At 41.9% G+C, this 72,089-nt stretch overlaps 1 protein-coding gene, 1 long non-coding RNA gene and 1 other non-coding gene across 3 annotated transcripts; 2 read left to right on the top strand and 1 right to left on the bottom strand.

The window, feature by feature from the left end:
* Nucleotides 1–15,894: 15,894 nt before the first annotated feature.
* On the top strand, nucleotides 15,895–16,001 carry LOC116279978 (U6 spliceosomal RNA). Its single transcript, XR_004189304.1, has one exon. It is a non-coding gene; the product is annotated as a U6 spliceosomal RNA (small nuclear RNA).
* Nucleotides 16,002–20,297: 4,296 nt separating this feature from the next.
* On the top strand, nucleotides 20,298–30,007 carry LOC140695792 (uncharacterized). The gene is made up of 3 exons (XR_012071608.1): nucleotides 20,298–20,711; nucleotides 27,635–27,808; nucleotides 29,939–30,007. It is a non-coding gene; the product is annotated as an uncharacterized lncRNA (long non-coding RNA).
* A 1,076-nt stretch (nucleotides 30,008–31,083) lies between these two features.
* Nucleotides 31,084–41,172, bottom strand: FAM240B (family with sequence similarity 240 member B). Its single transcript, XM_031676586.2, has 2 exons — nucleotides 41,018–41,172; nucleotides 31,084–31,177 (listed from the first exon to the last, which is right to left on the bottom strand). Exons 1-2 carry the CDS (start codon nucleotides 41,158–41,160, stop codon nucleotides 31,084–31,086), a joined length of 237 nt encoding a protein of 78 aa, XP_031532446.1. The 5' UTR covers nucleotides 41,161–41,172.
* Between the last annotated feature and the right edge of the window lie 30,917 nt (nucleotides 41,173–72,089).

Genomic DNA, 72,089 nt, shown 5'->3' with positions numbered 1-72,089 from the left:
ACTTTATTGGAAGTCATTCACTGTCCACATCTAGATGGACTCTTGTGTATCATTAAGTAGAGACTTTGTTTGGGTCTCGCCCCACTTTACGTATTTCTCTGTCTTTGGCTTCTTTAAAAATACCAGGTAAATACATGGAGAGGCCAAAGGAAATGTGCCCTGCCCATAATTTGCCAGTTGAGTTATTCGCAGCATTTGTAATGATGAGTAATGAAAAGTGAGGGAACAGTGAAGTGTGGGAAACGAGAAATTCAAGAGCTGATCATGGTAATGAGTGCACTTTGAACAGAGAACCCATGTGATGGGTGATAAAAGACTGAGGTCATCAATGGAAGGGGACCTTTTGTTGCCAGATTAGCTCATCTTCCTCATGGCACGTTTTACTGGCGTCTATACGATTGCCATCATCACAGATTGTCATCAGTGTGACGATATGATTGTCATCCTCTCTTCCACCCGACCGTAAAGTCCATGAGAACAAGGGCTGGGTCTGTTTTGCTCAGCGCTGTATTCCCACCACCCGGCCCAGTGCCTGACACAGAGAAATTGCTCATTGCCCTTGGAGTCAAATGTAGATCTTTTGCTATGGCTCACACAGCTCTGTGTGACTGGCCTCTGCCCCATCCAATCTCACCAAAAATTCTTGGAAATGACTCCAGAGAAAGTACTGATGCCTGGATCGAAAGACGGAGATGGAAAGCTTTCTTGCACGGCAGAGCAGCAAGTACCAAAGCCATAGCCCTGCTCCTTGTTTTATTAGACACTGATTGAGAATTTTCTGTGCTCCAGGTACTGGGGAGACAAGAGTAACTTAATGAGATATAGGTCCTGCCACATGACTCCTATTCTGGAACTTCCAGTCTAGTGAGGGAGCTAGACCTCAGTGAGACAGCCCCAAATGGGAGTGTATAATTACAGCCTGAAGTCAGCTGATCAGCCCTGTAAACTCAAGGACTAGGTACCTATAAGAGCATCTGATGGTGAAGCCCAGCGTGGAGCAGGGGAGTCAGAGAAGGCTCCTCGTAGGAGGTGAGACTTTTGCTGAGAGATGCAGGAAGGCAGAGTGGGGCCTGAGCAAAGGCCTGTGTCTCAAAGAAGTGGGACTTGTTCAAGAAGCTGCAGGAGGATGAGATGTCTGAGTCTTTGGAAGCAGGGGAGCCTGGTGCTAGATGAGTTGCAGAAGTCAGCAAAAACCAGATCAGAAAGGCCTTTAAGTGTTAAGGGTTTTAGTCTTTATTCCTAAAGAATGGATGGTTTTGAAGTAAAACAGAGGACGGCATGACAGGTGTATCAGTTATCTGTGGCTGAATAATAAATTAGTCCAAAGCTTAGTGGATTAAAACAGCTCACAGTATTATTGCACAGTCCTGTGGATCAGAAATTTGGGCATGGCTTGACTGGGTCCTCTGCCTCGGGGTCTCCCACAAGGCTGCAATGCAGCTATAAGTTGGGGCTGCCAGCATCTCAGGGCTTGACCTGGGGGCGATTCAGTCCAAGCTCACTCATCTGGCTGTAGTCAGGCTTCAGTTCTCACTGGGCCTTGGCTGGAGATGTCTGTTTACTGACACATGGGCTTCTCCATAGGGCTCCTCACAACATGGCAGTTTGATTCCCCCAGAGTGGGGAAGAGAAGAGGAGAAAAGAGGAGAGGAGAGAAGGGAAGGAAGAGGGGAGAAGAGAAGAAAAGAGATTGAGAAAGCACGAGAGGACATACTTTCTAAGCTGATCTCACACGTGACGTCTCATCACTTTTGCCAGATCCTATATTCACAGGAGCAAGTCACTTGGTACAGCCCACATTCAAGAGGAGGCTATTGCACAGGGTGTGGCTATCAGGAGGTGAGAATCACTGGGGCTCATTCTAAGGGTTACTCACCATAGTGTGGAGAATGGATTGGAAAGGTCAGAGTTCATGTAGAGAGAAGGATGCAGAGGCTGTGGCAGGAGTCCAGGCAAGAGATGAGAGCTGATTGAACCTTGGACTAGGGTGATGGCAAACACCAGGTGAATGTGTTGGAGAGATGCTTAAGAGATAAAATTGACAGGTAATAGATTACAGACAGATTGAATACAGGGGATGAGGAAGGGAGAGATGGACAGGCAACTTAAGACCTTGGGTCATCTTCCTGGAGATCCTGAGCCATCAGGTGGATGTGTAGTCTTGAGCCAGAGGTGAGACCCAGTTTTGAAATTTAGAAGTGGGATCATCAGCACATGGTTGCCTTGTGAAGAAAGTTCAGGGTGATGAGAGGGGGTTCAGGACTGAGCCTTGTTTAGCTCCATGTGATATGGTGGGTAGAGAAGAAGGAGCTTAAAGGAAGGTAGATGGGGCAGGGCTGTATCAGAGAGACAGAAGGGAAATTGGGAGAGGGGATGTTTCAGAGGCCTAGGGAGGAGAGTGTTCCAAAGGAAGGAGTAGCCAGCAGTACCAGAGGCTACCGGGAGGCTGGGTGTGGTGAGAGCCACTGGAGGTCACCGGAGACCATCACTTACCAGCAAACACTTCCCGAGCACTTGCTAAGAGCCAGATGCAATGCTGAGCCCCGAAAGCACAAAAGTGAATATGTCTCCGTCAGTTGCTGCCTTCTGGACCTCTCATTGCGGGGTATATAGGAACGTGTACTGTTAAATCCTCCAGCAACAGACTGAGAGCTGCCAGGTTAATGATTATCAGCTAATTTAAAATCTGGATTTCCCTGAGCCCCTAGGGTAGCTGGATGGGGGTGATGACCCTTACATGCAGGAAATTTTTTAATAAATAGACCCCAGGTCCCCAGACTCTGGATATTCTAACTCTGTAGGTTAAAGGGACGTGGACAATTGAATTTTTTTTTATTGTGGTATACTTGATTTACAATATTATATAAGTTTCAGGTGTATAACATAATCATAATTTTTAAAGGTTATACTCCATTTATAATTATTACAAAATATTGACTATATTCCCTGTGCTGTACAATATATCCTTGTAGCTTATTTATTTCATACATAGTAGTTTGTACCTCTTAATCCCCTACCTCTCTCTTGCCCCCAGTTCCCTCTACCCACTGGGAACCCCTAGTTTGTTCTCTACATCTGTGAATTTGTCTCTGATTTGTTATGTTCACTAGTTTGTTTTCTAGCTTAGATTCCATATGAAAGTGACATCACACAGTGTTTGTCTTTCTCTGTCTGACTTATTTCATTAAGTATAATACTCTCCGACTCCATTCATGTTGCTGCAAATGGTAAAATTTTATTTCTGTATTTTATGACGGAGTAGTATTATATGGTATATATAATACACATCTTATTCATCTATTCATCTGTTTCTGGATTCTTCAGTTGCTTCTATCTGGGCTATTGTAAGTCATGCTGCTATGAATATCAGGGTGCATGTCTCTTTTCCCATTCATGTTTTCATTCTCTTTGAGTAGATGCTGAGAAATGGAATTGATATCGTAGTTCATATCGTAGGTCTATTCCATACGGTTTTCCATAGTAGCTGCACCAATTTATATTCTCACCAACAGTGAACAAAGAATCCATTTTCTCCACATGTTATTTGTGGTCTTTTTGATGACAGCCCTTCTGAGGTGGTATCTCCCCGTGGTTTTGTTTTTTATTTCTCTGATGACTAATGATGTAGAGCATCTTTTAATGTGCCTGTTGGCCATCTCCTGCCCATTTTAAAATCAGGCTGGTTTTTGTTTTTGTTTTTGATGTTGAATTGTATGTGCTGTATATATATTTAGGACATTAACCCCTTCTGATTCATATCATCTGAACTATTTTCTCCAGATCAGTAGACTGTCTTTTTATTTTGCCCATGGTTTCTATTGCTGTGCAGAAGATTTTAAGTTTAATTAGGTCCCATTTGTTTATTTTTTGTTTTTGTTTCCTTTGCCTTTTACATATAGCTGTCCAGTTTTCCCAGCACCACTTACTGAAGAGACTGTCTTTTCCTCATTGTATATTTTGCTTCCTTTTTGTACATTAATTGATCATATATTCTTGGGTTTATTACTAGGCTGTCTATTCTGCTTCATTGATCTCTGTGTCTATTTTTGTGTTAGTACCACACTGTTTTGATCACTGTAGCTTTGTAGTATAATCTGAAATAAAGGCACATAACACCTCCAGCTCTGTTCTTTTTCTCAAGTCTGTTCTGGCTATTCAGGGTCTTCTGTGGTTCCATACAAATTTTAGGATTATTTGTTCTAGTTCTAGTAAAAAAAAATTCATGGGTATTTGGATAGGTATTGCATTAGATCTACAGATTGCTTTGGGTAGAATGGATATTTTAACAATATTAATTCTTACAATCCATAAACATGGGGTATCTTCCCATTTATTTGCATCCTTTTTAGTTTCTTCCATCAATGTCTTACAGTTTTCAGAGTATAAGTCTTTCACCACCTTGGTTAAGTTCATTCCTAGATATTTTATTCTTTTTGATGTGATTGTAAATGGGATTGTTTCCTTAATTTCCCTTTATGGTAGCTTATTGTTAGTGTATGGAAATGCAACAGATTTCTGTGTATTAATTTTGTATCCTGCAATGTTACTGCATTTATTGATGAGCTCTAGTAGTTTTTGATGGTGTCTTTAGGATTTTCTATGTAAAGTATCATGTCCTCTACAATCAGTGGCAGTTTTACTCCTTCCTTTCCAATTTGGATTCATTTTATTTATTTTTCTAGTCGGATTGCAGTGGCTAAGACTTCCAATAGTATGTTGAATAAAGTGGTGAGAGTAGGCACAGGGAGGGTAGGCATTCCTAAGTCTTGTTTCTGATCTTAGGGAAAATGCTTTCAGTTTTTTACCACTGAGTATGTATGGCGTTAGCTGTGGTTTTATCATATATGGCCTTTATTATGTTGAGGTTCATTGCTTCTATACCCACTTTGTGGAGAGCATTTATTACAAATGAATGTTGAATTTTGTCAAAAGCTTTTTCGGTATCTATTGAGATGATCAAATGACCTTCAGTTTGTTAATATGCTGTGTCACATCGATCGACATGTGGATATTGAACCATCCTTGCATCTCTGAAATAAATCTAACATGATCCTGTTGTATGATCCTTTTAATGTATTGCTGGATTCATTTTGCTAATATTTTGTTGATGATTTTTCATCTATGTTTATCAGTGATATTGGCTTGTAATTTTCATTTTTGGTGATATCTTTGTCTGTTTTTAGTAACAGGGTGATTCTGGCATCATAGAATAAGTTTGGAAGTATTCCTTACTCTCCAATTTTTTTGCCAAATTTGCTGTTTTTGTTTCTCTGTATTTGGCGGGTTGGTCACGTTTCCCATAAGACATCTACAGAAGTGTCCTTTTGTAGATGTCTTATGCATCCCAGCAGCATAGTCCCCTCTGGTCACCAGAGCTATATGCTCTGGGGTGCTCCCTATATGGGTTGTGTGAGTCCTTTTGTTGTGGCGAGTTGACAACTGTGGGTGGTCTGGTGGGCATGGATGACCTCTGGTCCAGTTGATTTTCAGGTGCTGCCTTATTTGGAGGCTGCCAACCACTGGTAGGTGGAGCCAGGTCTGGAGGCCACTGCTGTGGGCACCAAGTGGTCCCAGGTGCTGGCCACTCATGGAGTTCTGGAGTGAGTGGTTACAGATTGAAGTCTTGGATCTGGTGTTGGTCTTCTGATGGGAGAGGTCAGTTCATGACACAAGTAGCTGCTTTGTCTGGCAGCTGATGTTAGCCCCTTGGTGAAGGGCTGGATCCCAGGTGGCTGGATGGTAGGTCCAAAATGTCTTGGAGCTTGTATTGGCCTCCTAGAAGGTGAGGCTGGAGTTCAAGGGTTCCTGGAACTAGTGCCAGCTCACTGGTGGGTGGAGCTTTGTTCCCTGGTCCTGGTTGTAGGGCCCTTGAGGTTTAGCGCCAGTGCTCTTGTGTGCAGTACTGTAGCCTGGGCCCTCTAGTGGACAGTACTGGGTCTTGGGATGGTTGTGGGCTCACAGGGTTCTTATGGCAGCCGACCTGCTTATGGGTGGGGCTCTGTCTCCGCCCATCTGGTTACTTCCCTGAGGAGTCCCAGGACTGGTATTGATAGCCTGGTGGGTGGGTCTGGGCCCTGGAACTAATAATCTAGAAGGAGGATTCCAAAACTGTGCTTGCCAGCACTACTGTCTATGTGGCAGAAGGGGCTCCCCCAAATTGCTGCCACCAGTGTCCATGTCCTCAGGGTTAGCTCCAGATTGCTTCCTGTCTGTTCTGGAAGCTCTCCAAGATCAGCAGGTGAGTCTGACCCATGCTCCGTTCAAATGACTGCTTCTTCCCTGAGTCCTACAGCATGGGAAATTTTGTGTACATTCTTTAGGAGTGGAGTCTCTGTTTCCCACAACCCTTTGTGTCTCCTGAAAGTCAGCCCCACTGGCTTTTAAAGCCAAACATTCTGGGGGCTCATCTTTCCTGGGTAGGACTCCTGGGTCAAGGAGGCCAGTGTGGGTATCAGACCCCTAATTTCTTGGGGAGAATCTCTTGAATTGTAATTACTCTCTGTTTGTGGGTTGCCAACCCAGGGATATGTGTTTTGACTGTACTCTGTAGCTGTCCCTCCTACCCATCTTGTTCTGGTTCCTTTTTACATCTTTTCTGCTATTCTTCTGGCTTTTCTCAATAGTTTCTCTGTAAATAGTTGTAATTTTGGTGTATCTGTGGGAGGAGGTGAGTTCAGGGTCTTCTTACTGCAACATCTTGGCCACTCCCCTTTAACTACTCTGTACCTGTTGCCAGTGACTAGGTTCTTGTCTCACTGCAGAAAGAATCTGGAGACCAAATGTGGAGATTAGGACAATAAAGGGGGATTTATTTAAGAGACAGTACACTCTCAAGGGGAGAGTGAGAAGGCTCAGGTGAGAAGCTGCCCTGAGTTTCTTTGGCAAGTAGGTTACACAGAATGTAAAAATGAATGGGTGGAATATTCATTGGGAAGGGACTCAAAGAGTTTGGACTCGTAGTCCCTGATTTTCATCCCAACTCCACCTTTCCAAAGGGAGGAAGGATTTTTGTCCTTATTTAGTCTGGATCAAAAGTGTCATGGCACCAGTGCATGATTTTATTGTAATGAAGGCTAATTTTACTGTAATGAGGGCTAATTTTATTGTAATGAGGGCATAATGAGCGAAAGGTCACATTTGGACACTGGAGATCTTGCCTTTTCCCACCTTTCTCTGTTGGCCTCCAGGGTACTTGTCACCCCAAAAATGTGTGACTGCTTGTCAGCTCAGAGGTTCCTGCTTCTCTTTCTCTGCCCAGGGCCCCTTGTTGTTTACATGATGTAGGTTTTCCTGCATTTGGCCCCATGCCTCTCTCCTTTGTCCAATTCCTGCCATTTGGCCTGTGCCCCCCTTTCTCTGCCATATCTATCTATCTGCCTGCTCTAGTTAGTGAAAAAGCAAAATAAAATAAAACAACATACTATAGATTAGAAAAAATAGATTTAGGTCTTAACATACTTGTATAAGCCTCTATTAAAGTTCTGAGTCAGTTCATTTGATAAAATGATCACTGGTGCCTACTTTTGTACTCGGGAAGGAGAGCCACAAAGATTACATGAAGGAACTTGACAAACCTGTCTCAAGCAGGACCCCAGAGGAATGAACAACAATGAACTCTTCCAAACTAAAGAACTGAAACCTTACCTCTTTGGCATTAATGCTTCTAATGTGAGTAAGACACAGCCTCACAGCAGAATGGCAAAACTTTGAAAGCATTCTCAAAGGGCAAGAAGGGAGCTGAAAAAAAACAGAGAGTTTGGAAAAATGTCACAAACCATGGATAGATGAAATAGGGATAAACAATGTAAATTTCTTTGGAAAGCACTTTAAAATAGCACACAGAGAGAAAGTCTAAAAGCCTTTTCCTATGATGTCTTGTAGAGACTCAGGAAATAAGCTGTCGGGGAAGGATGACAGAATACTTTACTTTTCTCTGGTGACCTTCAGGAAAGACCAAGTTCTCTACAGTGTCTCTCCTCTGCTCCTCCCAGTGGGGCTAAGGGTTCTTTCCATCCTTCTATCTGTGGGAACCTGATGCACCCCTGAGTGCATGGTGGGCAGGGGAGAGGTCTGAAGTCATCAAACCCATGGCAGGACACTTCAAAATAAATGTCAAGAGGAGTAGTAATTAAAAAAAAAAGATTTCATGCTAACTAGAGCCCTGAAAAATCCTTCTAAATCCTACCTACCAACTATTTAGATCATTAACTTTTTCTCCAAAGAGAACTTCAAAAAATTGAGTAGGTAAAATCCAAACTCAAATACCATTGCAGCTCTATTTTTGGAAAAAAATCAGTCTTTGCTATAAACTTTCATGTTGCATGGTATGATCCAATCAATGATTTAATAATAACAGTCATTAAAATAGAGCAATCGGCTCTCCTTGAATGTTCAGAATCCAAAGAGTAATGGCATTCTGGCTTTGATGCCTTCTGTTCTTGTTTACATAGCAAATGAGACTAGTATTAACAGCCTTTGGAAAGATGCCTTTTCATATTTGACACTGAGTTCATCTAGTACAAATAGAAAACCTTGAGAAAAGTGAATCTGTCTTCCCTGGAGGCCACCATTTATTATGTAAACACTGAGAGCCCCTTGTCCTGGCTGGATCTGTACATCATAGTTACCCTGGCGCCCATCCAGCCCAGGCAGCTGCCCTCTGATCAGCCCTTCAGCTGGACCCGCAGTTCCCTCACTTAGTGATGGGCTCCCCAGGCCCCTTGGTGACCTTGATTCTGTTCTTCTCCGGGGCATGTGAATGTCCTATGGTAACCACGACTTTCACTCTAGATGGAGCCCAGGGACATCCCTCACCTGCTCACCATTGCCTGCTTACCTGGTGTCAAAAGCAACCTTGCAGACCACCACCTACTGTAAAAACCAATCTGATGTCCGAAATGTGTATGTCCTACAGTGCCTTTGTGTATATTTAGTGTTTCCATTTGAAAAAAATATATAGTCCCAGCATCTACATTAGGAAGTCTTAGTAAACTGAGACTTGCTTGCTGAAGTTTTTGATAATCATGACTCTAAGAACGCCCAAGGCAGAACCCTGCACATGGTGGTGGAAAACAGATGTGCTGACATGAATGAAATAATGACGCTGAATGATTTTCATCATTATTGTTAGTCCTGTGGTGGGTGATGTTAGGGTACTTACCGAGTTATAGAATTATTTCCTTACCAGCTTCACCCCACTCTCATACCTGGTCACCTGGAACAGAATTCTTAAACTGTGAAAAAGGTGTATTTGCTGGAGGAGGAGGAAGAAACAGTTCCTCTGTTTGTTCAACCAAGTGGCTAAATGCACTGTGATTACGTGCTGGGAACCTAAAAAGAGTTGCTTCAATTTACACCAAGCAAAGTAACGTCTGACTTTATATTAAGCATGAACACAGCTGTGGCAAGGATTTACAAAAAACAAACAAACAAACAAAAAACCAAATATATAAAAAGTTGTCCGTCAGTTGTCAACACGAAGCAGTGAAAAGACTGCATGCCCCGGGTCTTGGATCTGGTCCGTGGTGCAGATGCTCCGGGCTGGGAGATCTTGGGCAAATCACTGAATGTCTCTAAGCCTCTGGGTTCTCATCCGTTAACCTCACGGGGCTGCTGTAAAGAGTAAATGTGACCATGAATTTGGAGACCACTTTGTCAGTGCTACTGAAACATTCTTATTTTGAAGTTTATTGCTTTTAGAGCTGTATGGATTGGGCGTTGAGGCCTTTAAAAATTCTTCACCGCATATGACAGGGTTCAGAGAGCCCTGATTCACATGACACTAAGTCACAAATGTCGGCCACATCCAGCTTTGGGGCTGCGTGGGGAGGCTGTGGCAGTGACAACTGCCTTCCCCACAAGCCGTGGCTGCTGCCACTTTGGCTTCCTCTCTTCCTCCTTCCTCTTGTCCTCAAAACTCCATCCCCACCCGCCACCAGCAGCACAGACCATAACTCTGGGCACAAGGTAGATTACACACTTTCATACCTGGCTTATATAGTTGAGCACCAAGCATAATAAGGTGTCCATGTGAAAAGATTGCAATTTCCAAAGGATTGACAGATACAGTTTGAAGATCAGTATATTTGGAATTTAAGGAACGCCCAGGCAATATTTTTTTCATGTGTAGACCTGGCTTAATTTTTCTATAAATTAGATAAGGGATATTTGCAGCTAAAGGCAACACTCCGGCTAATGTTCAAAGTTACGAGCAAGGAGTAAAGCCATGAACGGTGATTTTCTTTATAAGTCTATTGCCAAAGTTTAATCAAATTAGCAATAGAATGGAACTTCCTTAATCTGATAAAAGTTATCTAAAAATAACTTACAGATAAATATGGTGAAATATTGAACGTGTTCCCCTAAGTTAAGAACAAGACAAGGATATCCACTTAGACCACATATATTCAATACTGTACTGGAGGTCCTAGACAGTAGAGAAAAATCAAGAAAAATAAAGGAAAGTTATAAAGATTAGAAAGGAAGAATCAGAGGTGTGTTTGTAGACAGTGATTGTGTGCATAGAAAATTCAAGGTAAATCATATGATGAAACTTTCTAAGAAGCTGAAAGATGTTATATATTATATATAACAAAAATATTATATATTTTGATCTAGGTGGTGGTTGCACAGCCATATACACATGTACAGCTACCCAGCTGTACACTTAAGATTTATGAATTTTACTTTATATACATTTTACCTCCAGCTATAAAGCTTTAAAAATAATTTGCATTTACCTATAACCATTGATGGTTTCAGAACATGTCTGCAAATTATCTGACACACCTCCCTTCAAAATGTGGCACTTAATTCCCTTCCCCTTGAATGCTGACTGGACCTATGACACCACTCTCATCACATTGGCTCAGCGGGAGGCCAGCTGCAGTGACATCTAGACGTTCAGTCAGCCTTGCAGGGAAGCACACGTGGCAGAGAATTGAAGCTTGGTACCAACAGCTGGCCAGCCGTGTGAATTGGCCGATATGCCTATAGGTCCTCCAGCTCATCCAGCCATCAGATCCTGGCAGCCTTCATCTGCATTTTGACTGTAACTTTGTGAGAGACCGGGAGCCAGAACCACTTAGTTGAGCTGTTCCTAAATCCTTGCCCCACAAAAACTGGAAGAGATAATAAATGTCTATTGTTTTAAGTCAGGAAATTTTAGGGTAATTTCTTACACATCAATAGATAATATCTGTCTTCAGGAACATTGGTTATGTTTCAGTATGATGCTCCATGACAGTAAATGGTTAGAATGTCTGTGGTTCTTCATATCTTGTATTCTAATCTGAAACACCAGTTTGGAGTGCCGTGCATACGGCATTACTTAAATTAAAACATATTCAGGCCTGAAAACAAAACAAAAAAATCCAAGCCATACTATGTTGTTAATTAACTAGAAATTTGTCCCTTCCTACTTTGGGATTGCTAGTGAATACAGTTTTTGCGTATTCTGGAGAGGTTTTCTATAGCTATGGTGGGTGATGTTGGGACAACCTGCTGAGTAAGAATGAAAGAATCATAATAAAGTTACTCTCTGGGGAATTTTTTCCATAGAAGCCAACCTAAACACAAAGGCTGAGGACCCTTCTTGTCCAAGTGACAGTGTCAGAAAGAACAGGAAGGAGAACAGTTCTCAGCATCTGACCAGTTGCATGTTGGTCTCATTCTACCAATTTTGTTTTTCTAAACTAGATTTCAAGTCCCTATGAACCATCTTCTTGTTTATGCTTCTTTTAGTACCACATTTTTATTGAAGTATAGTTGATGTATAATATTGTATGTTACAGGTGTACAATATGGTGATTCTTGTTTATACTTCTGAAGTCACCCAAAGATGAATGTCTGGTGAAGATGGTGTACCCATTACCACAGTGACCTCCCCAGTTGGCCACCTATTCTCCCAGGGCATCTTCAGATTTCAGAATGACTTTTTTTATTGCTACAAGACACAAATCCTCCTACACGTGCTGAGTGATCACACACAGACACCTCCAGTAACCCTCCTTTTTGCTTAATACTCAGAACACTAAGAGGAATGTAATTTCCAAAACACCGCCATGCTCTGCCGCTCAAGGGCTTCTCTTTCAGATCAACCCTTTCAGGGTTTACAGAAGGAAAGCTACACACGTGTGTTGACTGAATAAAATGCACAACCTAAAAGTTGAGAGTTATGTCTTATTTGGCGGACTTTCTGAGGACTCAGTCCCAGGACACGAGCTCTCAGATCACTCGGAGAGGCTGTTCTAAAGTGGCAAGGTAGAAGCCAGGATCCATGAGTTTTTGCAACAAAGACCACATCAAAATATTACTGTCAGTTAAAGGAAACCAGACATCTCAAGTTAAGGAAATTGGCGCTTTTCTATGTATGGGAGGGTGTGCAGGTCTGGGCTCGCTGAAATCATCCCTTTGATGTGCACCCGGCTGTCTAGGGCCAGTACCCTGTTCTTTCCCGTCCTGAGCTCCCTCAGGGGGCACCGCTGGGGGTGGCTGCAGAGGCCGGGACGCCTGCTTGTCTGCATCCTGAGTTCTCTCTGCTCACTGTCAGGGGGGTGGCGGTAGCCCCTGATGACTTGATGGTCCCAGCATTATCTGTTTACTGATATGGCTGGCAATATATTCACTCACACGTGTTTCCAAATCAATGTCCTGTTCTTGTCCAATGCCACTTTTCTAGCCTTTCCTTTCTATACGTGATTGCAAAATACAGTCATGAATGATTGTAAGAGTAAAATGATTTAAACCATAAGTGCTGGTAAGTAAACACCTGATTATGGAAATGTAAGACTTTCCCCTTAAAAAACCAGTATTTCTCTATAACAGCTAGTGGCTTTCTCAGAGCATCAATTTTCTCTGAAAAAGTAAGGAAATGTTGAGGGACAAGAATAAATACTTGAACACTCAGGGCCCTCCTGTGCCTCTGGGTTGTCATCCCTGACCACAGGCACATTCTTCATGCATTTTGCACACAGTGTGTCCTTGTGTGAAGCTCGTATGTTAGAAAAACACCTGGGGGTGGGGTGGGGAATGAGCAGCTATGGATAATAAAATGCAGACATCAGTGGAAATACTTTTCAAGCTGACAAAGTTAAGATTCAACAATAAAGCTATTAATTTCAAAAAATACAGAAGCAGAAGGTTCTTATGTTAAGAGAGAGAAATTTGTCAGGATCAGAGTGGAAGTCAATGCTAAATGATGATAATAATAATGTTGATTTAAAAATCATGAAAACAATATAAAACCTTTTCCTTCTGTCCCCAGACAATCTGAAGTCCTTTTAGAAGCAGTTGGAAGATGAGACCACTGTAGAAAGAGATGAAGGAACCCTGGAAAGATCTCTTTTGAAACAAAGGAGCTTTGGAAAGATGTAAGTAGATAATAAAATTTGGGGGGATGTGTGACTACATTGCTGTGTGAATCAAGCTAAGTTACCTGCATTCTGCTCCAGATGGAGTTTTGTTGGTTGACATGGAAAGAAATGAGCTGCGGCCAAGGGGAGAGGAGTTGAGGGTCATGGGGCGCTGAGGGGAACATGCAGCAGAGGTGATGAAAGGCAGATTCGTAGAGATGATAAAAGGAAACACAGGGAGATAGGAAATGCCAGACTAAGGGACATTTTTGGTCACTGGAACCTTTGGCTCAGTGGGGCCAAGTATGGACAGGAGTGGTGGTGGCGAGGGGACAGGTGTCAGAAGGCTTTGGTCCATGACCTCATGACAGGCGCCTCTCGCCTTTTCATCACCTCCTCAGCCAAGAGCGCACAGGGTTATCTAAGCACGCTCTGGTCCTGCATGGGGGCTTTATGCATTTTGTTCTCACTTTGATCCAAGAGATTAGTGTGTTCTTCACCGTGTTCTCTGTGAAGAGGGTGGAGACAGGCAGGATTTAGAGGAAGCCCAAGGGACCCAGTCTACCAGAGGCTGTGCTTGGAGGCAGAAGGCATCCTAGCTTTTCCCCCAAGATTAAGTGAAACTTTGCAGGATGCCAGGACAGGAACCAGCTCCAAGATGGTGTCTGCATAAGGACATACTCTACAGTGGAGCCAGAGCCTGGGGATGGCTCATGGGGCCACTGCATTACCAAGCAGTCTTGATCGTCACGTGATACCTCCAGACTTTTGATCAGCACGTGAGTGAAAACACACTTATTGAATAAGAACAGAGTGTGCAATTAAGTGGCGAGAGTTCAAGCACATTAAAGGGCCTTATCATCATGGGTCACATTTCATTCTACTTTCCAATAGCTTTACTCATGATGCAAAGTGACCAGACGGTCTTTATTTATATCATTTCTAGGGTGCTGTTATACTAGAAGTTGCCTCTAAAAATGACATATTGATCAAAGCGGATTTAAAAAAAGCAAGGGTTTAGGCATCAAACCAGGTGCCAGATCTAGCCTGGTTCCTGGCTGTGATATGCTGGGCCAGCTGCCTGACCACTGAGTGTCCCCCCACCCCCATTTGTAAAGCTGGGATGCTCTCGGTGGTGGTGCTGCTGCTCCCCAAGAGCTCCCGGTGTTATGAATAACCCATAAAGTGTGAAGGGTCATGTGGATGTCAGCTGCTCTTGCTGGAATGCAGGGTTGGTGTCCTTGGTCCTATGAAATCCCAAATCTACCCGGTCTGGACTGCGGTGCCAACTGGTGCCCACTGAAGCCCTGCAAGCCCCATTCCTGGGCTCTCAGATGTCCGCCTGCAATCCTTCAAAAAGACCAAGTACAGCCTTTTCTGATGTGGGTTTGTCCTGGCAGAATTAGCAGCCCTGGGAAATGGCTAACCTCACAAAAGCTCAGGCTGACTTGTCTCAGCTCACGTTTCCTTTTTATTGGAGTCACCCTCCCATATACCAAAGCCCCTTGCCTCACTTATAGCCAATCAAAAATCTGTTTCCCCATCCCTTTGTGTGCACAGCCCCTTCAACGATAAAAGACCCTGCACGTTCACCCTTGGAGCACTCACACGGTCACCTCCCATCTGTGTGGCCCGCTGTTGACTGTAGCAGCAGCATATCTGCTAAACATTTCCTTCGTTTCTTACATTTGCCTTTGTCTCTGTAAATTCTTTTACCGCCCACAACACCAGCCGGCTGTGTTCCCCAACCTGGCCCATAGGAGAGCTTCTTGGAGTCAGGTGTGAGAAGTTCTCCATGATGGTTGTGGGTGCTGACACACCTCAGGTTCCAGGGAATGCCATCTCCAGACCCCACTGTCAGCCCAAATGAGTGATGAGGGCTTCTCTGCAGATGCCGTGCGGCAGCAGCAGACTGGATGTCTTGCAGGTGTAGGCAATAAAAAAACTCTACTTTACATTAGTTTTTGGAAATTACAAACTTCTTCAGAGATCTGAGTCTAGATTCAATAGTTTTGAAAACCTGATGAATAGAATCAAAAAAAAATCTATGATTTAAAGACCATCAGATGTTTTCCTCTTTTAAGAGATAAAGTCTAAATTAATAATTCTTCTATTTGAGAAAAGGAAAAAAGTACCCCTCATTATTGATTTTAGTTTTCCAAAGATGAAGTCAAGATGCTGCTCTGGAATGGAGTTCAAGATGATGCAGAACTACGTAGTTTTCTATAATAATGTCAAAGATGCTCTGTCCTGGAGGTGGACTTGCATTTCTTTGTTCATTCATTTAAGTAGGACACCCTGAGCTCCCACTGTGTTCCCAGCACACCTCTCAGCCCTGAGCACTGCCCTCAGGGAGCTCACAGTCTAGTGAGAGAGAGCAGACACCAATGAAACATGCATAGGTTTGTTGCATGCTGAGTGCCGTGCAGCCAAGGGAATGCGTGACTTGTGCCAGGTCTGGTCCTGAAAAGTTGCCCTGAATGAATAACTTTTAAGCTAAGATCTGCAGGATAAGTCAGACTTTATCATCAAAAGGGGAAGGGTGCTCACTTCAGCAGCACATAGATTAAAATTGGAACAATACAGAGAAGACCAGTATGCCCCTTGTGTAAGGATGACATGCAAATTTGGGAAGTGTTTCCTTTTTTTTTTTTTGCACAACAATGTGAAAGTGTAATGCTACTGAACTGTATACCTAAAATGGTTGAAATGGCAAATTTTATGTTATGTATATCTTACCACAATTAAAAAAAAAAAAAGGAGGATGCTGTTGGGATGGTCCCATTGCAGGCAAAGGGAAGAGAAGGTACAAATGTCCTGTGGGAAGAGGGACAGTGGATGAGAGGAAAGCCAGCAGAGCTGGGTTGTCAAGATTTGGGGGATGCTGTATGACCCCAGATGAAGCCAGAGTCACGAGCAGAGGCTGGACCACAGCGAACCTGGGGTCGATCTCTGTCCTGAGATAAGTGGGAGATTGCTGAAGGGCTTCCATCAGGGCAGTGAGAACTGTGTTTCAGAAAATGACGACCATGGACCAGGGTGGAGAGTCGGTGGAGAGGCAGTGGATGTGGCTGACCAGTTGGGAAGGTGTCAGAGTTCTTCAGGAGGGAGAGATAGGTGGTGGGGTTGAGATGGAGAGAGATGGATAGATTTGAGAAAAGTCAGAGGGCCGATGGTTGAGTTGCAGAGAGGTCGCTTTGGGGGTGAGGGGAAGAGACAGTCAAGAAAGCTTTCCATGTTTCTGGATGGATGGACGGCGCCAGCGACTGGGATAGGAAGCAGAGAGAAGGAGTTCGGAGAGGTGGGTCCTTATTCTTGGTTTGGATGTACTGAGGTTGTGAGCCTCAGGAATTTTGCAGCTGTCAGTTCCGGGGATCCTAGGCTTGGAGCACTGGTGCAGGGTTCACTGAGGCCCGCACTGATTTCTGGCAGAGTTTCCAGCGATGCTGCCTGGCTCACAGCACAGTGCTTGTTCTCTGAGGCATGTTTGTCCCGGGACATGTGAGGACTCAGGATCACTCCCGAGAGAAAAGAGGTGGAACACCCTGTCTACCTCACGCAGCCGGCTGGCCTGCTCCACTGGGCAGATGACAAAAACAATTCCTTCTTCTTCTGAAAGGCTGCTCTGGGACAGAATCTTGACTAAAGCGTACATGGTGTGGGTGGTAGAGAAGATGGGGTTGGATGCATGCAGCTGGGGTACAATCTGTGTGCCCAGCTGTAGCCTTTTAGACCCAGGGATGAGAAGTGCTCACAGCGCTTCTGAAATGGCAAGCATAAGAGGCAGATATTCTGTGCTGACTAACTGAAACCAAATGTCATGTCCAGTCGCAGGGCGTGAGTCTCTGCAATCCTTGCCTTTTCATTTAATGATACTGGAAAATCAAAAACACACACAGCTGAGATCCAATTGCATTGTGTTTTTGAGCTTCTTCCCTTCCTGTCTTGAGCTTGTCTGTAATACCTACCACTGCTCCAGACCCATCTGAAGAAACCTCATTCTTTATTCACACCCCACTGATGAAAGATGTGCAAAGGCTTTGAATGAACAATCAAATGTCAAGAAAACAACACTTTAAAAGGCTCTAGCTTTAGAACATACCATCTAGGCAACTAAGCGTGTAATAAATGCCTACAATTAGTCACACATGCCTCAAGAAGTAATCACTGGCTAGATTGAATGGCAGCTTTTAATCTCGCTCATGGACTGAGTTCTCACAGTGGTGTAGAAAGGTGTCCAGGCCAAATTCTGGGATAAGTTCAGAAATTCACTGCTCTGGAATTGGTTAGTCATAATCAATTTAAAAGTGGATCTGAGTATGAGATAAACTGTCAGGTCTGATGGTAAGTATGTACTAAGGGAAACTTGTTAATCCATAAAGGTCAACCTGGATGAACTTGATGTGTCCTCAAGGAAATATGACATGATGAGAACAAGGCTGCATATAAACAAACAAATATTACACAACCTACGGAATGAGAGAAAATACGTGCCAATGATGCAACTGACAAGGGCTTAATCACCAGAATATACAAACAGCTCATACAACTCAACAACAAAAAAAAGAACAACCCAATAAAAAAAAATGGGCAGAAGACCTACAGAGACATTTCTCCAAAGAAAACATATGGATGGTCAGTAGGCCCATTAAAAAATGCTCAATATCACTAATTATCAGAGGAATGCAAATCAAAACTACAGTGAGGTATCATGTCACACTGGTCAAAATGGTCATCATTAAAAAGTCCACAAATGACAAATGCTGGAGAGGGTGTGGAGAAAAGGGGACCCTCCTACACTGCTGGTGGGAATGCAGTTTGGTGCAGCCACTGTGGAAAACAGTATGGAGATTCCTTAAAAACCTAAAAATAGACTTACCATATGATCCAGCAATCCCACTCCTGGGCATATATCCAAAGGAAACTCCAATTCAAAAGGATGCATGCCCCCTAATGTTCATAGCAGCACTATTTACAACAGCCAAGTCATGGAAGCAACCTACATGTCTATTGACAGATGGTTGAATTAAGAAGTTGTGAGATATATATGTATCATTACTCCTCAGCCACAAAAAAGAAGGAAATAATGCCATTTGCAGCAACATGAATGGACCTGGAGTTTGCCATACTAAGTGAAGTCAGCCAGAAAGAGAAAGACAAATAGCATATGATACCACTTATATTTGGAATGTAAAAAATGATACACATGAACTTATTTACAAAACAGAGACAGATTGACAGACATAGGAAACAAACTTATGGTTATCAGGGAGGAAGGGGAGGGTGGAGGGATAAATTGGGAATCTGGGGTTTGCACATACTAACTAATATTAATTACTATATGTAAACAAACAACAAGGTCCTACTGTGTAGTGCAGGGAAATAAATTCAATACTTTGTAATAGCCTGTGTGAATGAAATTTATTTCCAGCCATATCAGTAAACAGATAATGCTGGGACCATCAAGTCATCAGGGGCTACCGCCACCCCCCTGACAGTGAACAGAGAGAACTCAGGATGCAGACAAGCAGGCGTCCCGGCCTCTGCAGCCACCCCCAGCGGTGCCCCCTGAGGGAGCTCAGGACGGGAAAGAACAGGGTACTGGCCCTAGACAGCCGGGTGCACATCAAAGGGATGATTTCAGCGAGCCCAGACCTGCACACCCTCCCATACATAGAAAAGCGCCAATTTCCTTAACTTGAGATGTCTGGTTTCCTTTAACTGACAGTAATATTTTGATGTGGTCTTTGTTGCAAAAACTCATGGATCCTGGCTTCTACCTTGCCACTTTAGAACAGCCTCTCCGAGTGATCTGAGAGCTCGTGTCCTGAGACTGAGTCCTCAGAAAGTCCGCCAAATAAGACATAACTCTCAACTTTTAGGTTGGGCATTTTATTTCAGTTGACACTTATAATGAAAAAAATATGAAAAGGTATATATATGTGTGTATATATATATAAAATACACACAACTGAATCACTATGCTCTACACCAGAAATTAACTCAACATTGTAAACCGACTATACTTCAATAAAAAGAAAAAAAGAAAAGAAAACAGAAGGGTGAAAGTACACCTGGAGTGAACGAAAAAGGGTCAAAAAATGAGAATGTGTAGGGTTTTGCCACTGTTCTGCACTATTGTCTTGTTAATTTGGCCCTGAATGTGGAAGGCACCAAGTTGGTACAATGATTCTCAATTACCTAATCAAAATATTCTTGATTGTATATTGATGTGTCATTATTCAGATTTATATAATCTCTTTGATAAGTTTGATTGGCGCTAATCTGTTCCATAGCCTCTAAACTGGTTTGATTCTTCTCAGGACCCCACAATCTATGGGGGGGGGGGCAAGACACTTTAGACCTGCCAGTTAACAGTATTGTGGTTTAAACGCAACATTTTGAATTTGAGCGTTTGATCTATTTAAATGCTATTAAATAGCATTATTTGATCTATTAAACCATATCAGGACTGGTTTAATTATTCTCTTATGTATGGCTCTTAGACAGAAGCTCAGTCTCTGAGATGTCACCTGCCTGATTTTCTCTCTTCTATGACATGGAGTCCCAGAGAATGAAGCTGGTTACGCATAATAAAGAGTTTGCCTGGCCTTTGTCCCCAGTCCTGGGACAGAGACTAAACCCTAGGAATTTCCTGAGTAATAAGTGTGACTTTGTTATTCATGAGCCTCTGGGATCACACCAGAGTTTGTCCTAACAAGATGACTCAGAATGGAGACTGGTCACCAGAAAGACCAGCCATGTGATTAGAAGGTTGAGGTTCTGAGTCACCCTGACCACGGGGAAGGAGAGGGGAGCTGGAGACGGAGTTCCATCATGTGGCCAGTGACTCCACCACTCGGTGGAGCTTCCTGGTTGGTGGACCCACTAATGTGCTGGGAGAATGCACCCCGATTCCACGGAGGGAGGGCATGGAAGCTCGGGGTTCATGGCACTTCCAGGCTTCGCCCTGTGTAATTCTTCATTTGTCTGGTCCTGATTTGGATCCTTGATAATAAAGCTGTATTTATAAGGATGGTTCTTTCTTAAGTTCAGTGAGTCCGTCATTCTAGTGAGTTTTTGAAACTAAGGGAAGTCATGGGGACCGCCTGGCCTTGTAGTCATTTGGTCAGATGTACAGGTGGCCTGGGCATCCCTGACTGTGTGGCTGGCATCTCAGAGGGAGGAAGTCTTGGTGGGGCCTCTGCCCTTTAACCCGAGGAGTCTGACGCTCACTGTGGGTGTTTGCATCAGAACTGAGTTGTGTTGCCTTACACAGAGGCTGTGCTCATGGCGGACAAGGAGAGAGATCTGCTCTGCCTCGTGTCCTCGGGAGTCCTGCTGGGCCACATCCCCCAGGTAAGATTACTTTCCCTTAACTCATTTATTCTTCTGGCTTTTGTGTCTAGAGGCACACGCATCTTGGGAAGAAAAATCATAAACATATAAGCTGGCATTTTTGGTTATTTTTATACCATTGAAACTGCTTGTAATTTTTCTTTTTTTGGGTAAAAAGTCAAAATTTCTCAGGAGGTCTGAAAATCATATTTTCAACAGCTGGTGGTTAAGCATTCACTATACGGGCTTTATCCACAAGGATGTTGACCCAAGTGATGCCAGTGCCCTTCTCTGAAAAGCGAGCTCCGGGATTAAGCACTGACGGGGACAAAAGGAGCTACTCATGAATATGGACGTTCTGCTGCCTTAAGAAAAACACTCACCCAGGGGAGGCGGAGTTGGGAGTCAGCCCTCCCCACCGTTATTCTTATCAGCCTGCTACACAGAGTTCCTAGAGCACGGGTCTTCTGGTCTATCTCTGGGGCATCTTCTGTTCTCCTGGGGGCAAGAGATGCTCCTCTGGCAGCCGCTGCTACCCTCCACCTCAGCACCAGTGTAAGAGCCTCAATCCTAGCTGTAGCTTAGAATTACCAGGGGAGGTTTGATAAAATGCCCACAGCTGCCCTTATCTTCAGACATTCTTGCTAGGTAGTTCTCCTGGGCTCTGCTGGTCGTGACCTTGCAAGGCATGGCCCCTGCCCGCAGCCTTCTAGTTTGGTTAACTCCAGGGGAAAAAGGTATCTCCCTAGCTTCACTCTTGGACCAGGCACATTCTGCCTCACTCCTAGTTTTAATAACTAGAAAGAGAGTTGTCAGTTTGAAGTTCTTCATCTAGTTTTGCACTTCCAATTACGCATTTCCAAAATCGTGTCGACAAAACCAACAACTAAGTTGCTTAATGAGAACTTACACGGTGCTAACGGTGCATGCATTTTCTTTTCCTTAGCCTTTTGATTGTGAAGTAACACATATACAGAAAGAGTTTACAGGGCAGAAATGTACGCCTGAGAGAATTATCGCAAAGCAAACACTCACGTGGCCATCGCTGAAGTTAAAAAAGAAATACGACCAAAAGGAATATGAAAACGAAAATATGGGTGTTCATGTGTGACTGAAGCATTATGTTGCATATCAGAAATGGACACATTGTAAACTGACTATGCTTCAATAAAAATATAGATATGCAGAACAAAACAAACAAACAAACAAGGAATACAACAACCAGAAACCACACTGTCCTCACTCCTTCTCACTAACTCCTCCTTCCCCATCAAAGGTAGCCTCCACTCTCACATTGAAGGTCATCACTTCTCTGTTCTTTTGATTGTCCATCACCAAATATGCATCTCCAAAGTTAGGTTTTACCCTATAGTTTGTGAGAGTCGCACATGGAATCTCACGGTATGCATTCTTTTGTGTCTACGCTCTGTTGTTCACTGATCACGTTTGAGATTCACCCACTTGCTGTACGTAGCTGCAATTCATTCATTTTCATTGCTGCATAACATATCATTGCATTAAAAAAATCCAGTTATCCACTCTGTTGTTAGCATCTGAGACAAGTCCAGGTTATGGTCCTTCTAACAATGCTGTCATGAACATTCTTGCATGTGCTTCCTGACGCACACAGGACTTGCTGGACTGTGGACCCTGCTCATCCTCCAGTCCACGAGAACCTTTTTCCAAAGTGGCTGCATCAACTCACATCCCCATGCTCTATCCTTTGCCAGTTGTCCAGGTGTTAGGTCTGCTGGCGAGTGTGTATGGCTGCCCACCGTGGTTTTGCCTCTCGTCTCCCAGTACAGTGAGGCTGAACCCTCACCCTCTTACCTAGTTCATTGGTCACCTGGGTATCTTCCCCTGAAAAGTGCCTGTTTACTTCCTCTGCTGATTACTCCACCGGGTTATCTGTTCATCTCTTCCGAGCCTCAGGATATTCTGAACCCAAGCCTGTTATAAGTGACAAAACACCACCTTCACTTCAAAGCCTGACCCCTCATTTCTCCCAAATGATACACCTGGATGAATCGAGATTTCGGTTTTAAAGTAGACTTTGCACATTTTCTTAGGCGATTCTTCCAAAATTTCTATGAAGTAGAATTGTTTCCCCCATCCTAAAGGTGAGGACACTGATGCTTATGGAGGTTCACTAACATGCCTAGAAAGTGGTAGACCTGAGATTAGCTCCCGTATCTGCCTGACTCAAAGGCCATACACATAACCCCTAGACTCTACTAATACCAACTTTGTATTTGAGTCTTGGTCGCAGCCCCAGCACGCAACACGTGGAAACCAGATTTGTATGTTTCTGTGCCCTTTGTTAATCATTCCCTAATCACTGCTCTTCACCCAGGACAGATGCCCATTAACAGTTGACGGTTAATTATTAAATACTTACTTAAAAATACTGTGAATTTAATCCTGGGAGGAGTCTTGGAAGGCGGGCCACACTCAGTGAAAATTAACTCCAATTAGCTTCTCTTATTTTTTTTAACCAAGTTCTAACATCCAAACTCTATCACTTGGCATGGTCCTTCCATTCATAAGGCCTGACAGGGGAAACATCAAACCTGAGAACTCAAGTGGCACCTTCTGGGTCCCCCACAAGTCCACTCATTGTCACAAGGCCCCCTGACCCGTGCTGCATTTGGGGGCACTTAGTCTAACTGCACGTGGCTGAGTTGGCAGGTAGACAGGACCAGAGTGATGTCAGATGTGTGGTGTTTCAGCCTAGTTCAATGTGCGGTGTCGTCCCCTCTCCTTATTTGGGGTTTTTACTTCCTAGGGCATAGAAGGATGTGAGCCAGGCCTCAGTGGGAATCTTTGTGCACACATGTGACCAGCTTCTCTCCCCAGCACGGTCACTGATGCTGGGGTGCCTGTCTCTGGCCAGGCTCTGGGCCAGTGTCCAGCCTGGGATCAGTCACTGTGGCCAGACAGCCAGGCGGGATCACCAGGTGCCACCTAGCCAGGGCCTTGGGGCTGGTGTTTGTGTCCTGGGGGCCAGGCCCAGAGAAGGACTTTTGACTTTGTGTGTGTGTATTCATTATTTCCCGATTCCTTCCTTTTTTTAATTACAAGAGAGAGAAGGACAGTGACGGTGATCTAATTAAAAACTCAGCTCAAGAAATCAAAGGACCCAGGGGATAAAGTTGGCTTCAGATCTGTCTGAATCCAGGGACTAAAATAAAGTCCCTCCACCTCCCCATCTCTCAGCTCTGCCTTCTCATGCTTCGGCTCCACTGTGGACAGCACTGTCCCCGTGGGGACTGGCCACAGATCCGGGCTCCGGCAGCTTTGCTGCTGGCAGACCCTTCAGTTTCTGCCCAGGCCCTGGACCCATTTGGGTCCTGGGTCGTCCCGGAGCCAATCTTCAGCACTCCTTTGACCAGCTGGGTTTGGGTCACAGGCCGAGAGGCGGGCTTCCCTCCCTTTGCCACAAGGATGGTGAGTGAGGGGTGGGCCTCTCCCGCGTCCCCTGCCCCACCGCAGTCTCTTGTAAGGGAAAGGGGGCCAGACACTGGCCAGGCAGATCCGACAGCTCCAGTATGAAGGGGTCCAGAACGAGCCAGGATCGGCTACCCCTGCGTGGCTCACTCCTTGACAAAGCAGGTCCACCTCTGAGGGTTTATCCTAAGCAGATAATGGACAGACATGTAAAAATAAAAATTAAAAATATGATGTTCGTTGAAATGTTGCTTGTAGTGAAAAACTAGAAAGTCTGCCAAAAGGGAGATGTTTAATTATTCACATCCAAATAATATGCAGCCAGCAAAAGGTCTTCTAGCAATTTTAAGATGACCAGACCACATCGTTGAAAGGAAACACAGTTTATAAAAATCATTTGTGGTAAGATTACACTTTCGAAAAATTAGTTATCTTTTTGAATATACATAAATAAGGAGATGCTGGAATGTTTAAAAATATTAGTGGTGTTTATTGCTGGGTGGTGGATTTGGGGTAATTTTTATAAGCATTTTACTTTCCTGAAATTTTACCACAAACGTGCCTATTTTTATAATCAGAAGTTATTTATTACAAGTGTGATTATTTATCCTCTTTGAAGAGAACTACTATTTTCTAAGCTAATTAATCGGAGGTTCCTGCCATGAGGAAATCCTGTGTCCCCCGCGAAAGCACTGAGCACGCGGGCAAGCAGAGGCTGCGGGAGAGCCTGGGGCTCCTTGTTCCTCATGTTGCCAGTGACCAGGCTCTTGTCCTGTCCTAGAAAGAATTCAGACCCAAGATGCATAGTTTAAGAACGTAAAGTGAGGATTTATTAAGGGCTAGACAGCACACTCTCAAGGGCAGAGTGGGCAGGCTCAGGTGAGCGGCTGCCCTGAGTTTCTTTGGCAAGTTAGCTACACAGGGTGTGAAAATGAACGGGTGGAATATTCATTGGGGAGGGAAGGGTTTGGGGTCATATTCCCTGATTTTCATTCCAACCCCACCTTCCCGAAAAAAAGAAGGATTTTTGTCCTTATTTAGTCTGGATCAGAAGGGTCATGGCATCAGTGTGCGATGGGTGCTTCTCATCAGCAAGGCTAATTTTATTGAAATGAGGGCATAATGAGCAAAAGGTCGCACTCGGACACTGGAGATTCCTGCCTTTTCCCACCTTTCTTTGTAGGTCTCCAGGCCGCTCATCACCCCAAAATGTGTGACCGCTTATCAGCCCAGAGGTTCCTGCTTTTCTTTCTCTGCCCAGGGACCCCTGGTGCTTACATGATGAAGGGTTTCCTGCATTTGGCCCCCTGCCCCTCCTTTCTGCCCAGTTCCTGCCATTTGGCCTGTGTCCCCCTTTCTCTGCTCACTTCAGGCTATCTGCCTGCTCTAACGCTAATGTACCCTCGCCTGTCCTATCGTGGCCCTCTGGGGAAGCCTGGCTTGGTGCCTTGTCGTCACTTCAGCAGTGTTTTAGTGCTTGTGGTGTTTGGGGACGTGGCCCAGTGCTGTAAGTAATCCTCTGATTTACCCCAAGGTCTTTGGGCGCGGCCCATGTCATCTGAATGCCTAGGACAGTAAATCTTTTCTAACCAGTGTCTTCCTCCTTCTCCCCGCACCCCCACCCACCATGTCTCTGGTGGCAAAGCCTCCAAGTGCCGTGGTGTCTCCTGGCTGGATGCACGCATTTCAGCTTGTCTGCCTTCAGGCCTGTGCGCTGGTCTGCAAGTTGAGAGCCCTTCACAATTTTACCATTTAACTGCTTTGTGAAAAGGGAGCCTTTCTGCTTTCATTCCTTCTGTCACCGATCCTAAATCATTTGTCCAAAAGACAAAAGGATCTTTTACAGCTACTCATTATCGATCATAAATAAGGCTGCGGTTTAAATTTATCAAAGCCTTTTTGAGTGGCTGAGCTCACCTCTAATTTGGTGCAATTCAAGATTTTGCCATTTTTCAGTTTATGTTCCACACGGGGTCATTCAAGGAAATGTGTGAATTAATTTTGAAGTAAAAAGCCGGAAGTTTAAAGGTGTTTGTTTTGAGTCACAGCATAAAGCAAATTAGGCAGCTTTGACCTCTGTATTTCATCACTTTGGACCACATCACTATTTGTATTTTCACTCACCTTGAACAGGATAGAGACCACGTAAGGGGCGTATTTTTAAAGAATCAAGCTGTTTGGATAAACCAATTTCTAACAAAGACAGTCCCTTGCCTCTGTAGAGGACATTCCTCACACCACGGCCACAGCTGTTTGACTCAGTTACTAAGACGAGTTCTTAGCAAGTTCCTGCCCTGCTTAGAAACCTTTGATCAGTCTCCATTGCTTTTGTGATAAAGGCCCAACTCCTTAGCCAGCATTTCAAGGGGCCTCCCCGCTTAACCTCATGCCATTTCTCGAGCTGAAAACATGGCTGATTCCTCAGGGATGTTGCTCCCCTTCCTTCAAGGCCTGATCTCCCCCTCTCTGTGAGCCCTCCCTTGCCTCTCCCAGGCTGGACCCCTCCCGTAGCATCTCATGTGCCTTGCTTACAGCCTTACCATGCTCGCTCAGATTCCTCCCCTCTTTACTGAAGCATGTAACTGACAGATTGTCTGTATCCAAGGTAAACGATGTGAAGTTTTGATACACATACACTTCGTGAAATGATTACCACAGTCAAGCTTATTAGCATTTCCATCATCTCACGTAGTTACCTTTTGTTGTATGTGTACGTGTACTGAGACAACTTAAAGTCTACTCTTCTGACAAAATTTTAAGTATACAATATCGTATTATTAACTACAGTGGTTGCCGGGGGTGGGGCCTGGAGAAGTGGGAAGATGTGCAACGTTTTGGTCGTGCAGGATGATTAAGTTTTGGAGATCTAGTGTACACCCTGGTGCCTGACTCAGCTTTAACTATTTGTCTTTCTCTGTCAGATCCTGGGCCCTCTGAGGAAGCCATTCCCAAGTCTGGCTAAGCAGCAGACTCGCCCGGGCAACCTGCTAAAAATACTAAGGTCCCTGAGTCCCAGACCAGACTCAGAGAGTTGGAATCTCTGGGAGGGGAGTCGAGGGGTCCATACATTTTAGAAGGTTTTCTGGGTGATTCGGACCAGCACGGAGGCTTGGACACCGCTGTTTCAGGACGAGCTGTGCATTTTCCCTGGGCCCACCTCAGTGAGAACAAGGAATGCGATGAGGCAGAGGGGTGAGGTACACGGAGGACTCGCTCTGTACCAGCTCCTGCCCTGGGAGCTTCTACGTCTGCACATCAAATCTCAGTGACCTCGAGAAACAGATGGTAGCAAACCCATTACTACAGATGAGAAAACCAGAGCTCAAGCAAGGGGTTAGGGCCCTTGTCCAAGGTCCCCACTGGTAACAGAACCAGCTTTGCTATCTTTTTAAGCTCAGATTCCTTTTACTTAACCCATGTACGTTCAATGTTAGTTAAAATAAATGAATATTCATAATTTTAGAATCTCTGTGTCTTGCTCCCCTGCATTCAATCAGCCTGCAAGACCCATCCACTCTGTCTGCCCATCTCCATTTTCTGCCACGTAGACATCGGAAACAGCCTTGTAATTTGTCTCCGGCCATCTCCTGCCATTTCATCTCGAATCCGTTTTCCCAACTGTAGCCGAGTGATCATTTAAATCTCCACATGTGCCAAAGCCACTGCTTAAGGTAACTTTTACCACATATAAACTTTTCATATTTAATAGATTAATATATTTTACCTTTGTGGCTTCAAAGTTTTCAGACTTGATCATGGGTGTTTAAGTGAGACTTCCCTGCCCTCAAGACTCCTAATGCAAATGACAATTTATTACAACGAATAAAGCGTTTGTATATAGCGACATAGGAAGGCAAACCTCAGAAAAATGAGTGCTAGGTCTCAGTAAGCAATTCACAGGAGAGGAAATTAAACTAATAAACAAATGAAAAGAAACCCGCAATCACTAAAGGTCAAAGAGGCAAAGTGATGTCACTCAGCACCCCCCAGATCAGAAAAAATTGAAAACAGCCATGACACACACTGCTGGCAGCCATGTGGGAGAAGTGTACTCTTGTACATTGCTGGTTCACGTGGGAGTTTGCACCAGCCCTTTTGGAAAGTGTTCTAGTAACATCAAAGTAGGAAGTGCAATGCTGTTTGTTCTAATTTCCCATTCCCGGGAAGCAATTTGCTTTCCAGCTCAAAACCACTAGAATAAAGGACCTGTGAACCAGCATATTCACTGCTGCATTGTTTCACTGGCAAAGACCTCGAAATAGCATGACTGTCTATCTCTTAAAGAATTGTTGGCTTTATTATGGAATATCCACATCGTGGGACAATATGATCCCACTAAAAATATGACCTCGAAGCATTTGTATCAGGAACAGCTGAGTGAGGAAGGCAAGATGCAGAAAGATGTGGTATGTTCCTATTTGATAAATTGTTACCACATGAACACATTCATTCACACACAGTCCTTTAGATGTAGAGTATGCGTGAATGTGAATGTGTGTTGGTGTGTGTATGTGAGTTTGTGAGTGTATAACTGTGCATGAGTGTGTGTGTGTCTGTACGCGGCTATGTGAACACAGGAAAAAGTAAAGGAGAGCTCACACCAGGTTATTAACATGAGATGGGGGTACCAGGGTGGCTGAGGGTCGGGAAGGCAGAAAAAGGGAGGGAGCAAGCCCAGACAAGGGATAAAAGGCTAATAAAAACTATAATAAAAGTCATATGAACATGTATGATATGGTCATATTTATGCGCTTATCTAAAATTATATACAAAATCTGAAAAACTTAAAAATGCAAATCTTATCAGTTCATTTCTCTACCTGAAAATCTCCCAGTGGCTTCCTGATCCCCTCGGATCAGGTGCAGAAGCCTTAGCCTGGGCTCCGAGTCCCCTGCTCACCTCTCCACCCTCCTATGAAACAGCTGCCCTCCTCATTCTGTGTCACAGACGCATTTCCCAGTTCTTCGCCTCCCAGACCCCCAGGCGCCCTCCACCCTGCAGCCCTCCTGCTCCTCTTTGGTCCCTCACACATGCTGTTTCTTCCCTTCGGCATGACTCTTACTCACTTTTATAGGTCTCACTTAAACATCGGTTTCTTAGAGGGGCTTTCCCTTAACTTCAGCCATGATTAGGTGTTCCAATATTTATTCCCATGGTTCTCTGTCCTTCATAAAGTTCTCTTTTATTTTTAGCCTCTTTTTCCCAGATTTTGCTCAGATCTTCCTGGCTGTAATTCACCGCTTATTTGTTGCATCTGAATTGGATAAGGGCCTAAAGCAAAGACCTGAGCGCTGTACCCTGGATCTCACAGCCGTAGGGGTGTGGAATCCTCTCTCCAACACTCCTGCCACCCTGTGGCCCTGTCAGCCATAAGGATCCCCTTTCGTTTTCTGGGGACAGCAGTTCATGGCACCATATAGCATCTCTGAGTGCTGTGATGCCCCCCGCCCAGCACTGCCTGTGTCAGTCTTTGGGTCCCTCTGGCCGTGTGCGTTCCTTGGCTGCCTAGGGCCTCCCCCTCTGCTCCTGTCTCCAGTGAGGAATCCCCGGGCAGAGGAGCAGAGGAACCCTTGTGCCTGTGACTGGCAGACTCCTCCTGCCCTGAGACCACGATGCTGGTCTTGAAAGAGTCGGAAACTAACTAACAAAATGGCCTCCCTGATGCTAAAGCTGTTCGCTGATTCATTCTGACTTAACACTCGTGCAACTTTTCTCTGACAGATACCCGTCTCTGCTCCACTTGCTCAACTGATTTTGTGCTTAAACAGCCCCCCTTTTTCCATTATGCATTCTTTACCCAGAACAGCTTATCAGCTGTGTTCCAGAAAGGTGCTCACGGGCTGACAGTCTCAGAAGAATGAACAGACCCTCTGGAGTTTCTCTGTGATGCCAGGTGGATTCATCAAGATAAAGAAGACAGTACCTGGGAAAATGCCCTGATCGTTGTCACCTTTCTGTTCCGTCCAGTTTTTCTATAAAACCTCAGCACACCAACCCCAAGATGGATTCGCAGTCTGTAAGGCACAGCCTGCTATGACTCCCCTTCGTCTGGCAAAGCAATAAAGCTGCTCTTTTCTAATTCTTCCAAAACTATGTCTCCGAGTCCCAATTCAGCTATCGGGGCACAGAGGCTGGTTTCTTACAGAGACTAGGTAACACCCTGGCCCCAGGAGGAGGCTACAGTGAGAGTGACTTTAAATTCCAGAATGTGTCTAAGGGCAGCTGGAGCTGACACTTGCCATAGCATCCGAGGACTAACTGAGGCAGGCATGAGGGAGTTAACACAGGGCACACGCCAGTGAGGGCACAGCAACCAAGTTTATTAAACATTACCTTGCTTTCACCACATTTTTTTCTAATTAAACATGTTTATGAAAAAAAAACCCAATTTATATGAAGAGAAAATAGGTTAGTTCATTTTCAAACCATATTGTTAATAAACTATTCTTTTCCTAATAACAGCTTAATTTCTGTAAGCAGTAGCATTTTTGTTTTCATGAAAAAGTGGGAACAGGGGGAAAAAAACAAAACATGCTGTGTAACTTTTTTTCCAGAAGACCTAGGGAAGCCAGTTGCCCGACAAGGTCATTGCCCCGGTAAGCTTGGATAAAACATCCAGGTTTCAAAATGAGAACAAAATGTGGAAACAAATTATACTACATGGATCTTTGAAACCTCGCAAGTGCTAATTCCAAGAGATTTCGATCTTAGATAACCCCAGCTGCACCTCCCATTGGCGGCCATCCGGCCCTCGGTGCAGAGAGGATTCGGCCGGATAACGATGTCCATTAGCACCGGGGGAGGGTTCACACGTAAATCCCCTCACAAATGGGAGAACAAATAGTGTCCTGCTTAGTAAGTCAATGTAGCGTGGGTGTTAGTTTATTCTCCTAGAAAAGTGCCCTTGGTGGCTTGTTGTCTTTGAAGTGGATGAGGCAGGAAGCTCTCAGCCCACTGTGTCTGACTGCTTTTCCTTCCCATCAGGATTGTCCAGCATCCTCAGCCTTTTCTCCAGTCTCTGCTTCCATTCTTCTCTGAGCCTGAGGAGGGGAAACAAGATTCATGGTTACACTCCACATCTGGTGGTCCCCAGTAAAGTTTTATTTTTTTCCTTCTGAAGATTATTCTTAAGAGCAACACATGGCTTTTTACAAATTGATGAAGAAAAAAAAAAAACTCAAGAGGGAAATGAGCAGTCAATGAACATATAGTTTTCTCTAAAATGTACACCTTCCTAAATTGATATATGGATTTAGTGTAATCTCAATCAAAATCTCAGCAGAACTATGCTGGAGACATCGACAAGCTGATGTTAAATTTTATATGGAAAGACGAAGTGGATTAGCCAAAGCAAATTTGAAATAGGGGAAGGGTGGAGGCCTCACACCATGTGATTTTTGAGATTAATATTAAGCTATCATCATCAAGACCGTATGGCACTGGGGAAGGAAAAAATAGATCAATGGGGCAGAATAGAGTCTAGAAATAAATACACGCAAATAAGAGTTGATTTTTGACAAGGGGCAGAGGCAACTCAATGAAGGAAGGTTTTTTTTTTTTTTTAGTAAATGGTCCTGGGACCCTATATCTCCATATTGAAAAATGGACTTTGGTTGAGGAGGAAGGTGTAGCTCAGTGGTAGATCACGTGCTTAGCATACACGAGGTCCTGGGTTCAATCCCTGGTACCTCCATTTAATAAATAAACAAACAAACAAACAAATAAATAAATAAACCTAATTACTTTCACCCAAAATAAAACAGGCAAAAGAAAAAAAAAAGGACTTTGATTCATATACCATATCTTTTACAAAATTAACTAAAAGTGGATCATAGACCTAAAGTGTAAAATGTAAGACTAAGACGTCAAAAAAAGAAAGCCACAAAATATTACTTTTGCGACCTTGGGATAAGGAAAAAAATCCTTGAGCAATACAAAAAGCATGATTCATAAAAGGAAATTTGGGACTGTAGCAAAATTGAACATTTGCTCTGTTAAGGATATTGTAAAGAAAATAAAAGACAAGTCAGAAGCAGGGAGAAAATGTTTGCCAGGCACAGATCTGACACGGGACTTCCTTACAGAATATATGAAGTTTCAAACATGGTAAGAAGATAAACAATATAATGGGCAAAATATCTGAACAGACATTTTCCTAAAGAAGTTACATGGGTGTCAAATAAACACATAAAATATGCTCTGCATAATTAGGAAAATGCAAATTAAAACCACCATGAGGTACCACTCATCTCACAGAATGACCAAAACAAACAAACAAACAAAACGAACACAAAACCAACCCTCTCTCCCCTCTCCTCCTTTGGCAAAACCAAAAGCCAACCCCTGTCCCCCAAATCAAAAAAACTCTCACAACAAAACCCAAGCCAAGGGTCGGCCGGGATGCTGAGTAACTGGATCTCTCTTACATCGCTGTGAAAATGCAAAACGGTGCTGTCAGTTTGGAAAACCATTTGGCAGTTTCTTACACACTTAACCGTGTATTTACCATACGAACCAGTAACCTCAATCCTGAGTATTTACTCAAGAGAAATAGGAATTCATGTTCATACAGAAATCTGTGTGAGTTTGGGTTTTTTTTTTTTTAAGTGGGGAGGTAATTAGGTTTATTTATTAATTTATTTAATGGAGGTACTGGGGATTGAACCCAGGCCCGTGTGCATGCTAGGCATACACTGTACCACTGAGCTATACCTTCCATGTGTATGTGAATGTTTATAGCAGTTTTACTTACAGTCATCAAAAACTTGAAATAATCTAAATGTCCTTCAGTGGGGCGATGGATCACCAAATTGTGATATGTCCATAGCAGAGACAAGTACTCTGCGATGAGAAGGAATGGATACACACAGTTGATACACACAACTAAAAGAAAGAATCCCAAGTCCATTTTGCCACATGAAAAGAGCCAGACACAAAAGACTCCATACTGTATAATTCAGTGATGACGTCCTGGAAGGTGCAAAACGATAGGGATGGGGAGCGGATGAGTGGTTGCTAGGGACTGGAAATTGGCAGAGGGGTCAACGCCTTAAAGGAGAAGCATAAGGGAACTTTTCAGAGTGATGGGACTATTCTCTACCTTGGCTGTGTTGACTACATGATTCTGAGCATTTGTCAAACTCGTCGATCTTCACACACACGCAAAACAAATGCCTGGTCCTTATATATCAATTAAGAAAAAGAAATTCTGTAGTCAAATGGGCAGAAGTTATACAAAAGCATCTCCCGAAAAGGAAATCCAGCTGGTCCTCTGCGTATGAAAGGATCGCAACCAAACTTGTAATTAATTAAATTGTTTAAAACAGTGGCATGTCATTTTCATCTGTCAGACTGACAATGATTAACAGTTTGACAACACACAGCGTGGGTGACTGGGGAAACTGAAATTCCCATACTTAGAGTGGAAATTTAAATTAATGCAACCTCTTTGCAAGACAAGGAGGCAATAGCCACCAAAATTTAAAACACTCATCCTTTGACCTAACATTTTCATTTTTATAAACTTATCCTAGAGTACTTGCCCACGTATGCAAAAATGCGTGTACAAGTATTCTTATTACAATACTGTTTGTAAAGCCAGAAAATGAAAAACAAACCTACCCCTGTCCGTCAGGGTCACATCATCTCAGTGGAAGACATCAAAGGAAAACGGAAAGGGCTGATGGAGAAAACCTTCCAAGATAGAGTAGGTTTCAAAAGGAAGATGCGGGATCGTGAGGATTGTTCAGGTCCCATTTCGCATAAAAACACAGCGCACACTTACTTGTTTACTGAGACAGGTTTGGGGGCGAGATATACAGGAAGCTAGTGAGGGCAGTTTTCTCTGGAGAGCAGGTCTAGGAGCCCAAGTGAGAAAGGAACTCCCTTTTGTGACGTTTGGTTCGTTTCTTGGGCTGGGCAAGTCCTTTTATTAGTTTATTATGGGCTGGGGCCGCCAAAACAAAACGCTGCAGCCTGAAGCAGCAGACGTCTATTACCGCTCGGTTCTGGAGGATGGAAGTTCACGGTCAGGGTGTGAGCAGCTCTGGTCTCTCCCAAGGCTTCTCTCCTTTGCTGGCAGATGGCTGACTGTCCCGCCCTCAGGCAGCCTTTCCTCTGTGTCTGTGCCTACCTGGTGTCTCTTGGTGTATCTAATTTCCTCTTCTAATAAGGACATTGGTCAGTTTGGGTTAAGCCACCCTAAAGGGCTCATGTTAACTAAGACACCTCTCTTAAAGACCCTGTCCCCAAATACAGTCACATTCTGAGGTACTGGGAGTTAGGACTTCCACATAGGAATCTGGGGGGACATAATTCATAACAATGCTAAAGCAGTGCATGATTGTTACAGGAAACCCAGAATATACAAGCAAGAATAAAGAAAAATTGGATTCAAGCTCAATTTTTCACTCTTGTGAATAACCCTGAAATGAGTATAATAATACTTAATACTCTTTCCATATACGTGTCTATTTTCTGCAAAGAGATTTCCAGAGATAAGCAACTAGAGGGTATAAATATTTTGAAAGCTCCAGGCACCCATTACCAAGTTGACTCCAGGAAACGTCCTACTTAAAACTCTGCTCAATTATGGACCCGAGGAAGAATGGAAAGAATCTGGAGTGCTGTCCTGCTGTTTGGTGGTGGTGGTTGCTTAAACACAAAAGCAACCAGGGGTTGAAAGTTGAAATACTGAGAGTAGAATTAGGGCCATCGGGGACTATGGTTAAGACATTGGTTATCATTCTCATTCGACCTCAACTTTTAATAAAATGAATGACATAAAAATAACAGTTTGTCGCTTTGAAAGGAGCAATAAAAAACCATGTAATGGCTGCTCTGCCATCAGTGGGCAGACGCCTTGCCCATAGGTTCCCGCCCACTTAAGGAGTGATGATTTATTGAGTTTATATGACTTTCTATTGCTATACATCTATTAGTAATTTTAATAATTTATGTTTTAATAATTTTATTTTATAAGTTTAATAATTATATTTCTTAATTTTAATTTTCAATAATTATATTTCTTCATTATGTTTGTTAACTATTCACCTTGTTATTTTAATTTGTCATCAACCTTTCCAACTGGGGAATATCCAAGCTCACAAGCTCCCCTTGGTAAGCATCTCTGAAAGTCTCTGTAACTAAACCTGCCTCCAAATGTAAGTGACTTTTGTCGCCTGGGATATTTTAAAGCTCACTAATAAAGGCTGCTGCCTCTGTGTCTCACTGACCTTGAGGGACATAATATAATGTGGCTTTGTCGTTAACTAAAGGGGCTTCAACATTTCCTTGGTGTGGTGGGCATGAAAATGTGCCGCTCAGGGTTCCTGCTGGCCAGTTGCCTGCTTTTTTTTTTTTAAATAAAGTTGTATCAGAATATAGCCCTGCCCATCTGTTGACATATTGTCTGTGGCTGTTTTCACACAACGGTAGACTTGAGTAGTTGCCACACAGAGCACGTGACTCACAAAGCCCAAAATATTTACTACCTTGTCCTTTATAAAAAAAAAAAATGCTTGCTGACTCTTCATCTAGATTTAAGAAAGTGGTGGAGAAAATCTTTAATAATGCAGATTAAACTTAGAAGGATGTCCTGTCTTCTGTAGCTGTTACACTGTGAATCACACACACACAAAAGAAGTGGAAATTCTGTTTCAGCACTAGACAGCCGTCATCCTTAGCGATCTGACTTTGCTGAACTGAATAGTAATTAAGCATTTATTCATTGTCTGATTTGGTCAAATCATGGCCGAAGGGCAATCATAGGTTGGCTATAGATACAAAAGGTTGGCAAAACCAGCAGAAGGATGCTGTGAGACTCAGTTGGCTATATAGAGTTTGTAATAAAGAGCATTATATGTGTTCTTATTATTTGTAAAGTGTGTTACACATCTTTATACCAGTAAAATTTATAATAAACTTACATATGTATATATGGGTGTACATTTTTTCCCCACAGAAAACCAGTTAGACGTTTACGAGCACGCCGCAACTTGCTTCCCATTTTTCCCTTACAGGTGCTTCCCCCAATGAATCTCACACCTAATTTTTGTCTTGCCCTTTGCTTCTTGGAGGCCCCAAGTTAACACATTTGGAATGATGAATTTATTCTAGGAACAGAATTTAGAATCCTGGACTTTATGACGCATTGATTCACTTTTTGTAGTAACGATGTCACTACGGATTGCCAGACGGTGAAGGAGTCAGGGCTCTGTCTGCCTAAGTTCCCATTAAATCCTGTTTTATGAGTATTGAGACTGTGTGCTGCCCCTTTCTGGTCAATATCTTTCAACACCGTGTTGCCCCCTTGGCGATCTCAGTAAGCTGGTGCATGTAAGTGTATATAGGGACCTTTTATTTTGTAGTAAGGAGCAAAAAAGCCAGCATTCAAGCTTGAAGAGAACATTTTTTTTGCCTTAAGCCTAGAAACATTGGCTTCACTTTTCAAATAGAGACCAAATGATATTTACTATTTATCATCTAGATTCATCTGATTGGTGGAGGAGTTGTAATTAACATCTAAGAATACAGATTCTGCTTGATTATATGGGATTTGAGTAGAAAGGATTTTTTTTTTTTAAGAATCATTAACCAGAATCGTAACGTCCTTACTGGGAACCAGGGAAGATCAGTCGGGCACATAATTAGTTTTTGTTTTTTTTCTCTGTCCTGTACTTGCTAGGCACTAAATGGATGTGTCAGTCTGGGTGCGCCCGAGCCCAGTTTGAGAAAGCTTGGCTGATGGGTCATTGCTGAGTTGGAGTTGCCCACCAGAGGGGCCCTGTCACTCAGGAATTTCCCAGGACCAGTTACTCCTGTCATGCTGTGTCATCGGCTAGAAGCAGTCAAGGGTAAGGGTGACCTCAGCTCAAACGCAATGGCAGATGCAGAAAGTCAGCAGCGAGAGTTCTCACTATAATCATAAATCTCTGTGCTTTTGTTTTAATGTGAAAGGTCAGGTGATGCTTTTGCTGTCCTGATTCCTGTGTAGCAATGAACACGCCTCTACAGTTGTTTTTCCCACAATGGGGACAGACGAGCCTGATCCTGGGTCCCTCTGACCTGCCCCTCAGCCCAGCTGGACCTGGTCGTGGGCCAGCCTCAGCATGCCGATCTGAACAACTCAGCTCACATAATTCACCCCCTCAATGTGAATGGAAAAAACAAAAACTTTTCTCACTGGTTATGTTTTGTAGACTAAATCTTTTATTATAAAATAATGATTGAAATAATGATTTCATCTGAGTAGGAGATTATATGTTGGATATTTCGTTACCTGCAGCTGAAAGCATCCTGATTGTCGTAATTGGGAAGCAGAACTCTTAGTCAACTCTGCTCCCCACTGCGAGTTATCTTGAAGGCACTCTGAGTCGAGCACTTCTGTGGCTACCTCAATATGTAAAGAACATTAGTAAAACAATAATCGTTGTCATCAAGGAATTCATAGTTTACTGAGTCCTTGATCTCACATTTCAAATTTCAGTACCATAATCATAATTCAATACTGTAATTGTTATCAAAGCACAGGGAGGTGAGTGGTCTTGGGGTGAAGCTTAATAAATTCCTCTCCCCACTCAGGTCCACCAGATTTCACGTCTACCTGACACTGTGAGTTCTGCTCAATTCTGAAGAGCTATTTTGAAGATCATACTTTTTGTATTAAAACATTTGTTTTTCATATAAGCACTGGATAGTTTCTCAGTTATAGCTGGTTATTTAGACTTAGGTGTTCACATAATTAATCGCCTAAATTGAGATTCTTTTAAAAATAAAAGGAAACACAGTCCATAATTAGAACCAAATGATACCCGTACACCTGGACTGCCCCCACCAGCCAGGAGGTTTGCGCACCGTACCTACACTACACCACTACACCTGCCTTCTCTCAAATGGCCTCAATCAGTTGTTTGCAGACCGTTTTCAGCTTCTCTGTGGGACTGAGCCCTGCTGTGTTGCTTCTTTCTAGCCAGACTCAGAGAGAGGAAGAGGGTTTCCAGTCCGCGGGGCACAGGGGTTCTCCACAGCCCGGGCTACATCTCTCTCCGTCAGTGAGCCCGCAGGCGTGTGCTAACGAGCCTGGTCATGTTAAAACACCTGCTGCCACTTCACTCAGCTCTGGCACAAGGCCTGCTGTTTAGCTCAGCTGAGGAACGTTAAGGCCTTATTGGCTCTGTTCTGCCATCAGCAAAGGCGTTCGTGGAAGATTTTAAGATTTTTGTCTTCTACTGTTCGTCTAGAACATCTCTTGATCGCACAGTGGCTTGAATTTACCTTTTTATAAGTGGAGTGTTATGTGTGTGTCTCTGGGGATGCACTCATATAAATGAAGTTTGGAAAGGCATAGCCCAGGGGGCTGAAACACAGAGCCAGGGCTTCATGCCATTCATTGGTCTGCAAATGTATATTAGATTATTATTCTATTAGGATGGCATTTCAAACTGTATGCTTACTCAGTATTTAAGGAAATATTCTGACATTCTGGTAGTGGTTTGAAAACATTTGCATTCTTTCTCATTCATCGGTTACCCAATTAAGAAAGTGTTTGAGTTTTATATTCACAGTTGATACGGGCAACAGCTCTGGTGAGTGAGGCTCAGAAACAGAGGAGGAGACCCCAGGATGCTGCCGCTACTCCCCCAGCTCCTACTGATCTACCTGTGCTCCAAGCAATGCAGAGGCGCAGCCCACATCTTTCAGCATTTCCTTGGGGGAGACAATGATGAAATGTTTCATGATAAACACATTTGGAAGATTTATTGCCTGGGCTGTAGAAAGAAAAGCCTGCCACCTTGAAGGGAGTCTTTTCAGAGGCACGTGAGAGCCTGGAGAATTAATGCATTTGTTCTATGGACCATTTGCCATCAGTAGCTTTTTTTTAATAACTTTTTTTTCTTAATTATAAAATGGCACAATATTACTGTAGAAACTTTGGAAAACAGAGCAGAGCTTGTGCATTGAAATTTGCCATTCCATCTGTCAAAGATAAGCCTCAATATTTTCTTCTAATATTTTTCCTAGACATACTGATGGATTGTATGTACATTTTGAAAAAAATCAGATCTCATATTGCAAATCTGGCTCTTAATCTCACACCCTGGAGCTTCAGGGCAGGAAGATGCATTATAGGGCTCGTGCTGGAATCTGTCTGCCAGTGGGCTTGCGGGTCATAACTTGAGGGAGGAAGATGGCAGGGACCACACAAGTGACTCTCCTGGCTCCCCTGGACTCTCCAGGACTGGATTCTTTAAAATGTGATTCTTTCAGCATGTAGAAAAACCTGGTTTTGCTCTCTGGACAATCAGGAATGTAACCGGAGTGATGGAAGAGCTCTTCTCTGGGTATAGAGAGAGGCTATGTCCCCTCAAGGGCTGAAGAAAGGTTTTTAGAAGTTAACATTGGTTTCACGCATGTGAATTGCACCCGTTTTTAGCTCAGCGCGCACAGAAACATGGAGGCACATGCCTGGCTGTCCAACAGAACACACAGATGCTACACCACTGTGAGTGGGCATCTTAGCAAACGGCCAGCCTGGCTGGACCCTTCCTATTGTAGGAACAGAGAACCCAGACAGTCCCTGAGGAGATGAGCTGATCTGTCTGCTCTAAGGCAATACATGTGTGAGGGCAGGTACTGGCTCTTTTAGTCAGAGTGATAGTGCCACGTGACATAGATCTTCTTAATGTAAATAAATGTAAGTAGATGGTCCGCTCTCAGCAGACTCCTTTGGCTAAAACAAGTTCAATTGCCAGTGACAGGAAGACCACATTATCCTTCCCCCAAGAACCTTAAAACGTATTATTTCGGGCGTGGAATCTTTCACACTTACACATATCTGTTGACCTAATTCTGAACGTTAGGGTAACCTCATGTGCTGTGGATTGCAACAGATGTGGACTGAGGAAGAGATTTTTTTCAGTTCATCAAGATATAAATAACAGAAGCTCATTTTTGTTTATACAAAAAAGAAAAAGAAAAAGAAAAAGAAAAAAGTCTTATCTGTATCTATAAGTCATTGGTTCTCAATCAGGGGCAGCTTTGCCCTCCAGAGGACATTTGGCAATGTCAGGAGATATATTTGGTGGTCACAGTGGAGGAGGGGAGTCATAGCTGCATCTAATGCTTTTGCCAAACATCTTACAATCACAGGGCAGCCACCCCTCCCCGCCAACAAAGAATTTTAAGGCCCTAAATGTTAGGAGTCCTGAGGATGAGAAACCCTGGTATAGATGGTGGCAAGACTAAATGGGTAGATGAATTAATCATGTCTTTAATTTTCTATATTTTATGATATTTTGACAGCTTAAAACGTCTGCTGGCTGCAGAAAGACTGCCCTTCCCAGGGCCAGCCCTTCTCTCCTGCACGTCGACCATTCCTGAGTCTGCGGCCCCAGCCACTTCCTTATCGAAGTCTCACACATAAAGCCGCGCTTCCCCCGCCCTGGAGCGTCCCCGGGCCCGGCCAGGCACCAGCCAACTAGGGATGGCCCCTGAGTCTCCAAGCCCTCGGGAATTATTCAAACTCGCCAACCCTGAGCAATTGACTCTCCTGTGCTTTGCCTTTTCCTCGGAAAGCCCGACAACGGCTCTGGCTTAGACTCTCCCCTTGCTTCTGTCTTCTGCCACCTGCCCCAAAACCGAGTGCTTCCCCTGCGACCCTGCGTGGTGGCGCAGTGACACTCTCTCTGACAGCTGTGAGTATAAAAAAATCTCTTCTAAGCCTCATTCTCCTTCTGTCTTGTGGCTGCATGGACTTGATCATACCGCATGCAACATTCGCATTCTTAGAAGAGTGGGTAATGAAAATAATTGCTTCCTCTTCTCCCCACCCGGAATAATTCTGGAGAATAAAAAAGACAGTGGAGACACAAGCCACGTACTTTCTCAGGGCACTCCTTTCCTGACGGTCTTCCTCCAGCTCCCGGTAACAGGTCTGTTTCCTGATTTCTTTCTCCCAGAAGCTTTTGAGCTCATGACAAGTTTCACAGCAGAAGACTTCCCGGCGGACGTATTGGTTGTTCATTCCCTGAAAATGAGAGAGAAAGCGAACCCGAGTACTTTGAATAAAGCCACTGTAATTTTGGAGCGGCGAGGGATGAGCTCGAATCCTTGCACTGGCGCTCGCTCTCCTTGCGCGTGTCGACAAATCACACGCTCACTGTGACTTTGTTTCTCAACCGCGGACGGGGATGATAAAGGATCCTCAGAAAATACTGCGAAAAATGCTGAAATGAACAAAAGTGCAAAGGACGTCTAATAACCCTTCCAGATGATCTGATTCTACAAGGGCTTGCCCCTTTCGCTGTCCCCGAGCCATTTTACAACTCTGTAAACTACAGAAAAAAAATAGAGAAATGCAAATGATTTTTGAACAGAGACTCGAACGTATTTTGCCCAGTGGAATGCAACTGCCATCCCTGTGAACAGCAACCAATTTTCACCTGCTTATGAATTCACTTGTGTCTCCTTAATTGCTTGTATATGTGTGGGGTTTTTTTTTTTTGAATTTTCTTAGAATTTGTTGTAGTACCTTACTCATTTTCTCATTAATTATAACAAGTTAAGTAAAGTATTTGACCCGTGTACATTTTATATTTGTAGGGGAGTCATGATTTTAACTTAAAACGTTATCCTTTAGCAGTTACTTCACAACTGTGTGTGTGTGTGCGTGCAGAATGAGATGGTGTATGCAAAGCTCCAAACACAACGCATGACAGTAAGAGGCACCTAACCAATGTTACACTTTTTCCATCCTTCCTCACAGAATGACAAGAACATCTACCATTTGCTGAGCAGGTGACGTGTGACAGGCATTTCTCACCCACTGTCACATTTGATCCCCACCACAGCTCTCTGAGATGGGTGATTCTTGTTTAGATAAGGAATTTGCCTACAGCCTTGTCACTGGACATAAGCCAGAGTTTGGACCGAGGTCTGTCCATTTTCAAAGTGAATGCCCTTTGCTCTACCAATCCTCATCACAAGAAATGGCGACCGTATTTGGAATTGGCCGCCTCCAGAGCAAGCTCGTGTGGCATGTGTGTGTGCAGGACCCGTGAAAGTATGCATGTTTAACACTAAAAAAATTTACTTTTTTTTTTTTTACCTAAACAGTGCCCGTTTTCCAGATCTTAGTGGCTCTGGCGAGCAGGTAGATGCAATGAACTGCAAGACAAATCCTTCTCTGCTTGCTGGTGAGTTCCTGCTTAGGGGAGAGCTTTGGCTCTAGTGGGAGATTGGCGAGAACCTGGACTTTCTCTCCCTCACTACAGAGTCCCAGGGGTCCCATTCAGGATGGACTGGCCGATCACAGCCCAGAGAACTGGGGGTGGAGTTCAGAAAAAGCTTCAGGGAATAAATAAGACATTTATTACTTTATATTTATAATATAGAATAACAATTCTATATTATAGAATTATAATATGTTATAATATAGAATATATTTATAAATTTATATACAGAATAAAATAGAATATTTTATTTATATTCTATTTTTAATAATAGACTCTTACACTTGTATCGGAGAGGTGGCAAGACCTTCCCACTTGGAGAGAGATATAAACGTCCTGAAGCAAGAAGCAGCTTGGTTTTCTGGAACTGAAAGCAGCTTTGAGTATCCTATAAAGATTTTTATTTAAAAATCCACATCTCCTACTTTTCCTCCTAGACCCATCTTCTAATCATCCGGTCATTTCTGTAGCTGCAACCGACCTGGGCAAAACTGTGCTCGGAGCACCTGGGGGAGCACTGACCCCTGGAGTCTCTCCAGATGTTCTTTGCACCCCGCTCTGGTGGGGCTGGCCCTGCAGCCTCGTGGGAGCACATGCTCTGTCTTATAAGGACATAATCCCATGTATTTTCTGCCCCAGGCTAAGGGATTCACTGCACAGATTTCTAATAAGTTCTTAGTGTCTTGACATTGAAAGAACTGTCAGTGAAAGTATTGATCAGACTTTTAAATTTTCATTCGTAGAACTAGAGTGTGAGACAGTGCAGTTAGGTTTCCTGTGGATTTTGTCCAAGCTGCAGGGACATCGGTGGGCTCTCACTTTCCTGACGTGAGCTCTGCCTGTATAAATGTGAGGTGAGAAAGCAGCACTTGCTTTGAACTGGGAGGAAGGTGTTAATGCAGACGTGCCACTGAAATAGACAAAAAGGAATGCACGATGTAGTCCCACTTTTATTAAAAATGCTCCTAAAAACGGAGAGTTTATATTAGGTATCTGGTATTCAGAGAAAGGATAGTTTGGTCAAATAGGAACTCACTAAGATTTTTTTCTTGAAATTTAGATTTATTTTATTCCAAGGAAATTTTTGTTTAAAAAAAAAAAAGAAAGAGGCTTAGGCAGGAACACGGGCTGCCCACATCATCATGTCACTTCACATTCATTCCATTTGGCACAAAGGTGTAGTGTTCACATGGAAGGAGGATTTATTCTAAAAGACACTGTAGTTGCATAATTATGAGTTAGGTTAAGAGAGATGGTGGAAAGCAGGGTGGTGTCTACACACCCAAGGGTGTGATTTAATTTAAATCAGGGTAAGCCCAGAGGAAGTCAGGCAGCAGGCTCTGAGCAATCTGAGGCATATTGCCTCTGCTTCCTATTCCCTTTGGGTCAGGAAGCACTTCTGGGGCTGTGATATCTTGGAAACTTCAAACACACTCAGGGGCCAGGCCAAGCTCCCTTCACTCAGGAGGGAGTGAAGCTACCGGACCTGAGCAACGGGGAGCAGTGGGCACTGTGTTCATCAGCAGAACACGTTCTCTGCTTCAAGACATCACATTTAAGAAGGAGGCAAACAGTGTGCTCACTGCAGAGAAGAGGGGTTTTGGATGCCTGCAGCCTGAGGGCTACCTAGGCACTCCTCTTAAGGGATGCGTTCTCTGACCTACAGTTTTAGCCTTCTGTCTTTCTTCCTTAGCTTTTCTCAAAACCTCCTCCCCAGGCTCTCCCGGCAGGGCATCCTAAACTATTTCACTTTCGTTCTGCCTCCCTTCCCTCTACAGTCTCTCTGAGCATCCACTCTCCTGCCTCCAAACCTGAGTGTGCAAATACCATCCTCACTGGCCAGACTGGCTTTTGCTGTCATCCCGGCAGCAACTGGGGTTGGAACTTTCCACCAAGCCTCACGTCACCCACTAGAGGACATGTGGACACAGCCACCTGCCAAACACAGCTTGGGTCCCCGCCTCACTCGCCAGGGCTGGAGGCTGTGTTCTGACGGCCAGGATGGCCAGTGAGCTAGGAAGGAGGACAGGGGACGATTGTCACTATTGTCACTTTGAGCAATAAGTCCTTCAAGTGCTCTTAGCCCCAGTTTCCTTATCCATGAAGTGGAGATGAAATGGCAATACAGAGGAAGGCACTTCACACACTACCGTTCATTCCCTGATTGTTTGTCTGCCAACATGACACACACTTGCCCTCCAGGAGCTCACAGTCTATTGTCTCATCCCTGATAAGAGACTGCAAGTGTCAATGGAGGCGGGAGGGTGCAGCTCAGGGGTAGAGTGTGTGCCTAGCGTGCACCAGTCCTGGGTTCAGTCTCCAGTACTTCCACTGAAATACATACATACAGAAATAAATAAATAAATAAATGCCTAATTACCTCTCCCCAAAATAAAAAACATTAAAATAGAAACAATTTTAAAATGTTAACCGAATTTGAACCATCACCTATATAAATTCTCATTGTCTTTATACATGATATTAAATGCTTTGCCCCTTCTTGATTCAGACCATATTTCAGGTTTATTTATCTCCGTTGCTGGGTTGTCAGAACTGGAAAGCCTTAGATCTCAGGGATAAGATGCTTCCTTTCTTGTCCAAGGTCGAGGGTTGGACTGTAAACAGAGAACCCCTTAGCAAAAAAGTCTTGGTGATAAGTTCCATCCTTACATCATTTAGGATATTGTATTTGGGGATCCTTGAGGTCAGACTGTATAACCACAGTCACTGAGCCATGCCCGGTATGTTTAAGAAGTAATTGTCGTAAGAAGCTGACAGTGTCCACTCTGCTAAAGATGGGACTCAGTTCTCCCATGTTACTTTGTAACATAAACCTAACTGTTGTTTTGCTGGAAACTTGAACTTCAGCACTGAGGGTCACGGCAATCTGTAAGAGCTTCTGCAAGAGGAAATGCAGTTTGTTTTAGACAAGCTATGCCGCCCTCCCGGCGCCCCTCCCCGCTTTGTACTTTCTGCATCCGGTGCCTCGCCTACTGTGCTCATGGTGGTAGCTGCTGCCCTCCCCTTTGTACCCTCAAGAAACAGAATTGACAGTAATTTTAAAATAGCATTTTTAGGAAAATATCAAAATGAGGCAGGAAACAGAAAATTGAAGGCGTCCGCTTTTCCCCAGGGGCGCTGGTGGAACCAGCACCTCCACCTGGTTCAGGCAGAGAAAATCATCAACTGTGTATGTGGTCCCGCCCCTGCAGGGGCTCCGATGAAAGTGAAAAGGCACTCCTCTCCCCAGCTGTCCTCTGGGTGGGGTCGGGAAGAAGGCAAAGCCACTCTGATCTCCTGTGGGACAACTCGGTGGTGATTTTTATAGCCCCAGAAGTAAGAAGTGCTGAGGAACGTCCGGATGCCTAAACCCATCGGGTACCAGCAACCTCCTGAGTCACTTTTAAAGATCTTTGAGATTAAGATCTGTTTTCTTTACTGAGGAAACTTTAAGACTCAGCTGTCTCCATTATGTTCTTGTGAAACTGATTTTTTTTTTTAAATAAACCTAAGTCTAGGTCTTTATACTTATTCCTTTTAAATTTCAACCTGCTACTTTCATCCCGTGGTATAGGCAGACTAGAGGGGAGCAGACTTCTCAGATGGGTACATGTGTGTGCTTTTAATGTCTTTTTAGTCCCCTCTGGTCCTGAAATTCTCTAAGAACACAGGATAATTTCTTTTTCTTGACACCTAGATAGCTGTATTTTCCTCCACCCACAATGGTTCAAAACTCAGAAGCAGCAAGTTTAAATAACTAATGTGTCCCTAAGTTCACATAAATGACTCATTAATAAACACTTAGGAATAGTATGTGATTCCCAGCCTTTAAAAATATATATCAGAGTGAAGTAAGCCAGAAAGAAAAATACCACATGATATCATCTACTCATATGTAGAATCTAAAAAAAAAAACAGAAAAAAAAAGAAGACACTAATGAACTCATCTACAAAACAGAAACACACTTGCAGACATAGTAAACAATCTTATGGTTTCCCGGTGGGAAAGGGTGGGAAGGGATAAATTTGGGAGTTTGAGATTTGCAAAGGTTAACCACACTATATATAAAAATAGATTAAAAAAACCAAATTTCTTCTTTATAGCATAGGGAACTATATTCGATATCTTGTAATAACCTTTAATGAAAAAGAATATGAAAATTAATATATGTATGTATATATACATATATGCATGACTAGGACAAAATTGACACATTGTAACTGACTATACTGCAATAAAAATTTATTTTTAAAGATGAAAAAATATATATATCGGTTTTACTGTATTTATCTTTTTGTTTCCCCAGTGTTGATAAAAGCATAGATACAGAGAAATATTTCTCCTCTCGAAGGTAAGCAATAGGGTAAAATGAACTGATATTAAACCCTGGGGTGACAGAAAGGAGTGGATGTGAGTTCAGGTATGAAGTGAGTTCATGCCTCCACTAAGGGGCCAGGGAAAACATGCTACCATGCCTTTACCTACTGGCTGGTGGGCTGCTAGCCTGTGATCTCTGGGATTTTTTTTTTTTATTGAGGTATGGTCAGTTTATAATGTATGTCAATGTCTGGTGTACAGCACAATGTTTCAGTCATACACGAATATACATATATTCATTTTCTTATTCTTTTTCACCATAAGCTACTATAAGATACTGAATATATTTCCCTGTGCTATATCTGACTTATTTTTATGCTCTTTATTGAGTATTTACTGAACACCTTCATTCTTCAAAATACTTTATATCTTGCATTCATTTCTCACAACCCTATTCTTACCCACATTTGGCAGAGGAGGTGCAAGCCGTTGCCCATGGTGATGGAGCTGGGATGCAAACCCACCCCGTCTCCTAAGCCTGTACTCACACGCTCATACACTACCCGGCCAGCCCATCAGAAAGGTGGCAGCTCGTGGGAAGAGAATGTAAGAAGCACACACCGTGGTTAAATCCCTTCTGAGTGATACGTAAATCATTCATTCTTCATCAAGGCAGAAGTACATAGACTTTTTGCCAGGATTATTTTACGCTTATTGCACTAAGACAAACTTCCCTTCTCTCCAATACCTCTGTGAGAGGTGCCCGCTAGTATCAGTTTTCTGTGCATCGTGATAAGAACTAAAACACACACACACACAAACCAGGAGCACCTTCCCCCCATCTCACACAAATGCTAGTCCCGTCACCTGGAAATCCTGCCTCTACAGGGGTCAGGGAACACAGCCATCATTACTTCACGTCCTCTCGTGTGGTCTGTCTCATCCACAGTGAACACATCTTTAGGAATAATGCTTCTAGCATCACTTGCTAAGATGACTACAACCGACAGTGGGCCTGAGACGTGTTGATGGGTTTTCCTCCCACCCGGCCTTTGGGCCCCCCTAGGCAGAGAATAAAATGAGTTTCCTTCGCCTCTCCTCCTTTGCAGGTGGAAGATGGAGCATTATGTGAAAACAGTCCTCCTCAGTTTAGCACTTTTTCAGGAAACATTTTCTCCTTAACCTCTCCTCCATAATTCAGACAGGCTATTTGAGTTTAAGTCTTGAGTCACTCTCCATAGTTCTCTCTCCAGTTAATATCCTTCAACTCTACCTCCGATTTCGCCCATAGTAGGATATGTGGGTCTTAAGAAAAGCTGCAGGTGGAATGAAAGACTGCCTAGGGCAGTACAAGTGAGTTCTGAGATAGTTGCAAATTTTAAGTGAGGACTAATAAGAAAAAAAGGCTTGTACTGAATGTGTCCATAGTAACTCCGTCCTGTTGTTTCCTCTGAGGTTTATCTGAATTAATTGGAATGACACTAAGTCATGAAGGAGGGACACCAATAATTACTAGACAAGTAACTGACAATTGAGTAAAGAAGTGACCTTGAGTCCACATGACCTTGGGAAACTTCTATAACCTTTCTAAAGCTTAAGTTTCTCAATTAAAAAAAAATAGATTAAGAGGGGGAGGGTATAGTTCAAGTGGTAGAGTGTGTGTTTAGCATGCATGAGGTCCTGGGTTCAATCCCCAGTACCTCCATTAAAAAAATTAAACAAATAAACTTAATTATCTAGCCCCACAAAAAAAAATTAAAAAAAGAATTTAAAGAAATGGCATCTTAGCAACTGGTGCTAGAAACATTATTCCTAAAAAAAAAAAATTCCTCTGAGAATTAAATGAGATTAACATCTAAAACGCTTAACGTAATGTTGTGGAGACACACTCATCATTCTCACCTACGTTCAGATTAACAGCCTGCGTCAAGTACAACGCTAAATATTATCTCATTCAGTCCTCAGTATATTGTAGGTTTTATTATTTCTGTATTTGTGAACGAGAAAGTGAGTCTGAGAGCTTAAGTGACTTACCCCCAGCCCCACAGCTAACAAGAAGGAAAGCCAGGATTTGGCCTCTTGGTTACCAGGTTTTGAGCCCTACATGGTCTAATGGGAAAACACCTGGAGTTCTCCGTGGGCCGTGTAGCTATGCCTTAGATTCCAGTAGAAACATACACTGGGCACATGCAGTGTTATAATAAAACACTACAAACCAAAAGCAAACAGAGTTTAGCCACCTCCACGTCCTGGGTCACCGCTAACCACTGTAGGTTTATATTGGTCACATCTGAGCTGTTCCATTTGACGCCCAGTCACCTAACTGGGGACCGGGAGGTCACAAAGCCCATCCTGTCATGCACAGAGAAGCCTCTGGGTCTGCATTCGCCCAACACCACTGAAGCACAGAGAGCCTCTGTGCCTGGCTGAGTTGGGACCAAGAGCCAGCTCTCCATAACCTTGTCCCATGAACTAGACTCTAATTACTGTGGACAAGGACCTTGCTTAATCAGGCATCCTTCACCCAGTGCCTTGTAAACTTGCTTGTCCAACGGACAAAACACTTATGATTCCCTCAGGCTGACATCACTCATCTGGTCAAAATTGTCCAAAGGATTTTGAGCTAAAAGTGATAACTTCTCCAGCAAATGTTATGTTCCACCCCCATTAAAAGCTTTAACAGTAAACGTTAAGATGGTTAAAATACAAAATTTGGATAAAATGTTGTTTCTCCTCTCCCCACCCCCAAATTCCAGCACAGTGGCTATTTGACTGTCACTAATCAATATGATTTTTTGTTCTCAACAGGAAATGAGCTGTGTGTCTTTTTTTTAAAAGAGTGGGCTCCAGCCAGGGTCCGATTTCCCAAATAGTTGTGTTTCCAGAAATATCTTTTTCTTCTTTTAGAAAATGGAATATCTGGAACAAACCTCCTTAATCACCTAGGACAGTTTTAAAATCTGTTTCCTTTTGTTGTGATGGCCCCTATGTTTGGGGATCCATGTGAAAATTACTGCACGCCATAATTCATTCAATCTTTCTCATCAGTAAATCCCCCAAATAATTTGATCGAGTTATGAACTTTTACATTATTAGCAAATATGCTCCTTTAAGAGTACATTTAAAAAAATGTAAATGGAGTACAGGTACCTAGCAGAACATTTCAAGTACTGAAGGATATAAAATTACAAGTCTTTCTTCTCTTTTCTTGCGACCACCTGATACACTTCCCAAAGATGTCCATTGTTAATGACGTCTTATTTATATCTCTAACTGGGGGGGAGGTCATTAAATCTATTTATTTATTTATCATTAGTTTTTCTTTTTCTTTCTTTCTTTTTAAATGGAGGTACTGGGGATTGAACCCAGGACCTCGTGCATGCTAAGCATGCACTCAATCGCTTGAGCTGTACCCTCCCCACCATATCTCCATTTTAATAAAACCACATGTGTATGTGTTTTTTGCAAGAAGAACCATACTACATAAGACTGTTCTGCGTTTTTCTTTTTTTTTTATCAGTCCATATTGTTTTTCATGGTTGCCATTGTTTATGGATATGCTGAAATTTATTTAAACAATCTTATATTGACGGACATTTAAATTAATCCCTATTTGGCTCTATTCCCCCCCAAAATTGCAGAGTGAATCATACATTTTGTTCACATATATGTCTGGAGCTGAAACGCTTAGGAATATGTCAAAATGTTGAATATATAACCCCATGTTGCCTTCTGCAGTTACAGGAGTGCTGGAATGTTTATAGACTGAGAAAACCCTCTTCTGTAAAAATGCTTCCAGTCTCCACTAGGGAAGCAAATACCAGACTATTAGTGTATTCAGCTCTTAATGAAAAGACACAGCGTGGCTTCTGGTCTTGTACTGAGGAGAACACACCTGAATGTGTCACCCCCAGACGGACCCTGGAAAGTAGTCGGCACTCAAAAAAATATTTGTTGAATTAATGGATAAACAAATCACACAGTGCCGATGTAGAGTTAGTATGTATTTTAACCCAACTGTGTTCAAACATAAAAAGAACTCATCATTTAAACAGACGTAAATTTTACCAAGTTTTATTGCATTCTTGTGCTAACAGAAAACATACATAGTTTAGAGTGAGTAAAAAGAAATGTTCAAAGTGCGCACAGTAGATAGCCATTTTAAATGGCCAATTATTAATTTCTATTTCTCCTATTTTCTGTCTTCTTTGGATGATATTTGGCGTATAGTTATTTAAACCATATTGCTATTAACATATAGTTATTTCCTAAATACAGGTTTAAATGCTTTTTATTTTATGAGTTCCTTTCCCTTTGTTTACAAAGTTTCTTTTTAGATTTTGGCAAAGGTATTTCCCTTCAGTCTGCTTGTCTGTGGAGTGAGGTGTTGGGTTTAGAGGTTCACTGAGGCTCCTTCTGGCTCTAATAATCGGTGAAGTCCATTAGTATCAAGTTCAAGGGAATAATCTGTACCTTTGGCATCACAGGAGCCTTGTATTTCAGTCCATGTCTTCCAAGTGAGGATGTCTGGTTGCCTTACACGGATGAGCAGGGCAAATGTCAGTAACTAGACCAAAGGGGGCTTTAGCAAAAGGGGACCGTGCTTTCATAAAGGAGCCTGTTCTATATCTCTGCATCCCCGCAGCAAAAGTATTTTTTTCCACTAAAGTTTATTTTTATTTATTTATTTATTTTTATTGAAGCACCATCAGTTACAATGTGTCAGTTTCTGGTGTACAGCACAGTGTCCCAGTCATGCATGTACATACAAATACTCGTTTTAATATTTTTTTTCATTAAAAGTTATTACAAGGTATTGAATACAGTTCTCTGTGCTATACAGAAAAAATTTGTTTTTTTTTACCTGTTTTTATATATGATGGTTATCATTTGCAAATCTCAAACTCCCAAATTTATCCCTTCCCACCCCCTTTCTCCTGGTAACCATAAGATTGTTTACTATATCTGCATTTACTAAAGTTTATATCTATTAACATAATTAGTTTTATTTGCAGCAACTCGTTACCAGTTTGGAAAAGTCATATTTCCAATGGCAATTAGTAAATTTACTTTACTAATTAACTTACACTGAAAGGGTAGCACAGCTCCCTTTAAATAAATATCAGTTTAGTCAATAACATTCACTGAACCTTGATTTTGTGTGAGGCTCAAGCACTTATGTCATCTAACAAGGGGCTAGATAACAGTCAATTGTATAAACTAAAGCAAAATAAAATTCTACAGTTTAGTTTCCCAAGTCCCAGGTTATTCAGCCAAGTAAAAAACTCAAAGATTAATTCTCTTGACCTTCAGTTTTCTCAGAAGCCTCCCTGATTCTGGCACCCTTAATAAATGTTTCCTTGGGATTAAGTTAGCCATTAATCAACATGAGGTATGTTCTCTATTTTATTTAATTTTAAGAGTGACTTGCTCAGTGAGATCAAAAACTGATTTCTGTTTTTTCGTACTCTTTAACTTGAAATTCATGCATAATTGACACATAGAAGTCAGGGGTGGAAAAGCGCCATTGGCCTGTTAAATCTATTCCCAAACTGGTGCAGGGTAGGGTGTTCAAAGTGAGGGGAAAAAACGAGTCCAAGTGGCCAAAAAGACACGTAGACAAGGAGTGGGTCTCAACTGCCAGCCCCAGATGGGAGCTGTCCCCACACCTGACAACACAGGCTGAACACACTGTACCTTAAAGACGGATTTGCAGGTGAACTGATCTCCTGCTGGGGTGCAAAGGCAGGCAAGGCTCACAGTCCCACTCCTGGCTCCGCAGTGCTGATTTGTGAAGACGGCAGGTGCTGTCTTGAAATCTCATTGCTAACAGCCCTTTATATACGGAGTAGAGGAGTTAACAGAAATCCCTCAGCCTTTCAAGGTCATTTGAACCAAATTAGTAGCAGAATCAGACATCTTTCCAGGGACATTGTAGCCTTCGCTTGTGGTGAGAGATGGCTCTAAACAAATCCCATCTCTCTCTGCCCTACCCACCCCAGGGCAGGGGAGCTTCTGTTTTGGCAGATCCCACAAGTGCCATGACTTGGCCTGAACCAAAAGGAATGATTTAGAACATGTATTGGATTATCCATGTGCCTTGTTCCTCTGAGACTTGTGAAAAGCCATCCTCTGCCCCTTGGTGTGCAAACGAGACTGGAACGGGCAGGCTGGTCACTATCGGGTGTCACGTTACAGGAAGACTTAGAGAGGCATCTTGTTCTTTGCGGCCATTAATCCTTGAGTGGAATCTGGTGATGACATATCACGGTCTGCTTAGTTCTCTACCAGTTGAAGCAGGAATTGACCCCTGGTGAGTGTTTTCCAATAAAATGCATCCAAGTGAGATGACTTCTCATTTTAGAGTGGCTCTTATCCCATTTTGGAGGAGCACATTTTGTCCTTAGGAGAAACATTTAGAATACTCACTCATCTGATAACAAAAATAGCTCTACTTTTCATCAAATCCTTCTACTACGTTACTAACTGCACACCCATTACTTGATTCAGTGGGTTAAATTCTTTAACTTACATGTGACAACCTTGTCTTATATTGATGTTCAAATTTTATCTTGTTGAAGTGGTAATATTTATATTGTGTTCGTGAAAGTACTTTAATAAACTCATTTACTTTAAACTGGATTTCTACTTTAACAGAGCCAAATTTTATGATGAAATTTTATTTTCATTAGAAGAGAGAGGAGCGAATTCTGAAACCATTTTGTAGGGTACCAGTTGTACCAAAGCAACAATTTAAAGGGAAAAAAAAACTCAATAAAAAATGTTTCCAAGGAGTACATTGAAATCACAGAAGGGGTTCTCTTGTTTAAGGAAATACAGTGAAACTGAATAACTAGCAGATGACAGCTCTTTCTTTCTCTCCTACTCCCTCCTGGTGAAATAAAAAAATTCATATTTTGTGGCAAGATGAGAAAAATTTAAGCATAAAATTTTGTGTTGCTGAGTTAGGACTCCTTCCTCCCTTTTTGTGTGTTTGTGCATGTGTATTGACCAGACCTCCTTAGGAGACAACATTCCTTCTTAACATTGTCAGGGGCCATGATGACCCATGACCCACTACTCGCTTTGTACGTACAGATCTGGATGGTGTAAACCACCTATAATACGTTATTTAATGTACAGTCGTCTGTCTCAAGAACTTACATGACAGCGCTTTGACCTCGATTGGGTAGGATAGTTCTCAGAGTTTTCTGAGACTGTTCCCAGGTTATAACCCTCAGTTTGGCTCACAAAAAATTTTCCGTTTCTTTCTTAGTCAACTGATTAAATTTTTTGATTTTTTTAAACATTTTTTATTGACTTATAATCATTTTACAATATTGTGTCAAATTCCAGTGTACAGCACAATTTTTCAGTTATACATGAACATACATATATTTATTGTCACATTTTTTTCTCTGTGAGCTACCTGATTAATTTCTTCTTCAGGATGCACGGTGTAGCTAACAGGATATCAGAGATACCCACCAGAGGACACCTGGAGTCTACCCAGAACTGGGGTTTGGTACCAAGCATGGGCCCACTGAGGCCCGCTGGCTTCTCAGCACGCCTCAGGTGTTCTGGTGTCTTTTCCTAACATCAGATTTCATTGTTTGAGTGATGATCCTGAAGATTTTATTCACGCTTTTCTTACTTGAGACTTGGAGTCTTAAGGGGGCACTTCAGGGGCACATTTCCTAGGCAGGGACCTAGGGGAATCTGGACAGGAGGCCCAAGGAAACAGAGGTGGCTGGGTTTTTGTTAAATTGGGCTTAAATTGAAGAATAAAACAAGTTGATATATGATCTGAACAAAACTTTGCTAGTTAAATGAGGGACTGAATTACTCAGCTCCAAGGGAGACCTACGACAACCATTAAGTGTAAACTGTGTGACAGAGGCTGGTCGCCAAGTGCCCCAAGCACCCGCCGTGGTTTTAGACTGTTGGAGGGAGAGACCAAGACATGTAGAAGAGTCATACTGACCCAAGGGTAATTCCCTGCGTATCGAGACTCAGAGGCGGGTCACATTTGACTCACCGCACTGTCCTCAGAAAAATCTTCAGACCATATCTCATAGCTGAATTAGGCTACCAAATTAATAAGCGGAAATTGTGCCTCAAAGGCCGAACAGCTCCCATGCAGTCAGCCACGTATGAGAATACCAGTTGGGTTTGCATATGCTTCCAAGTATTTAATTGAGAATTAAAAGAAATTCCACCCTGAAATGGCCAAGATGGGTTCCTTTTTATTTGGCATTCCAAACTGATTTTTCTGAGAAAGTTAAACCTGGCAGCCTCCTGGATCTTTACCTGTAAGGTCTACTGAAAACAACACTGGTAAGAGTTTTTCTTTTTGTCTGAAATTAGATTAGCAGGAAAGAAATTTTGTAGGGTTAGCTCCTTGGATCCTTTGAATTGGTAAGTCTTCTAAACTATTAAAATTTGAGAGCTCTCATCTTAAATTATTATATCTACTTTCATTGTACGCAGAAGACCCAAAAGGCTTCAAAATTCCAAAATAGTCTCATTGAAGGATTTGTTGTAAAAGGATGATTAAAGACTAATGATGTAAAAGGTACCTAAATCTAACTGCTGCTCCTCTCGAACCTTTATCTGAGCAGTGATTCTAGGAATCCTCTATCTGAATTTCCTTTCCACTCTGAAGACACTATTAATTAAATGGTTACCTTTAGAAACAGGACCGCATGAGGCCATTGGCAAGCCTCTTCAGATCAAAGGCTGAACTGAGGGTCATAGCTAAGCATTTCTTAAACCCAGGGAAGGGCCCCAAAGTGTTTGTAAATGGATTTCCAAAATGAGAGGCCACCAGACTGACTACTGACCAGAGCTAACATTTGGAGCGTAATAGGAATTTATTATTATTATTATTTTTTTTGAGGAGGCCCTCTTCTCTGAGCTAAATGAAGAAAAGTAAAACATTCCAACACAGGTGAATAAGCATGTCAGTCTTCCGATGTCACTGCGGTGGCCAGACAATTCTTTGAGAAATGGAAACCAACTGTCCTTCTTTTACAAATCTAGTCTTTATAAGGACCAGACGTTATGACTCCAGAAATAAGCCCAAACCCACCAATCCTTTTACCATTTCCCAAACTTCCTCTATTTATCTTAAGAGGCTGGTAAGTATTGGGAAAAAAATTTTAGCCATAAGGGAACAAAGTCCTTCTAGGAGGAACTGGCCTTTCTCCTCCTGCGCTTTTGAGATGACAATGTCCTGCCTAGTCTTCTCCAGCAACTCTCATCTTGGCCATCCTTTAACATACAAATTTCAGGGAGGCAAAACAACAGGAGAATAGGTGGCTTGGAACATGAATTATCAAGGACAAATAGAAATCTTTAGTGTCTTCTCCATAAATATTAGTAAAAAGGATTTAGCCATCTAAACAGGTGACCTCAATTTGTTGCATCTGCCAGAAACCCAGTTTGAATCCAACCTCCTTTGTAACTGATTCATGGCTGAAATTTTGGAATGGGAACTATGGAATGTCTGCTTGTGTCTTCTTGTATGTTTATGTATATATGTGTGTGTTGTAGATGTGTGGTAATCCCAAAGTTAATTTGTAAAAAGCTCTATTTAATTGGCTTAAAGGAAATTAAGCACTGATATAAATACTTACAAATATAAAAGAAATTGTCTAGAATGAATTTTGAGTTCACATGACCTGGGAAATATTCAGCATTGAATTAATATCTGGTATTAAAGAGATTATCTTGTTGGCTTAATTAATACAGACATCTTTAGAGTCATGAGAATTAAGTATAATACATTTATTGTAACTAGGTTTACCAGAAATCAAATAAGATCTTATTTTTCCTGTTACAAAGTTTGTCAGCTATAAAAATAGATTGATATGATGAAACTTTTAAGTAAATAAAATAGAGGTCAATGAGACAAGAACTTTTAGGTAAATGCTTTAGGAATCCAGCTTTGTGTAGCCATAGCATTTTGTCCCTTATTTTCTTTTCCATTCAGAAGCAAACAGCTTTAGGACAAAATCTGCTTTCTTTTCCCTTAACAAAATGCAATTCCATTCCTCATACCTTCTTTTACAGAAAACACACATCTTACTTTCTGGCACCCTGCCATGTCCCCCTTATTTATTTAGTAGCTTTAATGTTGCTTTCCTTCCTAGGTACAGCAGGAAAATTATACTTAACACTGAGGACTCTAGATGTCTGTATCAATCAAACCAACAAGCTTAAGCTAGCTTCAACACCAGATTCTGATTCAGTGCTGAATATTTTCTAGATCACATGAACCTGAAATTCACTCTGGCCAGTTACATTTATATTTCTAAGTATTTACATAAGCGCTTAATTTCCTTTAGCCAATTAAATAGTGCTCTTTTACAAATTAATTTTGTCAATGCCACATATCTACAACACACATATAGATCCACAAACACAGAGATCTCATAGTTCCCATTCCAAAATTTTAACTATGAATCAGGTACAACAATTTAAAATGCATCAGCTACAAAAGAGGTTGGATTCAAATTGGGTTTCTGGCAGATGGAACAAATCAGTCACATGTCTAGATGACTAAGACACAAGATTTATATTTGTCCTTAACAAGTCAAGTTCAATTACTTACCCCCTTTCTCAAAATTTGTTATTTTAAAAAGATGGTGAGATAGGGGTTTCTCGAAAAGATCAGGTAGAACACATGCATCTCAAAGGCTTAAGGAGAAAAGCAAGTTACTCCTAGGATGACTTTGTTTCCTTGAAGCCAGAAAAAGCTTTTTCAATACACACAAGTTGCTTAAGATAAATAGGGGCAGTTTGGGGAGTGGTAAAATGATTGGTGGGCTTTGGATTATTTCTGGAGCCACACCTCTGGTCCTGTAAAGGCTAGATTTGAAATACTTCTGAGGATCCTTCCTGGATTTGAGAAATTCTCTAATTATGGACCTCAGTTCAGCCTTTGATACGAGGCTTGCCTGCAGCCTCAGGTGGTTTCATTTCTGAAGGTAGCCTGACGAAGCAGCTCTGCGAGGGACCTCAGTGTCCCAGACATTGGGTTCACTTGAGAAACAATACGGGGTGGAATGGAGACCTCCTCTGGCTTGGGCCTGAGAAAGGCTCTTATGGCCAAGAGCAGCCATTTTTCTTGGTGATTACATTCCCCATTAAAGGTCTCTGAACTGGACCATTGTCAGGGATCGAGGGAGCAAGTCCCTTCCCAATGACGGGATGGGACACTCAGGCGTGAGCAGAAACTGATGTGCAGAGGTAGAATTTTCTAGCAGGCAGCTAAGTGGAGGGGAGTGGTGAATTGCTTGGTTTGGGGCCTTCCATCAATCCCCATTATACAGGATTGGGAAGACAAAGGTCCAAGGAAATCAATCAGAGTTGGCAGCCTCCATATCTAATAAGAACACAACCTTCCCACCTGCCATGTTGAGAGTTACCTGAGGCTTCTCCAGAGAAATGACCAGGTGTCCTTTGGGAGCCAGGGAGGGTCCTGGGTCAGTCTTCAGTCCTCTCAGCCATCATGGTTTGGGTGTCCCAAGCCCCCTTTGGGACTGGGGGAAGTCCCCTTCCAGTGCCTTCTTGTTTGCATATAGGGCAGGGTCCTGGTGGACTTTCCCATACAGGGAGCATTTGTCCTTCCAGTGGCCCTCCTGGCTGGCTTGCCAAAGATGTTGTGGGGGGATAGGTTCTTGCTTCGTGCAGGAAAGTATTCAAGAGCAAGCCATGGTAAAGTGAAACCAAGTTTATTTAGAGAGATACACACTCCATAGACAGAGTGCAGGCCATTTCAGAAGGCAAGAGAGAGAGGGAGCGACCACAAGGTGTCAGGTTTTTTTTTCATATTTCAGTTTTATTAGGTAGAACTGTTACAGTTTGACTGCACATATACAATGTATTGCATATAAATACATATACACAATATACTGCACGTATTTTTAAAACTTACATATATGTTCTGTTCATTGTTTCTAAGAATGTTTAGCGTTTTAGCTTTTTAAACTTACATAGTTATCAATGGAATAAAGCCAATCACAAAATAAGAATTAATTAAAAAAGATACATACACCCTGTTATTAACAGCAACATTATTTGTAATTGCCAAGATATGGAAGCATAGTCAGTGCACATCAATAGATGAATGGGTAAAGAAGATGCAGCATAAGTATGTAATGGAATACAACTCACCCATAAGAAAGAAGGATATTGTGCCATTTGCAGCCCTTCATGCACTTTTTTTTCCACTTCAAAACCCATAATTTTATAACTGGCATAAGCATTTCCATTGCATCAAAAACAACAAAATACCTAGAAATAAACTTAACCAAGGAGGTTACCTATACTCTGAAAACTGTAAAATGTTGACAAAGGAAATTGAAGATGATACAAAGAAGTGGAAAGGTATCTTGTGCTCTTGGATTGGAAGAATCAACATTATCAAAATGGCCATACTACTCAAAGCAATCTACAGATCCAGTGCAACCACTGCCAAAGTACTCACAACATTTTCCACAGAACTAGAACAAACAATGCCAAAATTCATATGGAACCATAAAAGACCCCGAATTGCCAAAGCAATCTTTTTGTAGGTCTTTTTTTTTTTTCTCTTTCTTCTTTTTGTTCTCTATTCTTATGGTTTGATGACTAGAGACATTCCTTTAACATTTGTTTTTAAAGCTGGTTTGGTGGTGCTGAATTCTTTTAGCTTTTGTTTATCTGTGAAGCTTTTTAAAAATTTTTTATTTTATTGAGTTATAGTCAGTTCACAATGTTGTGTCAATTTCCAGTGTAGAGTATAATTTTTCAGTTATACATGAACATATATATAGTCATTGTCACACTCTTTTTCACCATGAGTTACCACAAGATCTTGTATATATTTCCCTGTGCAATGCAGTACAATCTTGTTTATCTATTCTATATATACTTGTCAGTATCTATAAATTTCAAAATACCAGTCTGTCCCTTCTCACCCTGCTCCCCCCAGCAACCACAAGTTTGTATTCTATGTCTATGAGTCTGTTACTGTTTTACACTTATGTTCATTTGTCTTTTTCTTTTCTTTTCTTTTTTTTAAGATTCTACATATGAACAATCTCATGGTATTTTTCTTTCTCTTTCTGACTGACTTCAGTTAGAATGACGTTCTCCAGGAACATCCATATTGCTGCAAATGGCATTATGTTGTCAGCTTTTATGGCTGAGTAGTATTCCATTGTATAAATATACCACATCTTCTTTATCCAGTCATCTGTTGATGGACATTTAGGCTGTTTCCATGACTTGGCTACTGTAAATAGTGCTGCTATGAACATTGGGGTGCAGGTGTCATTTTGAAGTAGGGTTCCTTCTGAATATGTGCCCAGGAGCGGGATTCCTGGGTCATATGGTAAGTCTATTCCTAGTCTTTTGAGGAATCTCCATACTATTTTCCACAGTGGCTGCACCAAACTGCATTCCCATCAGCAGTGTATCCTTGGAGAAATGACTCACATTCCAAAATAGGAATGTATCTGTCAAGCATTTACTGAACGCGTGACTGGCACTGAGCTCAGCCACGCACCTGCATTATTTCATGTCACCTTCACAACAATCCCAGGATCTGAGCACTATTACTATTTCTTTCCCTTCCTTAGATGAGAAAATTGATGCTCAAGTCACACAGCTGCTGCACCTCAGTCCTCAGATCTGACTCCATCCATGGTTGTTAACATATCACCTGACAAAAGAGGAGGTGTCTCCACATCTGATGCACATCAGAATACCTGGGAGCTCTTAAACTTCCCATCCCTGGGTCTCGTTCCTAGACAAATTGAATTAGCACCTCTACATGGATGGGCTCCAGGTAAAGTCAGGTTTGGAAAGGTCGCCTGGTGATTCTAATGGATATATAGTGATGTGACCCACTGCCTTAGAACTCTTAGGTTATAATGAAGGCCACGATTTCCGTTAAATAAACCTTCACCTCCAAGCCCTGAGTGTCTGGGTATATAAAAGTCTAGACACTTGGTAAGAGTCCAGTGATGATGGTCATCAGGGTGTTCACCAGCACCAGCGCCATCCCTCAGGTGGGATCACCGTGTCAGGGGCCTAGAAGTATGACTGCTTTTGACACGCACTCAGAACTGCTTTGTGATAGGACTGTGCTAACTTACAACATTCACATCTAGTCTAGGTAAGCAGTAGGTTGGTTGCTCTGAGAGCATTCCCAGTTGCCCTGGAATAGCTGTTAACAGAATTGCTGCTTCCAGGTATCTTGGGGCCCTTCAACTCCAGACCTGGATTACTGAGAGTGTGGAAGCCTTGGGGTTTGTCCCCATATTTTGTAGAACAAAACCACAATCTGCTGTGCCTGAACCCTGGCTGCTCCTTGCTGCAGAGAATGGCTTCTCCACCATGTGAAGCTTCATCCTGTTCTGAATTCTCTGCTATATTTAGGGGCAAACTAACAGTACCAGGAGCCAGTAAACCAGACATTCAGCTGGGTCCAACACCAGAGACCAACCCAGTAGGAGAAGCTTAGTGTAATGTCATCAGGTGGGGAGGAGGCAGTGATTTGCAACTTGCACCAGCTACCCAAGCCTACCCAAGCCTGTGCAAATAAAAAGCAGGGAACATCAGCTATCTGGTAGAAAGCTCTCCTTTCCATCTATCAGACTGCATGTTGGTTCTCAGCACTGATTGAGGCTGGCATAGGAAGGTTCCAGGCTGTTCCTGGTGCTGTGAAATCTGTCTTCCTCTCTGGGTGATGGGGAGTGAACCTTACTTAGCTCTGTGTGGGAGTGACTGCTCAGAGGTCTGCCTCATAAATGGAAAGAATTAATTAACTTCTACAACTGTTATATGTCCTAAGGCTGATAATCATGTCTCAAATCCTTGTAAATTCTATGCTGGATTTAACATTTGGACTTCGTGCTTAATGTGTGACACATCTCCCACAGAATCATGGAAGCTGGTACCTGAATGGTCCTAGATTCACCCTGTCCTGGAGTGTCCAAGACACATCAGACCACAGGGGCAGGATGTGTAGCCTGAGCTTGTCTTAGCACAGCTCTCAGGGCAGCCACTGTCAATCAAATCAGAGGGAATCCTGTGCTCCCTCCCTGACCAGTACCATCACTGCAGTTTGCAGACAGAAAGCAGGATTAACATGATGTAGGGGGAAAAGCAGCTGTCTCTGAGGCTCTGCGCTACTCAGGAGGGGAGCTTCTGGTCCTCTGACTTAACGTGAATGATGTGAATGCCTCATTCAGATGCAGCATTAACATCAGCATTCTCAAGTTAGAAAATCTCAATAATAATAGCAATGTCATACCTTGAAATATTAAAATAGCGCATTCACAAGTGAAGGCTCCATATGGGTAGAGACTTTTTTTTAAATTAACTGTCTAACAAGTGCTCCATAAATATTTGTTGAATGGACAAATAAAAAAAATAATGGCCATGGCATGAACTTGTCAGATAATGATAGACAATCACAGGCAGGTCCTCTGAACGCAGGCGCTGTGTATCCAGCTGGGAGATGGTGCAGGGGCCCATGTGGTTCTCTAGAGTTACAGCCCCGATAGGTTTGGGCTCCGTGTACATGGACCCCTAGCTCTTCAAGGCACAGGCTTCAGTTCACCAATGAACACAACCCTGTGCCCTACTCCAGAAAGTCTCATGACTCCCCTCTCTCATTATTCCCATTCATCCTGGTCGTGGTCCTGGCCTGTGATGTGGGCAGGGTAGACTACACACTTCCCAGGAACAGGTCCCACCATGGTTGGCATCTTCAAGGACCCAGGTAGTGTTGCTATGACAGACAATAGCCATGTCCAGCTCCTAGCTGCCTCCTGGTCATCACTTGTAAATTGCCACAAGATCTTACAGGCTATCATCTTATTGTCCCTGGAACCCAGTAGTGTTAATTGTGTTGCTCAGCTAGATTGCACTTGCTTATTCAGAGATTAAAGACAAACTACCAGGGGAAATGGTCACAAAATGAGCTTTAATAAACTCTACAGGGAAAATTCTGAAGCCCAAAGTTAGACATTTTCCTCCTTCTCTTCCTCCTTCCTCCTTTCCCTCCTTCCCTCTCTCTCTTCTTTCTTCCCTCCAAAATGTGATTTTATCTCCAACAATAATGGTTTAATAAAATATTTAATGCAACTGTTTTAAAGGACCAATTTTGGGAGGAGCCAAGATGATGGAGTAGAGAGACTCAAAGATCATCTTCTCCCACAAATACACCAAGAATTACATTTACAAACCCACTGAATTGCACAGAACACCTATTGAACTCTGGCAGCCTGTCTTTTGTTTTAAAATACAGGAGGATTCCCACAAAATCTGGCAAAAAAAAAAAAAGAGAGAGAGAGAGAGAAAAATTCGGAGCAAGACTGGTCCTACAGGGAGGGAGTGGCATAGAAAGAAAGGCACCCTCATGCTGGGATGCCCCCTCTCCAGCCGGAAGGTCAGCAGGGACAGAAGCGAAGATTCCAAGGTTCAGGGGAGAAAGTGGCAACGACATGGCAGACAGAACTAAGGAAACTGACGCAGAGGGTCTCTGTAATCCACGACCCTAGATGCGAGCCAGCAGGGATGAGCCAGGACAGGCTGCTAGAAGTTGGTGAGTTGCATGGGCAGAGGGCAGGGGCCCCTGCACAGAGGCAGCCTCAGGGGACTGGGGGGCGGTGTGAGCTCTGGCTGGGGGTGCGTGTGGACCAGAGCAGCCTGGCACCCCTATAAAAAACACTGTTGGTGGCGGGGTGGGAGAGGGGTGCAGCACAGCAGCGCCACAGCTGCTTTCTCTGTTTGGTTCCAGTGCTGGTGTGTTCTCTTGAGAAGAGAGGTGGGGCTTGGTCATAGCCAACACTGCTGCACAGAGAAGGGGCTGAAAGCTGAATTCATACCCAATGGCCCTGTAACTTCACAGGCTGGACTGAGGTTTGTTTACAGCCCCAGGCAGAGAGGGTGGATTTGCTTTCTCTGGAGCTTTTGTGGACCCATGCCTCTGGAACTTACAGGCAGTGAATGGAGTTCTGACTCACGGTGGGGGGGAGGTGGTGGTGGTGAGTACAGGTGTTTACAACAGGCCAGCATATGGTACCATATGGGCAGGCGGGGCTGGGGTCTGTGCTTATCCTGTGGTGGGCCACAGATTCAGGTGTGTGACTGCACGCCTGCTACTATGGCTCCAAGCACCTGAGTTGGCGGATTTGGTGGATTGGTGGTTCCTGGGGCTCAGAATCTGGGAGACACCAGAGCAGGTGGCCGACATTCCTGCAGCTAAGGTGAGAACAAAGGCAGTACCAACAAAGAGTACTTTGTAAGCCCGCATAACAAGTGACCGACAACGCCACAGAGGGCGCTTTCCAGTGGACATCTCCTGCCTACTCTTCTTCCCACAAATCAAAATCATACAGTAGAGTCACAAAAACCAAAAGGAAACTAAGCTAATACAAAAGAAAATTATCAAACCACAAAAAGAAAAAGAAAAAGGAAAAGAAAGGAACAAAGAAGAAATATCAAATCAACTGGAAAACAAAGTTCAAAATGGCTATAAATACACATCTATCAATAATTAATAAATGTGAATGGACTAAAGGCTCCAATCAAAAGACATAGAGTGGCAGATTGGATAATAAAACAAAAGCCTACAATACGCTGCCTAAAGGAGATCCACTTTAAAGTGAAGGACACACAAAGACTGAAAGTGAGAGGATGGAAAAAGGTATTTCATGCTAATGGAAATGACAATAAAGTGGGAGTAGCATTACTCATATCAGACAAAATAGACTTTAAAACAAAAACCATAAAGAGAGATTAAAGAAGGACACTATATAATGATCAAAGGAGCAATACAAGATGAGGATATTACACTCGTTAAAATATATGCACCCGATAGAGAATCACCTAAATATATAAAACAAATACTGACAGACATAAAGGGAGATATTGATGGGAATACAATAATAGTAGGAGACTTTAGCACCCCACTAACATCATTGAACAGGTCTTCCAGACAGAAAATCAATAAGGTAATGGAGATACTAGATACACAATAGAACAGTTGGACTTGGTTGATATTTTTAGGACATTATATACCCCCAAAACAGAATATACATTCTTTTCAAGTGCTCATGGAACACTCTCTAGAACAGAACACATGCTCAGGCACAAAAGAAGCCTCAACAAATTTAAGATAGAAATTATTCCAAGCATCTTTTCTCACAACAATGTCATGAAACTAGAAATCAAGCACAGAAAAACAAATGAGAAAAAAACGACAGCATGGAGACTAAACAACATGCCTTAAAAAAAAATGGGTCAATGATGAAATCAAGGAAGAAATTAAAAAATACCTTAAGGCAAATGACAATGAAAATACAACTACACAAATCCTATGGGATGCAGTAAAAGCAGTCCTATGAGGGAAGTTCATAGCGATATAGGCCTTCCTCAAAAAACAAGAACAATCTCAAATAAACAACCTAACCTACCATCTAAAAGAATCAGAAAAAGAATAACAAACAAAATCCAAAGTCAGCATAAGGAAAGAAATAATAAAGATTAGAGAAGAAATAAATAAAATAGAGATTTTTTAAAAATAGAAAAAAAATCAATCAAACCAAGAGCTGGTTTTTTGAAAGAGTGAACAAAATTGACAAACCTCTGGCCAGGCTCACCAAGAGGAAAAGAGAGAGAACACAAATAAACAAAATAAGAAATGAAATGCACAGATTGCAACCGATGCCACAGAAATACAAAAAAATCGTAAGAGATTACTATGAACAAATATATGGCAGTAAGTTGGACAACTAGAAGAAATGGACATATTTCTAGAAACATACAGTCCACAAAAACTGCATCAAGAAGAAAATAGATCACTTGAACAGATCAAGCACTAGAAGTGAAATAGAATAAACAATAAAAAAAACTCCTTGCAAACAAAATTACAGGCCCAGATGGCTTCACTGGGGAATTCTATCAAATCTACAAAGAAGACCTCATACTGATCCTCCTCAAACTCTTCCAAAAGACTGAAAAGGAGGGAATACTCCAAAAATCACTCTATGAAACACCATCACCTTGATACCAAAGTCAGACCAAAGACACTACCAAAATAGAAAGCTATAGGCCAATATTGCTAGCCAACATAGATGCAAAAATCCGCAACAAAATATTAGCAAACAGAAATGCAACAACACATAAAAAAGATCATACACCATGATCAAGTTGGGTTCATCCCAGGGGCACAAGGATGGTTCAACATATGCAAATTAATCAACGTGATACACCACATCAACAAGAGAAAGAACAAAAATCACATGATCATCTCAATAGATGCAGAAAAAGTATTTGATAAAATTCAACACCCACTTATGACAAAAACTTTTACCAAAGTGGGTATAGAGGGAAACTATCTCAAGATAATAAAAGCTATTTATGACAAACCTACAGCCAGCATAGGTATTCAGTGGTGAAAAACTGAAAGGCTTCCCACTAAAACCTGGAACAAGACAAGGATGCCCACTGTCACCACTTCTATTCAACATAGTCTTGGAAGTCCTACCTACAGCAATCAGGCAAGAAAAAGAAATAAAAGGGATCCAAATTGGAAGAAAAGAGGTGAAACTGTCACTATATGTGGATGACATGATATTATATATAGAAAACTTTAAAAGCTCCACAAAGACAAACAAAAAAAAAAACAAAAATGATTAGAACTGATAAAATAATTCAGCAAAGTAGCAAGATACAAGATTAATGTACAAAAATCAGTTGCATGTCTTTATACTAACAATGAATTAGCAGGAAAAGAAAGTAAAGAAAAAAATCCCTTTTAAAATTGCACCCAAAACAATAAAATACTTAAGAATAAATCTGACCAAGGAAGTGAAAGACTTATATATGGAGAACTACAAAACATTGATTGAGGAAATTAAAGATGACTTAAAGAAATGGAAAGCTATCTCATGCTCTTGGATCAGAAGAATCGATAATGTTAAAATGGCCATACTGCCCAAGGCAATCTACAGATTTAATGTGATCTCTATCAAATTACCCAGGACATTTTTTTTTTACAGAACTAGAACAAACAATCCTAAAATTTATATGGAGTCACAGAAGACCTAGAATTGCCAAAGCAATATTGAAGGAAAAGAACAAAGCTGGAGGAATAACTCTCCTATGACTTCAGACAATGCTACAGAGCTACACTAATCAAAACAGCATGGTATTGGCATAAAAACAGACATAGGATTAATGGAACAGAATAGAGAGTCCAGAAATAAATCCACAGACCTATGGTCGATTAATCTTCAACAAAGGAAGAAAGAATATACAATGGAGAAGAGACAGTCTCTTCAGCAAGTGGTATTGGAAGAACTGGATAGCAGCACGCAAATCAATGAAGTTAGAACACTCCCTCACTCCATACACAAAAATAAACTAAAAATGGCTTAAAGACTGAACTATAAGACAAGACATGATAAATCTCCTAGAAGAAAATATAGGCAAAACATTCTCTGACATAAATCTTAGCAATATTCTCCCAGAGCAGTCTACCCAGGTGATAGAAATAAGAGCAAAAATTTAAAAAAATGGGACCTAATTAAACTTAAAAGCTTTTGCATAGCAAAAGAAACCATAAGCAAAACAAAACAACAAAAAATAAAATGGCCTTCAAAATTAAAACAAACAAACAAACAAAAAACCAAAACAACAACCTATGGAATGGGAGAAAATATATGCAAATGATGTAACTGACAAAGGCTTAATTCCTGGAATATATATAAACAGCTCACAGAACTTAATAACAAAAAAAAAAAAAACCCAATCCAAAAATGGGTAGAGGACCTAAACAAGCAATTTTCCAATGAACACATACAAATGGCCAACAGGCACATGAAAAAGTCCTCAGTATCACTAATTATCAGAGAAATGCAAATCAAAACTACAATGAGATATCACCTCATACTGGTCAGAATGGCCATCATTCAAAAGTCCAGGAACAATAAATGCTGGAGATGGTATGAAGAAAAGGGAACCCTTCTACACTGTTGGTGGGAATGTAGTTTGGTGCAGCCATTATGGAAAACAGTATGGAGATTCCTCAAAAAACTAAAAATAGACCTACCATATGATCAAGCAATCCCACTTCTCGGTATATATCCAGAGGGAACTCTAATTTGGAAAAATATATGCGCCCCAATGTTCATATCAGCACTATATACAACAGCCAAGACATGGAAGCAATCTAAATGTCCCTCAACAGATGACTGGTTAAAGAAGTTGTGGTATATTTATACAATGGAATACTACTCAGCCATAAAAAAGAATAAAACAGTGCCAATTGCAGCAACATGGATGGAACTGGAGAATGTCATTCTAAGTGAAGTAAATCAGAAAGAGAAAGAAAAATGCCATATGACATCACTCACATGTGGAATGTTAAAAAAAAAAAAAGGACACTAGGAACTCAACTACAAAATAGAAATAGACTCGCAGACATAGTAAACAATCTTATGGTTACCGGGAAAGGAGGTGGGAAGGGATAAATTTGGGAGTTCGAGATTTACAAATGTTAGCCACTATATAAAAAATACATTTTAAAAAGTACAGAGAAGTATGTTCAATATCTTGCAATAACCTTCAATAAAAAATATGAAAATGAATATACATATGTATATAAGTGACTGGGACATGGTGCTGTATACCAGAAATGGACACATTATAATTGACTGTACTTCAATTAAAATAAAAAGACAAGAAACTAAAGGAAACCAGAATAATGATGTCTCTACAAATAGAGATGATCAATGAAGAGTTAGAAATGATTAAAAAGAACCAAATAGAACTGAAAAGCACAATAATTCAAATAAAAATATTTACTAGAGGATTTCAATAGCAGATTTGCTCACGCAGAAGAATCAGCAAAGTTGAAGTTATCTCAACTGCAATTATCTAGTCTAAGGAAAAGAAAGAAAAAAGAACAAAGAAATATGAACAGACACTAAGAATCCTGTGGAACACCAGCTAGAGTACCACTCACTGTTCAATTAACATGAGCTTCAGAAGGAGAGGAGACAGGTAAAGAGATAGAATATCTGAACAATAATGGCTAAAATTTTCCCAAATTTGCTTAAAGACATGAACCTACACATCCAAGAAACTTAACAAACTCCATGAAGGATAAATACAAAGACATCCGCATTGAGACAATTTAAATAAAATGATTGAAATCCAAAAACAAAGAGAAAATCTGAAAAGCATTAAGAGTGTGGCAACTCATCATGTAACTCTATAAGACTTATTTTATTTTATTTTATTTTTTGAAGAGTGATTTTATTTAGGTTTTTTTTGGGGGGGTGGGTAAGTAGGTTTATTTATTTACTTAATTTTGAATGAGGCACTGGGGATTGAACCCAGGACCTCATGTATGCTAAGCATGTGCTCTACCACATGAGCTATAACCTCCCCCTACCTCTATAAAATTAACAGCTAATTTCTCATCAGAAACAATGAAGGTCAGAAGGCAGTTAAATGATATACTTCAAGTATTAAAGGAAAAACATAACATTAACCAAGAATCTACATCTGACAATTCAAAAAGGAAAGAGAAATTAAAACATTCCCAAGATAATCAATGATAAAGAAGTTTGTTGCTAGGAGACCTGCCTTACAATAAATAATAATTACAATGGAGGTTAGAAAATACTTTGAGAAGAATGAAAATAAAAACAAAATACCAAAACTTATGGAATTCAGTGAAAGCAGTGCTCAGAGGAAGTTCATAGCTGTCAATGTCTACGTTAAAAAAAGAAGGAAGGTCTTAAATCAACTAAATTTATACCTTACGGGACAAAAAAAAAAAAAAAAAGGAAAGGAAACTAATCTCAAAGCTACCAAAGGGAAATAAATAATAAAGATTAGAGCAGAGAGAAACTAGAAATCAGAAAAGCAATGAAGAAAACCAATGAAACCAAAAGTTGGTTCTTTGATAAGATCAACAAATTGACAAACATGTAGCTAAACTCTCCCACCCCCGCTGCCAAAAAAAAAAAAAAAAGAGAGAGAGAGAAGATTCAAATTATTAAAATCATAAATGAAGATAAGGGCATTATTACCAACCTCACAGAAATAAGAAGGATTATAAGAAAATATATGAATAATTGTAGGTCAGCCAATTAGATAACCTGGATGAAATGGACAAATTCCTTGTCAGTTCTTACCAAAACTGACTCAGAAACACCTAAGAAGATCTAAAACAAGTAAAGACATTGAAATGGTATTCAGAAGCCTCCCAACATAGAAAAGCCTGGGACAAGATGGCTTCACCGGTGAATTCTACCAAACATTTACAGAATTAACACCTGTCTTTCTCAAACTCTTCCAAAAAATTGAACAGGAGGGAACATTTCATAACTCATTCTATGAGGCGAGCATTACCCTGATATGAAATAAGGACATTAAAAAAGAAAACTATGGACCAACATCTCTAATGAATATGGGTACAAAAATCCTCACAAAATACTGGCAAATGGAATATTAACAACATATTACAAGGATTATACAGCATGGCCAAGTGGGATTTATCCCAGGACTGCAATGGTGGTTATACAAAATCAATCAATGTAACACATCACATTAACAGAATGAAGGAAAACCAGTATTTGATAAAATTCAACACACTTTCATGGTAAAAACACTCAACAAATTAAGAATAGTAAGAAACTACTGCATGGGGGAGGAGGGTATAGCTCATGTGGTAGAGTGCATGCTTAGCATGCATGAGGTCCTGGGTTCAATCCCCAGTACTTCCTCTAGGAAATAAAGAAAGAAACCTAATTCCCCCACCCCACCCCAAAGAGAAACGAACAAAAAGGAAAACATTTTTAAATTAAAAAATGAAATTACCTTAACATAATTAGGTCATATATGAAGAACCAGCTAACATTATACTCTATCATGAAAGACTGAAAACTTCTCCAAGGTCATGAATAAGACAAGGATGCCCACTTTTACCACTTCCTATTTAACATAATACTGGAAGTTCTAACCAGAGCACTTAGGCAAAAAAAGAAATAAAAGTCATTCAAATTGGAAAAGATGAAGTAAAATTTTCTCTGTTTGCAGATAACATGATCTTACATGTAGAAAACCCTAAAGATGCCACAAAAAATGGTTAGAAATAATAAATTTAGCAAAGTTGCAGGACATAAACACACAAAAATCAGTTGCATTTCTATACGCTAATAATAAAAAAATTGATCAGAAAATTTAAAAATCAATTCCATTTACAATTAGCATCCCCAAACATAAACCAGCCATTATTTGTGGCTCTGCAAACCAATATGCTTACAGCTATTTTTTGTTTAGTCTAAAATTTTGATTAGAAAGAATAACTTCATATACCATATCTGTTCCCAAGTCGGATTTTTAGGGTATGTATTTGAAATATATATTCTATTTTTTGAATTAAAATAGCCTTATCTTTCTTTTTTCTTAACTATTTGAGCTACACGCACAAAGCAGACAAGGTGGAGCTACAAAAAAGGCAGCTTTGGGATATACCCTCATAACAATCTATGACCCGATCATCATGGTTTGTGAGTAATTGACAAGATAGCAAAATAATGTCTTGTAAGAGGAGAAAATCGCTCTTGCATCACAGCTGAGCTGACAGCTCTCCTCACTCACAGTGGGGGCCATGGGGAAACCTCCCTCTAACCAGAGACAGCTGAGTGGAGCTGCTCCCTGCCAGGTAGCAAGCTCCGCAGTGAGCAGGTGGCCTGAAGCCTTCCTAAATCCCTCACCAATATCACGGCTTGGGGGTCTAGAGCTGGTGGGCGGACGACTAGTGAATACAGTCCCAGGTCTCTGCCAAGAAGTCTAATCCCAAAGCCATGATGGAGAGTTATTTGAAAAAACTCTCATTTTATACATCCTTTACTTTTGAATAAATTAATTTTTCCCCACATATCAACAGAATGTTCATGGGGGGAAATTCATTTTTGTTAAGTCAAGTTCATATAAGTGATTTTTTCATTTAGGAAGAATTATGTTCTTTTAATATATCACTAAGGATGATTTGTAAATTATTAAAACTATTTAGCTGGAAATGATAATTTTACAGTTAATGGGGTTTACAATAGGATTAACTAACAGACTCTGTGGAACAGAAGATCAGTTTTGAAAGGTCTACCACGAATAGATAATGGCTTTTTTGTTTTTAATCTGTAACATTTATTTATTTATTGAAAGTAAATACCAATAGAATGCACTAAGGCAAAACATATGTAGAAAAATTGTTTTTCCAGATATGGCTAAGTGATTCTTTTCAGTCCAAACCATTATAGACATATAGCACAACTGGCAACATAATTATAGTACTTAATTTTTTTAATTAAAAACTTTTTCTTCTCT

Source organism: Vicugna pacos, chromosome 4 (genome assembly GCF_048564905.1).
Source record: "Vicugna pacos chromosome 4, VicPac4, whole genome shotgun sequence".
Taxonomy (NCBI): domain Eukaryota; kingdom Metazoa; phylum Chordata; class Mammalia; order Artiodactyla; family Camelidae; genus Vicugna; species Vicugna pacos.
The sequence above is the reverse complement of the archived record's forward strand: the minus strand, read 5'-3'. Positions and strand labels throughout refer to the sequence as shown.

What these genes read in the sequence shown, in the direction of transcription:
- FAM240B (XM_031676586.2), bottom strand. Translation starts at nt 41,160, where the DNA reads ATGAACAACCAATACGTCCGCCGGGAAGTCTTCTGCTGTGAAACTTGT. An exon ending in GAAAGGAGTGCCCTGAGAAA is followed by an intron (nt 31,178 to 41,017) that starts GTACGTGGCTTG and finishes TCCCCTCCTCAG; the next exon opens with GCTCAGAGAAGAATGGAAGC.